Source organism: Lepisma saccharinum, chromosome 15 (genome assembly GCF_977018435.1).
Source record: "Lepisma saccharinum chromosome 15, izLepSacc3.1, whole genome shotgun sequence".
In the NCBI taxonomy this organism is placed as follows: Eukaryota; Metazoa; Arthropoda; class Insecta; order Zygentoma; family Lepismatidae; genus Lepisma; species Lepisma saccharinum.
This window is the reverse complement of record NC_139243.1, coordinates 45,048,716-45,120,804: the sequence shown is the minus strand read 5'-3', so window position 1 is coordinate 45,120,804 and position 72,089 is coordinate 45,048,716. Positions and strand designations below refer to the sequence as shown.

General features: G+C 38.3%; 2 protein-coding genes across 3 annotated transcripts; one reads left to right on the top strand and one right to left on the bottom strand.

Moving 5' to 3' along the window:
* Positions 1-16,357: 16,357 nt before the first annotated feature.
* Positions 16,358-42,804, top strand: LOC145999226 (pickpocket protein 11-like). Its single transcript, XM_083136160.1, has 7 exons — positions 16,358-16,452; positions 18,463-18,574; positions 26,151-26,421; positions 30,060-30,110; positions 35,085-35,223; positions 39,093-39,202; positions 42,331-42,804. The coding sequence occupies exons 1-7, from the start codon at positions 16,358-16,360 to the stop codon at positions 42,477-42,479; spliced, it is 927 nt and encodes a 308-aa protein (XP_082992286.1). The 3' UTR covers positions 42,480-42,804.
* Positions 42,805-51,427: 8,623 nt separating this feature from the next.
* Positions 51,428-68,237, bottom strand: LOC145999468 (migration and invasion enhancer 1-like). 2 transcript variants are annotated; one of them, XM_083136435.1, is made up of 3 exons: positions 68,112-68,237; positions 54,682-54,779; positions 51,428-52,192 (listed from the first exon to the last, which is right to left on the bottom strand). In XM_083136435.1, the coding sequence occupies exons 2-3, from the start codon at positions 54,734-54,736 to the stop codon at positions 52,035-52,037; spliced, it is 213 nt and encodes a 70-aa protein (XP_082992561.1). In that variant the 5' UTR covers positions 54,737-54,779; positions 68,112-68,237; the 3' UTR covers positions 51,428-52,034. The 2 variants fall into 2 exon arrangements, with proteins under 2 accessions (XP_082992561.1, XP_082992562.1); XM_083136436.1 differs by having other exon boundaries at positions 54,700-54,779.
* Positions 68,238-72,089: the final 3,852 nt, after the last annotated feature.

Genomic DNA, 72,089 nt, shown 5'->3' with positions numbered 1-72,089 from the left:
ATATACCAGGTGGTTATAATTAAAGTGACGGTGTTCAGAGTGGTACAGCACGGGCTGTAATGAGAGTAGCAGTCTGAAACTTCGTAGATATGATAATGAAGCAATGCGCTCGCGAATTATGCAAAAAAAAAAAAAAAGTTCAAATTCTCGCCACCAGGGTAAAAAATGGGGCTGTAAGCAGTCAAAACGTGGAATTTTCCGTAACTCTGACGTCAAAGTCGGTGACATTGCCTAACCATTGTGTGAGCTCACTGGTTGTTGTTGGTGACGCTTGTTGCTTTTTTTTTCCTTTAGTGATGTGAATGTTCGCCGAACATTAAAAGTTTTATTTTTCCCGTGTAAAAAGCAATGGCTATTGCGAAGAAAGACCGTGCACTGCTAGTGAAGTTGTTTTACCAGAATGGGAGCAATAGTAACGCTGCACTGCGGAAATATCGCCAACAGAAAGGGCTGAGAAGAGGGCCCATGTCAATTAATGGGCTGAAGAAGATGATGAAGAAATTCGAGGAAACAGGTGAATTGGGTGTTGCACCAGGGAGAGGAAGGCGGCCCATCCCCGTGGAAGTTGTGGACGAAGTTCTGTAGCTGTAGCTGACCGTGCAGCACATGCCTCAACTTCTGCAACCAGTGCTAGAGCTGTGGCACGTGAATTGTCACTCCCCTGGTCAACAGTTCGCAAGGTATTGCGGTGCATTTTACACTGGTATCCCTACAAGATTCAAATTGTGCACCAATTGAAACCCCAAGATATTCCACAACGCCGTGAGTTTGCCCATCGGTTTTTGGCACGCATGGAAGTGGATGACATGTGGTCGGGGAATATTCTGTGGACTGACAAGGTGCATTTTACTCTGGTCGGTACAGTGAATACTCAGAACTGTCGCATATGGGGTTCCACTCGTCCACATGGTGCAGGAACAACCATTGCACTCAGTTTACGTGACTGCATGGTGTGGGTTCACTAGCTCCTTCATTCTTGGTCCGTTTTTCTTTGAGGAGATGACACCTCGAGGGCCTGTTAGGTGTACAGTGACATCTGCACGTTATAGGGACCTCCTTGTGCAACACGTGATTCCAGCTTTGCAAGAACGGAACTGTGAACACACCACCATTTTCATGCAAGATGGGGCAACACCACATGTCGCTCTCCACGTGAAAGATTTGCTGCGAGAAACCTTCACTAATGACCGCATCATCTCTAGGCAGTTTCCAGATGATTGGCCTTCCAGATCCCCCGACCTTAATCCATGTGACTTCTGGCTGTGGGGATATTTAAAAGATCGTGTCTATCAGGGACATGTCCGGTCTCTGCCTGATCTGAAGGCTAGCATACAACGACATGTCGCTCAGATTTCACCAGACATGCTGCGAGCAACCATCGACCATGCCGTGTTACGAATGCAGCATGTTGCTGAATTGGGAGGCCATATTGAACAGTTCTTGTAACCATAGTTCCTAATAAACATGCCAGAGCCATTGTTCTCATGTGTTTGATCTTTCCTGCCTTTTTCCTGTAACTATACCATGTTTTGACTGCTTACAGTGCCATTTTTTACCCTGGTGGCGAGAATTGGAACTATTTTTTTTTTTTTTTTTTTTTGCATAATTCGCGAGCGCATTGCTTCATTAGCATATCTACGAAGTTTCAGACTGCTACTCTCATTACAGCCCGTGCTGTACCACTCTGAACACCGTCACTTTAATTATAACCACCTTGTATATATATAAATGTCTAAATATGAAACTTCTTTTTCCCTGCAGTCACCTGGAAACAAATATTTATAAGGAAGTCAATGAACTATTCAGGTTCTTCAAGGACCATTTGGAATTTTATATCGGATCGGTAGATAACGGTATCATTAAATTTTATATCAGTACTTTATCAGTATCAGCTCATCCCTAATTAGAGGAATTGACGTAAAACTTATTGAAACCTTCTTGAATTTCTAATTAGAAATACGAGGGATGATCGAAAGAAAATAATACAAAGCCTACAAATTCCAGTGGGTATTTATTAGATGAATACAAACAGACTCACGTGAAAGGATGCTTCATACACTACTTCTCAACATGGTCCCTCCCTGGTTCAGGTATTTATCCCCACGCTACATGAGGTTCATGATGCCTGTCTCATAGAACTCGGAGGGTCCTGTTGTTGGAGCCAAACCCTTATGTTCTAGCCTGGTGGGTTTTGGGTGGCATGTGCTCCATCATTCAGCATACTTCCCGGAATTTGGTCCAAGTAATTACCATCTCTTTGCTCCTTTGAAGAAGCATCTCAGAGGATGCCACTTTCACTCAGATGATGATGTCAAGCACAAAGCAAGGGTTGGGCTCCGACAACAGGACCCCCTAGTTCTATGATAGAGGCATCGTAAAACCCGTGTAGTTCTGGGATGAATACCTGAACTGGGGAGGGACTATGTTGAAGTGTCCTTTAACGTGAGTCCATTTGTATTCATCTAATAAATACCTACTGGAATTTGTAAGCTTTGTATTCTTCTTTTCTGATCATCCATAGTATAAACCTTGTCTATTTCAAGCAGACTCTTTAGGTACAGGATGGACATGAAGAGTCGAAAAATCCAACCAGAGTCTACAAGAGATATTTGGGATGATCAAGTGGATAATGACATAAATGAAGTTAAAAATACAATTGAAGCTGCTTTAAGGAACACTACAATGCATGGCTTTCGATACATTGTAGACAGAAGATTGAAGTCATTTACAAGGTACTGAATGTTGATAATTTTTATCTTTAAAAAATTCAATTATGTTCAAATGTGGTTACTGTCAGCAATGATTCTAAATTAGTTTTCTGAAAATTAATATTTATAATTGTATTCATTGTTCTAACATAATGGAGAGAAACACACTATATTAGCTTTAATTCTATTTAAAGCAGTCTGGAGAAGATATTAATTCTTCATATATTATCTTTCATTAATGATGACAAAGATTTCCTGCTCAAATTTTTACAGTAGTAATCAATTTTCCATGATTTTGCATACCTCGCAGGATAATTCAGACTAGATAGTGTTGAGATTGTAAATAAACTAAATTTGGGTTTAATTGTTCATTTTGCATCAATTTGTGACAATACATAGTAGGAAAATGTACCTCTCACCTTTCAAAACTATGAAAAATGAACATTACAGCATGTGATTTTACATTTCATGTTTCCATCAAAAACTAAATATGCATGTCTCTAACAATCATATAATAACATGTAAAGTCTTATCCATGAATTGTATTTTTCATTGCACCCATAGTTAGGTATGCCTAGGATGTATAAGAAATTGGTGTATATGTATATTGTATCTGAGTAGTAATATAAAACATTTATCACAGATAATTGAAAGACATGTATGGTGCTTTCAGAATAGTCTGGATTGTCATCTGTGCCATTGCAGTAGCATGTTCCATAACTGCAACGTACTTCCTTTGTAACAAATATGCAACAAGCTACTTGAAGACCTTAGTTGAAGATGCAAATTACCCATTGTATAACTTTCCTTTCCCTGCTGTTACTGTCTGCAACGTGAACAAAATTCAGAAATCAAGAGGGCTTCAACTTTTAAATGAGTAAGTCAATTTAGTTATTTACTTTATTTTGTTTTAATTATTGTTCATTGTTATATTGATTTTTAAGTAGAAGAGCCTTTCAAATTCTGATTTCATCTTTAATCTGATGAATGTACTCAGACACAGATCCAGGAATGATAATAGTAACAGAAATAATTATTGTTAGTGAAAATATAATTGCACATCAATTTTACGTTTTTCAGGGAACTAAGGTAAAAATATTACAAGGTGCATTTGTCACTGGAGTGGTCTAACAGATCAGAATAGTGATCTACTCGTTTATATTTGCATGCTACTGCCGTTTGGCAACACTGTTGACCTTTACTGCCATATACCTTTCTGGAACAGTCCAGGAACTCTCAGCATTTATTTGAAAAAGGTCCATTTGTAGACTTGTTATAAAGAGCTCACATCACATTTCAGTTGAGCACAATATTGATTTGTGCAACATTGTATTTTCATATATACGAGGGTTATTTTTTAAGTAAGGTCCATTTTGCAATAAAAACTAAGTAAATGTTTTTTTAAAAAAAAAATACATTTATTTTCTGAATTTACATACAATTCTATATTTTTCTACATAATTTCCTTGCCAGTTTAAACATTTATCGTAACGAACTAAGAGTTTTTGGATACCCTCCTCATAGAACTCTGTCGCCTATGATGATAGCCAGTTACTCACGCTCGTTTTCGCTGCTTCATCGTGTCTTCTAAATGCTTGCCTCCCAGGAAGGTCTTCAGATGGCGGAAGAGGTGTTAGTCGCTAGATGCAAGGTCTGGACTGCCGTTTGTTCTTAATTGCTCGATGAAGTTTTCATAGGGTCTCACAGTAGGAAGCTGAGTTAATGGACATTTCCACTTTGACATGAAAAACGTTTTAAATCCATTCATTTTACAGATAATGACACAAACATGAGATGTGCAAAATATCTCGGCGGTATTTGTTTCGGTTCTCGAGAAACATGCCTTCAAACACCGCTGAAATTCACCTACTACGTCACGGATTTTAAAACGTCCTCTCCACAGACAGGAGGTCCTCTGACGTCATCACTTAGAAATGCGTGCAGGCGGGGCTTCCTCTCGTCCCGTCAACTTAGCATGAGCCGCGGAAGCAACAGAAAATTCACTTGTTACTGTGTAAAACAAGTATCTTACAACTTCCAGTGCAAAAATCTGTGCTCCATTTCTTGGAGATGAATTATGCCCTAGCAGTATAGTAGTATTTATAATAATTCAGCCACTCGGTAGAGGGTTTTCCCATTAGGGTGACAAAGCAAACCTTGTAACAGTCAATGGCTGAACACGTGAACAGCCTTGCTCATTGCGAATACATAGGTTGGTTCTGACTGGCACGAACTTGATGTTATAGGAATGCCTTTTCTGGAATTACAGTTATTTTCGTCATAATATTTTCTTCACAAATTTCAAGATAATACTTTTAGAACACACTGGTTTACACGCCAATTTCTGCAATATAAGAGGTGATACGGTATAAAAAGGTACGGTGAGTTTTTCAATTTCCTGCAGTAAATGACAGTTTTCTTCAGTTAATATATATGTTGCAAATTTTTGTATTTAGCCTACTTTTACGTCGCTTTTCCGTTCATTTCGTTTAACCGCAACGATGAGAACGCATGGTTAATTTATTATAATTTATTTATTAATTATCATCTCTAACATCACATTTCTTTCCACTTTTGGCTAATCGCTACAATGAAGATGAATAACTACAAGCTGTATTCGAAGTCGGGGTGGAGGAGTACATCCCCCCCCCACACACACTCACATACACACTGTCCCATCTCATTTCGAAAACATTCACTTGTCTCATCTCCTTTTATGAGATGAGACTGAAAATGTCTCGTCTCGTGAGCAACACTAACATTAACAATAGAAGCATCCCCCTAGCTGTTCCCAAAGTCTCGAGCAAACATCCTCCCATGTAACAATTTCCAGTTCAATGAAATGTCACTCACAAGGAAACAGTCATGCCCAGGTCGAGAGTCAAACCTGGAACATGCGACTTCCTCAGATAAATCATGAACTTTGTGTATAATAATTACAACGTCAGTTCATTCCTGGTAATTCTGAATCTGCAGTTTGGTTTGCATATATAAGCAGGATAATATTTAGTTTTCGAGGGCTGTACCGTCGAAACGAGGAGTAAAAATATATATTTATAATGATAAGCCTCTGCATACGTTGTTAATTCTATATTTTTCTAGACTTGAGACGAGAACGAGAATTACCCTCCCAAACCGAGACGGAAGTTTATAAATTGAGACGAGACTGTCAATGAGACATTTACAAATAAACACGAGACAGACATTTACAACTCTCAACGAGAACGAGACCAAGGCTGCCATGTCTCGTCTCGATAGGATCCTTAGTGGTGAAGTTGTGAACCAACCAATTAATGCGTTCGGGGTAACGAGATGAGGCAGCTTTTTTCGCAGTACAAAATTCAAAATAATTATATCGTACCATTTCAGTATGAGATATTGTTATACACATGGGCGTATATATAGTTCATGGGGGGGGGGGGGGTGGATGGATCAACTTTTGGTATGATTAGGGTTGCTTTATTTCGTAAGTAAAAATCCAGGACACTGCTGGCCGGAAGCTTGTCGGGGAGCATGGGGGGAGGGGATGTTGGACCCGACAAAGTTGTGTGTTTGTAGTCACGAAGTATTGGTACTTTTCTGTTCATCTTGTGTCACTACGTTTTTAAGAACCAAATTTCTTTAACATGATTCGAGGGGGGAAAAATAACTGATTTGATAGTCTCAATGCAGTTTCTTATCGCAGAAATTCCGAAACTATCAGGAAATTGCAGATATTGGTCTGCAGTCCCATCTAGTGAGTGGAATTACGAAATTTCCTTCCCATCCGTATCCTGTCCTATACGTCTCTAATTTAAGAGAATGAAATAAGTCCGAAGGAATTTTTTATGAACAAGCGGATAGAACAAGGAAACTGGTAATACACATTATTTCCTTGTAATAATTATACATAAACTAAGTATAGATATGTACTGTGCAACTAGTAATGTAATCTTCTCAGTGTATTTTCTCTTATCTGCACAAAAATGTTTGATCATAATTTGCGCAACAGAAATGGAACACAAACTGAAATTGCTTTATGGAAAAGAAAGTTAAATAGGCTTTATAAATAAAGTGAAGAATGTGAAAATTCCTATTTTGCACTACATAGGTTACGGTAAATATCGATAAATATGAGTTTAAAAAATATTTTTGAGTGTCTGGTCAGCAACCAATTTTATAAGCAATATTTTTCGCATGGCCTGAGAACACACACGTAGCTGAACCCTTTCATTCATCTTGCACGTGAGCAGCACGGATATTTCATAGAATAATGATCATTACAAAGCATAGGTTTCCTTTCTCCTATCGCTCCTTCTTCCATTATTGAAATCGGTACAGATTTGTAAAACTGCAGCACGTGTTCGCTCACCGTGGGCTACCCATCCGGAACTGGATTCTCGAAGCAGACGACAAAGGAGCTCTCCCTAAGGAGTGACGTAGTAACATGGCGGCGGCGTGTTTTCAGCGCAACGCTAGCCTCCCAACTTTGGAAGTCTCGTTTCTGCCTTAAACTGGGCGTAGAGAAACGCGAGAACTTGCAGGGGTCATTTTTCCAGGGCGTAGTTTTTAAAATTGTTGTAAAAAAAATTGAGTGGAAATGTCCATTGTTGTTCCTTGCACCAAGAAGTTCAGAACAAACTGCATGGAATGCTGTCAGCCGGTGTCATACTGATTCATGACAATGCAAGGCCACATGCTGCGGCTCAAACTCAAGATCTGATCGAATCTTTGGGCTGGGAGGTATTCGATCTTCCGCCATCTGAAGAACCTTCCTTGGTGGCAAGCATTTAGACACTGATGAAGAAGTGAAAACAACCGTGAGTAACTGGCTATCATCACATGCGGCAGAGTTCTATGAAGAGGGTATAAAAAAATCATAGTTTGTTACGATAAATGTTTAAACCGGCAAGGAAATTATGTAGAAAAATAGAGAAGGGGATGTAAATTCAGAAAATAAATGTTTTTTTGAAAAGCATTTACTTACTTCGTTTTTATTGCAAAATGGACCTTACTTAAAAAATAACCCTCGTATAAGTGTTTCCAAAAATGTGTTATAAATGTATGAAGTTGGTGTCTCCAGATTGCAAGAAACCTTATTACCTACGTGAAATTTCGTATTTCCACAATGTCCAATTTAATAGTTATTACCAATTAATTTCGAAGGGTCACTGCCTTCATTTACTAAGGGTACGGCATTTGGAGCGGAGAGGGTAGCATGTCACTTCTTTGTTAGTTCCCGGGTGGCGGTAGTTGCATTTTCTCCCATTTGGCGGTGCTGGTGTGTGTTTCCTGGCTTGCATGATCTGCTGTGCTTTCTGCTTTCCATTGTCTGGTGATGGTTGGGGGGCTTTGCTGTCTGCTGCATTGTGTTGATTGATGTGGTGTAGTTCCTGCTCTAGGCGTGGCTGGAGGGGGTCGAGCAGGTGCACTGCATCTTTTCTTTTTGTGGTCTTGGATTTTTCGGAGGATAGGTTGCCAAGTCGGGTGTGCCTGTCCATTGTCCAGGTTCAGCACTGGTTTCTGTTGGATGATAGCATGAATTTCTTTGATGGTGTTTTCTATGATAGAGCCGGTTGGGTGAAGTATGGATGTGGAGGAGATGGTGGGTTTCTAGAGTGGAGGTGTTGTGAAAGGCCTGAACCTGATGTGTCTTTTTTGGCATCTATTATGTGTTCATCGATCCGTTCTTGAACAGTGCGGATAGTTCTGCCAGTGTGGCTGTTGTGACATTTGCATGTGGCTTGTAGACACCAGGGGATGCGCTACCATCCACGCTCCAAATGCCGTACCCTTAGTGAATGAAGGCAGTGAACCTTCAAAATTAATCAGTAATAACTATTTAATTGTGCAACGTGGAAATATGAAATTTCTAGGGCTGAGCCGATACCGATGCTGATGTATCGTTATCAGAAAGAATTGGTTGGATTTCATCTACCGATACCTGCCGATAATTTTCTGGCATTTTGGTCTTTCACGGGCTCTGCAAAATGTTGTGCGACACTTTCGCAGAGTCTAATTATCCTGGATATTATGCAAAATTCAAACTTGATTTTTATTTTACACCAATTTTGCACTAAAAACTGCATTTCCATAACATCTATTTTGATATCCTAAAGCAAATTTCTTGGAAATTGATGCATATAATTGGAGAAGAATATTTACACACCAATAGTTACCAATATTTTGAACAAGTTTTTATTATTGCAGTTTTCAAGTATTGGTATCGGTATTGGTTGGAATCAGTAAGAGTATTGGTTTCGGTTCAAAGTGGTATCGGCTCAGCCCTAGAAATTTCACATAGGTAATACTCAAACCATGTTTACCACATTCATCATGAACACAAGAAACCTGTTTGTGAATCTTCTGTGGAAAGATAGTAACAAAAGTAAGATTCTAAGATAACCTGCATGTATTTTTGTTTGGTTTCATCACATTCAAAAGTAATTCAGTAGATTTGGTATTTTCTCTCTCCTGTAATGTTTTGAGTGTAAAAACTTATAATTATTTTGTGAAGTGAACCAGAATACTTTAAAAAGGACATTCTCACCATAAAACCAGAGAAATTTTGACAAATAATGGGTAAAAATGATAATATTTGATGGATCACAATAATGGCCAATGCGATCAAAGACATATATTTTTCCATGCAACCACTCATTGTTAAAAAAGGTCCGACCAGGACTCGAACCCGGGTCTCTGGCATACCATGCCATTGATCTACCACTGAGCTTCCAAGCCCAGCTTTGACTGATTTCCCGCTGCTGCTGTTTTACCTGCAAGGACTCTGGCAACTTCGAAATCTACAGTGATTCAAAGGCAACAGACCCTTTTCGTTTGAGTTTGAGTTTTGTTGCGAGTACACTTTTATGCACAGATAGGCTAATTGGGACTTAACCTACTTCATTAACAATAACAACTACAAAAGAAACTTAACAACATATGGGAGCAGCATAGTTTCACCAAACCTTGCCGAGACGTGGGTGGTAAGTAGGGGTGGTGAGGGGTGAATGCCAACATTACCAGTGCATTTTCTTGCCTGTTGTCTACCCTTTGGCGACGTAATCAATGACTTGAACTATTCAGCTAATTAAGGTTTTCTTCTAATCTGGCAATGAACTTTCTATTTTGTAGGAATTAATATTTTCTGTTTGCAGTTGTAGGGGCATAAAAAATAATGTTTGGTTGAAAATATATTTTAATGCCGTAAGGAAAACTTTTGTGAACTATCAGTCTTTCTTAATTTATCATTCTTACTGTGCCCCCAAAGCTCACAGTTGCGGGAATGTTATTTACGCCATGCCACTACTCTCTGCATAGAAGTTCACCACCTGGGAGTTCAGCCAATCCAACACTACCATTTTTAACACCTCAATTTATTCAAATCGTTGAGAGACAACCACTTTTTAAGGTACATGAGGACATGATAGTTTTGAAGAATTTTAAATATTTTTCATTTATTTTAATTATCTTGTATTCTATTCCATTCCTGTCTTTACTTTACTGGTCTTGTTGAGTTGTTATCTATGAGTTGCAAATGTTAGTTATCATTATAGACAGTATCTCTTTTGACTCCTGCCAACTTTTCAAACAGTTCAAAAATCGTGGGTTCTCTGTCCCTTTTGACCATTGAAAGAAATTATGGAGGGCTGTGTAGGTAGTACTGAAGGCACAATTAGAATTATTTAGGATTGCCTTCAGAAGAGCAAGGGTACACAAGAAAAGCATCAGTGTATTTGTATGTAAAATGGAGTTTCTGGCTGTAAGGGTGCTCTCATAGTGAAAATTATTTGACTTTTCATGATCTGGGAAAAATACATAAATTTTTCTTATATTGTTGTGGAATACAGAATACATGCTGTTGATATTTTGCTTCACTTTAAATCTAAAAGATCTCATCAATTCCCTATGCATGTGCCTTAACCAAAATCACACAAAAGAAAGGCACTACTCTTTCCAATAATCTCGACAATTGGTCACCCATTGTTTGCATTAACTAAAGAACTTTAAAAATAAGGACTAGTGTAAATAATGGTAAAGAAATAAAAGTCAGATTGGTGAATGAAAGATTTGTAATTGGTAGCTTTGATGTGCATGGTAGTAGGGAAGAATGAAATTTACAAGGGAAGATGTAATGGATAAGTAAAATAATTACTTAGATTAGAACCTCAAGTTACAAGAAAGAAAAAAATGTATATTAGAAACAGTGGTAGAGGAAAAATAGTCAATTAAAAAGATATACAAGCAGCAGTAATATCAAGTTCAAATTACAAATAAATCCCATTTTTCACCATTGGCAGTATTTTTAATCACGGCCGAAAAATATTATGACCCCTTTTGTTAAAGTTTAATGGGGCTGTTGTCGTCCATTTCATAGAGAGTCTGACTGCCGTTTGGGAGAGGTGCATTTGATATCTGGGTTGGGTGTTCTCAGGTGGAAATTACTCAAAGAATGTCCCCACATGGAGTGACTCTGGGGATCACCCAGCCACTAATCAATAGCTATGTGAGGAATATATGCACCTAGAAAATGCTGCTGATTACATCATCTGTACTATGGCCAAGATCGAGAATGTGTTGGGCTCTACCTCCACATCCCATATGTGGCTTTATGGCACAGTGCATTGCTCAGGTGATAGCTTACCTTTGCCCTTAAGTTTTATTGCTGTTTAATATTTTCTATATTTACAGTTATATTCTTTTACAGAATTCTAGGCTCTGCAAATTCAAACGATCACTCATTTTATAATCATCTTCTGATGGCATTCAACCTAATGCAGTTTCCATACTACTATCTTCCTTGGATGCACCTGGAAAAACTTCAAATAGATCTTGGAAAGATGACTCTTCCTAATGTAACAGATTTTATGTTAAAGGTAGAGTACTGCAATTTTATCTAATGGGGCTCTTCACTGCCATTTTTTTTTTTTTTTTGTTGCGGCACCACCCTAATTGTGTCCTCAGAGAATTTTGTTCCTAATTTCCTCAGTTACTTGCCCTAAATTTTGCATTGGATCATGATGCAATGTTCCATTCAAATGTTATTTTCACTGAAGTGAAGAGTTTTCTCATCAAAATCAATAATAAAAACATGTTTTGTAAATCTTTTAGATAATGTAGGAATTCACAAGTGTCCAAAATATTATCCTTATGAAGCTAAGATTTAAAATACTAAAGTGCAGTGGCAGGAAAGCTCAAATGGGCTTAATAGCATATGGTTATGTACAAAAAGGACTAAAAATAGTAAATATGCTGACCAAGGCAGTCTATATTTCAGTAAAAATGACTTAACACATGATTTTAGTTTGGTTCTGCGTCTAAAGAAGATCCTGATATGGGGTCAAAACATCACACGTTAAGTGGTTTTGTTTTTTGACTGAAATATAGATTGCCTTCCTCAGCATATTTTTTTCTATCTTGGAACAAGGCTTAATCTTGATAACAAAAAAAAAAACACTGTACTTGGTGTCATTTGATTTCTGTGCAAAGGTTGTGCACTAAATTGATAACAATTACTATGCAATTTTTTAATGTTTTTTGAGTTCCAATTGCTTTCCTCTTGCCAATCACCTTTTCTCAAAGCCTGGTTTTAAAGCACTGATTATTCATCTGCCATGTTCTGACGTAATTTCTGAGGTCAAAATTAAATTAAATGTGCAATTTAATATAATAACAGCACTTCCAGTATCGAATTCTCCATGTATTTGAATGGAGGAACAGTTGACTGTCTGAGGCACAAGGACACAACTATCAGGCTGCCACCTACAATTAGCTTTGCCTGACCAGCCCCCATTGTTGCTCGTTAAGTACACCAAACTCTGAGTGTGTGTGTGTCTGTGTGTGTGTGTGTGTGCACGCGCGCACATCTGACTAATTAGAAAATATACAAAGTAAATTATTATGATTATTATTTCTTGCATAATTTATATGTTTTGCCAACATAATTCAAGTTTTATATCAACACACACACACACACCTATGCAGCACACAAATTTCCAATGAACATCTAATGGTTGTCTCTTGAATATACATGCCAAAAATCTGAATATCTTATCAGATTTGAGGTGCATCCAGAAAGTAGTACCTGCTTGGTAATAAAAAAAAGAACACATCACATGCTTTGAAAAACCTACTGTTTACAGGACATGGACTGTAGTGTTACTGTTTTCAATGAATTTCAGTGTTCAATGAATTTCGGTAGATTAATGTGTATTTTGGAACATTCTAATGTACTCAATATCATAATTGTACAGGTAATGTATTTTATTGCTTTATGAAAATGGAAATAATGTCAATAATATAATGTAAAAGTAGCCCACACTATAATCTTTGGCCAAAGTGTGGGGATTTAGGGGGATGCTATCCCCCAGTTAAGAAAATTTTCATAAGGCATAAGGCTAGTATAATTTGCATATGCATCCCTCCATCTACTGCAGTGTCTATGTAAATCTACGAGGTGCATGTAAAAAAAAGCCGACGTTTTTTTTTAAAAAACAAGAAAATGATAGGAGAAGAAATGTATTGTGATTGATAAACAAGTACATACCTTGGTTATTTTTTGACGTAGTCACCATTAACCTCCAGACATTTCTGATAGCATGGGACAAGTTTCCGTATACCCTCTGCATAAAAATCTGCCGCCTGAGAGTGCAGCCAGTCCAGAACTGAATGTCGTTGAAACACTTCGATGCAAGCCACTTTTTCAGGTGAAGAAAAAGAAAGAAATCGCTGGGGACAATGTTGGGGCTGTAAGGGGGATGATTGAATAGTTCCCATCGAAATCTTTCAATTGTCTCAACAGTACGAGCAACTGTGTGTGGGCGGGCGTTGTCATGGATCAGAAAAACACTGATGGTGTTTCTTTGAATTTCTTCGCTTTAGGAGAACCAGAGTGCCGCCATTGCATTGAGTGCTGCTTCGACTGCCCAGTGGCGTTTGATATCCACGTTTCATCCCCCATTACTATGTGCGAAAAGAGGTCATCCCCATCCTCCCCCAACGGGCCAAAAAATCACGTGCAGCTGTCCTTCTTTGCTCTTTGTGAGCATCTGTCAGCATTTTTGGTACCCACCTCGCACGCAGTTTGTGATACCCCAGGTTGTCAGTCACAATTCGATGCACTGTTTTCACAGACACTTCTGGAAACTTTTTGGCGAGTTCAGATATTGTGAACCGGCGATTGGAACACACTTTCTCGTTAATGCATTCCACCAGACCGTCTGTCTGAACACTAGGCCTTCCATTATGCTCATTGTCATGGACATTTGAACGCCCTTCCAGAAACTCTCTGCATCATTGCCTGACCTTCCCTTCATTCATCACTGTCGGTCCATAAGTGGCACACAATTCCCGATGGATGTCAGCTGCATTCTGTCCTTTAGCATTCAGAAATCGTATGACAGATCTCACTTCACATTTGGCGGGATTTTGTATTACGGTGGCAGCCTTACTGCTACTCGCACGTACGCAACCCCAGTCTGACGATTCTATCTCTGTTGTAAGAACAGAATACTAGGGCATGCTCCTGCGCATACTCAACTTCATCATTGTTGCCAACCCCAGGTAAAAAAAATTATCGGCCCTTCTTTTTTTACATGCACCATAAGACAAGCATTCCCAAACTCGACCAAGCATTCCCTCAGCTAGGAATTTCCACTTCAAGCACTAGCACTGACTATAGTCTAAATACACCTTCAGATTCATACAATGAACTTTCCTCAATGAAACTAAGTTATTTAGTTAGCAAATAGTAAATATCAAATATATGTTCACATAATGTTTTCATCTCTATCTTTGTCACTTGTGTTTTAAGTCTGTTTTCAATTAAATTTGAACTAGTGTGTTGTCAAAATAAGCAAATTGATGACTACATAAAGAAGCATCTTAGCTATATGATAGTTTCACCTCAAGAACTTAAAAATTAGAGATACATCACTTCAGAAATAAGCTCTTCAGTTTGTGGAGGAGGAGGAAGGAGGTGCTTGAAAATAATAAAATTACAGAAAGCAGAAATGGGACTTAATGCACTGGTCCTACATGTTGCTCAATGAAAAGTTTTTTGGCAGGTTTGCAGTGGCATATTCTGAAAATTTGTTGTGGTTTACCACAATTTTTATTTATTGTATGTATTTATTATATAAAGAGTGAACCAAAAGTAGGTGGACAGTCAATGATAAGCTTTCAACCCAATAGATTTCAGGATTCGTATAATAGAGGTTTGTGAAATGCTCAATTCTGCTGAGGCTCTTCTTGTAGACTTTTGGCAACTGTGAACACAAACACCATAGTTATAATGACTTCTTGGGACCCTTTAGCCAGGCACCGGGGCCGATTTGGTTTGTATTCTACTTTTTGCACTTGTATGTGATACCCTTTCTATCGCCACCATTTTCAAAAAATATTCCCAGCGTGTTTCCAAAATCCACTCCTGAAAGGTCACTTTTTGTGTGGCTCAGGGCCTTGTTGCCAGAGCAATCATGCCAAAATCTTTATCCCGATGTTTTAGGCCAAGGTCCAAGGTACCCGAAAATGGACCCAGTTTTCATTTTAGACACCCAGCCTAATAGTGAAAAATCGCACAAAATTGCCAAATTTCGGGGCCCCTCCAAGGCCTATAGGGGGCCCAGATGGGTCCGTCAATGAAAATACCCCTATGGTTTCTATAAAAGCCCCCCCCCCCCTTTGGACTAAGTCCACTTTATGCACAGTAACGCTAATCGGGACTGGGCCTACAGTTTAAAGTTGGATCCAAACCACTTGTGTCTCCACCGGGTATCGAACCCAGGACCCTTTGATTACAAGGCAATGACGCTACCACTGCGCCATCGGGGAGGCCCGTAAAGAGTTATTGGTTTATCAGCAATAAACCAGGTAACATAGAAGAATATGCCCCTGTAGGTTTGTTATTCATAGAGTAATTTTATCACTCGCCAAATAATATTATAGATTTTTCAGTTTGCTAAATGGTATATTTTTCTTCTCTAGTATTTTCTGAAATATTGACAAGTTTGGATCATCAAATGAGGATACCTGCATAAATCAATGGTTGTAATATTTCCTAATGTACAATAATTTCATTTCTATTCACTGTACAGCAGCCCTGTGCTCTAGATGTTTTTTTAGGTGTAGCAGATCTGAAAATGAGGACAAAAGAGAATATCCGAAATGCTGTTTGAGTGTTATTGATTGAAGCAGGCTATTTTACATCACCTTTCTGCCCCTTTTGGTTAACCGTGATGATGATGGAGTATTAGATGTGACAACTAATGCTATGGTAGAGCCCTCTCTCCCTAACCGAATAAACTGCAACACCTCCACTTACAGACAAAGGCTGCTTATTGTTAACATTCAATTCAGGGACAGGAAGTAAAAAAAAGAATGGACTGTCCCAACTAAATTGGGTTGTCTGGTAACTTTGCATCAATAGTTATAAAACTAACTACACAAACAATGTATTTACTTATGCAAGGACAAAACTCAAATTCTTGCCTGCTGTAAAGTGTATTTTATTTGTTCTGACCCTGAAAATAAAACCGGTATTTGAAGAACATACGTTATAGATCTGTAATTTATAGATAAGGCTTTCAATCACAACAATCTAGTGTTCTGCCTGATTTCAGGTGATGCCCAACTGTAGTGAAATTTTTCACTCCTGCTTCTTTAAAGGCTACATGGTAAATTGCTGTGAATATTTCAAACTACAAAAAACAGAACAAGGATTTTGCTATTCATTTAATTCAAGAACAGCTGAAAATGTGCAAAGAAGGTAAGTTGCTTGATCTAATAATAGAATACAGAATAAGTTATATCATCTATTATATGTCTTCAGACATAGATCCATGGGGAGGGTGGTAGAGTTGGTTACCAATCCCATATGCAACATACCTAATATAATTTGTGACTTGGTTGATATAGGCATGTTTTTTTTGTTTTTTTTTTTTTTTAATTTTACATGATTAACAGTACACTTGTGTGATTCTAAGTGATAAGCTGTCATTTAAACGTTTGTTATGGCTTCATTTTTAAGTAAGAAATTAAGATATGTATCATTGTTATATTACGTATTTATTGTTCCACCGAATCAGCACTTAAAGTAAAGAAGCGACTAACCTGAATGTAATCTGATGCAAATAACTGATAAACTGCAATTTGTAAATTAAAATTTATTTTTCTGTGAAGCAAGATAAAAGTAAGAAATGTATAATAACTCAACTTTTAAAATGTATAATAATTAATGAACGTATGTATAAAAAACTCCAATGAATGTAACTTTATTATAATATGAAAATTATGTAATCAACGGGGAAGTGGAGAGTAAAACCTCGGGTGTAAAAACTTCAGATTTCTGTTAGTATGGATAGTGAGTTTTTGCACTTAGTGTGTGTAATAGGAAGGAGACTGCCTGTGTGGAACAGGTATTAGCTATGCACTTCCTGTGTGTAATATGAAGGATACGCCTGTGTGGAACAGGTATTAGCTATGAACTTCCTGTGTGTAATAGGAAGGAGACTGCCTGTGTGGAACAGGTATTAGCTAAGCACTTCCTGTGTGTAATAGGAAGGAGACTGCCTGTGTGGAACAGGTATTATGGACTGCACTTCCTGTGTGTAATACTGTAGGAAGGAGACGCCTGTGTGGAACAGGTATTAGCTATGCACTTCCTGTGTGGAATAGGTATTATGGACCACACTTCCTGTGTGTAATAAGAAGGATACGCCTGTGTGGAACAGGTATTAGCTAAGCACTTCCTGTGTGTAATAGGAAGGAGACTGCCTGTGTGGAACAGGATTTAAGATAGACTTTCCAAATTCAGTATATACCATTCAGTATCCTTTGAAACTTCGTCGTAGAACTTGAGGTTTACTCCCTACTTCTCACTCAAATCAAAGTGACTATATTAACCTATTCCAATAAACAGTTAAACAGATCAATTTAAATTCGGTCCAGGAACCTTTTTTCAATGGAAGAATACACAACTTGGACCAAATTTAAATTGTGTGAGAAAAGAGGTTCCGGTCCTGCAGCGGAACCCATTAGAATTTATAGGTTCCTGGACCTTTAACAACCCTGCCTACAACAGACTTGTGATTTTGCTACAAATCTAGTGCTCTAACCAACTACTCCACAGCACCCTCTGAAATTCTATACTAATTTTTGCTCCATTTATGCTACTATTTGTAATTTTTGAGGAGAGGGGTCCATAAGGAATATTGAAACTTGCCATGTTTAAACATGATTTGACAGTATGGTGCACTTAGATAGATAGTATAGTGCATTTTATGAACTACCCAGAGTTCCTATTATTGCTCAGTAGAAATATAAATTAACACATGTAGTTGTTCAAATTTTATTACTACATTTCTCTGCAAACAAAATTATGTATTCCACATATTACTTTTCCCTTTAAGTTAATTATGGCAATGATGAGGAGTTGTTATCATAAAATCAGTCATGCACTACCTCATAAAAAAACTAATTTATAGAATCAAATTTATGACTCAAAACTCTCACTTTAGTTTTCTTTTTTAAATGTAATTGGAAACGTAAGAAAACTCTCATGCACACGTATACACAGTAGAACCCTCATTTTAAGTTTCCGTATTTTACATTTTTCTGCATTATACATTCAATATTCACTGTCCCAATAAAGCATCATATTCAAAAAATTTCCCAGGTTTTACATTCTTGAAATTTTTCACCTGAGAAATGTAGACTTGAGGTTCCACTGTAAATATTTTATGGAAAAATTACTAATTGCAATTTTCATTACATTCAGTGAACCTTTGAGCCACATCAATGCTTTTGGACCAAGTACAGGATTAGAAGTATTTTTTAATAAATTGGGAGATGAATATCTGGATGGTGATGACCGTATAAAAGGGAATATGGTAAGTAATTCTCATGTCATGCAGAAACATAAAAGTAACATTTGTTCTAATAAGACACTTCTACTTTTATAATGCATTTCACCACTGAATGTGGGATCATTTGTTAATTCAAGTGCTTACTAAATCATTGAATCAAGCTTACTTCCCTTACTCTAGCTGTTGATCCAGTGCGTTTCAAAACTGTATACTGTAACTGATAGTTGAGTTAATACATGACCTGAACTGACACCACTTTGAACTAATATTCTCATTTCTTACCAATGCCGATACTCTTACTGATTCCCACCAGTTATAATGCTTGAAAATTGAAACAATTAAAAGTTGTTCAAAATACTGATTAATATTATCCCAGATAACACAAAAGCTTGTGGCAAACTTGAGGTAACTTGCTTGTAGCTTGTTAAAGCCAGTTGGATATGGCAAGCTTCTTTCAAGTTTGCTGCAATTTTGATATGCAGTATCTATGAGGGGGCATCAAAAAGTTTTGCCTGTTGAGGTATAATTTATTTAATAATGGAAAGATTGAAACAACGAACATACATATAGTTTTCCTGTAGTGTCCTCTACTCAGAGTTACCCTTAACATAGTCCCCATCACATTCGATGCATTTGAGCGAGCATTTTACCAGGTGTCAAAAAAAGTTTGGAAAAGTTTCAGAACACTCCTTGCACCACCATTCAGAGCTGTTTTCACCTCATGTAGTTAAGTTCAAAGTGGGAGAAACCGAAAGTGTGGACAAGTGAAGGTCTGGCAGGTGATCAATGTCTATGACCGACGACAACTGCCACAGGGCTGATGTTTGAGCGGATAGACGCATCACCATCTAGGACATTTCTGATGCAGTGCACATGTAATATGGGTCAGCACAGGCGATAATTGAGAGTTTGGGGTACCATAAAGTCTGTTCTAAGTCTGTGCTTCGTGGCATGAGATTCGAGGATCTACAGGAGGTGAAAACAGTTCTGAATGGTGGGGCAAGGAGTGTTCTGAAATTTTTCCAAACTTTTTTTGACACCTGGTAAAACACTTGCTCAAATGCATCGAACGTGATGGTAACTGGGTGTAAGGGTAACTCTGCCCCTGAAAGTTAAGTCCCAAGATTGATTCTGAACCCGAAAGTTAACTCCCAAGTTTGATTATGCCCCTGAAAGTTAACTCACAGATGATACAATACAATATTTTTTCCATATTGTGATATCGGCGATATATCACCAAATATTGTGATGATATATTGCTGACACAATATATGTAGCCAAAATATCATGATGATATATTGCCGACACAATATATATCACCAAATATAGTGCCGACTCAATATATATCACCAAAAATCATGATGATATATCACCAACAAAATATATATCACCAAAATAACATGATGATATATTGCTGACATGATATATATCACCAAAATATCGTGATGATATATTGTCTACTTGATATTGCCTGGTTGATATTTTTTTCAATATCGCGATATATCGTCTGGACGATGTATTACCCAACACTAATAGTGGCTCATCTGTGACACATATGCACACACATAATAACTACATTTTTCATTTGCTTTATATTAACCCGTGACCGTTCACGCTCGCTGTAGTCACGTTGCTGGTCGCGGGTGAGCGCACTGCTCATCCTTGCTTTTCAGGCATATTTCACCGTATTTAATTTTTTTTTTACATTATTTTTTGTACTTGTAATGATCTGTTTATTATAATCCTTCTTATTCATTACATTTTTGTTTCAAAATGTTTATTTGTTTTCAAACAGCGTAATATACATTGTCGAAGCCAACAAGTCTCAGCGTTAACAAAAAGTGCATGTTCCTCTGAGGTACTTCGATCTGATCTTCAGAAATCTGATATGATATAAAATCACTGGGACACTTTTCGAATTTTCTAATAACACGACTAGAACATATAGGTATGAAAACTCACTAGAAACAGGATAGACCTATTGACTAAATAATGCACAAATGTAAATAAAAAAATATGTAACGTAATTGGTTGTGTGTAAGCTCTGCGCTCACTTTGACAACACTATTTCCACAACAATAGTCTCTCTAATAATGCCCTTTACATCATCTCATAAAAATGTGATCAGGTCGCTCATGAAACTCTAAAAGTCAGCCAGAGAGCACCACAAGCCAATATTTTAAATACTATTAAAATGGCACTTCATTAAAATTTAAAGTGAGCGTGGCGCTCACCTGCGACCGATTGTGGGTTAATGATTTTTCTGACACATATTGTGCAGAATATTTCTACTTTTTCAAGCTGTCTTTGTTAGGGGCTTGAGTGTTAAGTTGGTCACAGAATAGTTAGAAAACTGTATTAAGTGAAGTATACAGGGTGATTCTAAAGGTAGGGTACAAACAAAAACCACAGATACATCCCATGAAATAGAGACGAAAGTGCCCCTTCCACTTTGCCGAGAGATGCCTCCATGAGGAGCTAGACAATGCTGAAAACGTGTGAAAATGAACTTCACACCACTCTACAGCCAGTACCAGTGAAGATAGAAAGGCGGAACAAAAGAAGTCAAAAGGAACACCAAAGTCGCCCATCCGAAAAACACCAGGCGGCAGCTGTGCAACGCATGCGCATGGGGTTCCACAAAGGAAATAGGAGTGTCTCGCAAGACAAGTGAAGGGAAAGGGTAGTGATCAACAACGGTAGGGACAAAAGAAACAATGAAGCATGAAGTAAGAATTGCACAGCGGGAAACAAACACCATGACTGAAGCAGTGCAGTCGAGAAAAGTAGTGCGGGGTTGCAGAACCATGGGAGGATGACGTAGGACGAAGAAACACACCGATAATGCAAGCAACGTGGTCCGTGACACTCGACAGGCAACAGACGCGTACATGGTTCGGGTCAGAAATGGCAGCGCTGGCGGTGCCGCACATGGGATTCCCCAAACACAGTGGGGAGACACCGCAGCAAGAACAAAGCACGGTGCAACAAAAGAGAAAGAGGACCGGACGGGGAATGGTACCTGCCAGGGAGACAACAAACAAATGCAGGACGAGGGATTCCCCGTAGCAGCACCAAGGGGATGTCACACAGAGGTCATGCGCCAGCAGGACAAACACAGCAACTACGGGCACAGGAGGTTTATTGCCACGGAAACTTGCACTTACAGATAGGAATAGTACATAGTCGTACCCCAGACTGACATTGTTACAAAAGTTGCTCAAATTGACAACCACCACATTCAATGCAGGAGGCATTGAAGCATTGCAGGAAATTCTGGCGAACCCTGTCAAAAATCCCTGGCATGGTACACACCTCGGCTGATGCTGCAAGTATCCGCGCTACCAATGTTTCCTGGTCAGGCACCGGGGTCTCGTAGACGAGTGTTTTCACATGGCCCCACAAGAAGAAATCCATTGGTGTGAGTTCAGGTGAACGGGCAGGCCAGGTGACAGGGCCCGCTCTGCCGATCCAGCACTGTGGGTGCAAAAGGGTTCGCACTGTGCCATCAAAATGTGCAGGCGCTTCATCCAATTGAAACCACATGTGATGTCGCACGTTGAGGGGTACATTTTCTAGCAGCTCTGGAAGAACTGATGCAAGAAAGGTGTGATAGAGGCGGCCATTTAAACATGGTGGCAGCAGGTATGGGCCGATAGCTCAGATATTCACTGCAAACTGGGTCTGATGGTGCACCTCGACTGCTGCATGTGGATTTTCATAATCCCACACATGGCTGTTTCGGCAATTTAAGATGCCCTCACGGGTGAATGATGCCTCGTCCATGAAAAGCACATGGCGCAAGAAACGGGGATTGTCCGTACAAAACTGCAACAGTCGTTGACAGAATTCCACACGTCGTGGCTAATCCCCAGCCAGCAACGCGTGGACTCGCTGTGGATGATAGGGATACAGCAGATCATCATGAAGGACATGCCACACTGTCGACTGTGATACTCCGACTGCACGTGCAATGCTACGGGTGCTAGTGGACAGTGTGTCGTCCACGCGAGCAAGTACGTCCTCCTCGACCACCACGGTGCGCACATGTCTTGGGTGACCGACATGATGGCCTGCACATAGCACACCCGATTCACCAAGGGTACGGCGCACATTCGAAAACAACTGCCTGTCCAGATACTGTTCGCGATACAGGCATGCAGCTGGTCTACCATTGCCATCTGCAAGGCCATAGACAAAATGCATGTCCCTCAGTTCTACAAATGTGTAGCGTTCCTTGGTACGGTGAGGACAGTGCCAATTATGGAATACTGTACTCCAGTGCACAGGTGGCACACACACACACACACTGGTCACAACGGCTTCGAAACAACGTACTTAACTGTCGTACGTCAAGCACACCACCACCTCACCGGCTCTTTCACTGACACGCTCCCCTGACGCTGCACTTCCAATCTGGCACTGTGTACGCAGAACAGATGCCTGCACCCCACGCGTCCGCATGGCACTGTGGTACAATCAGCTGACATTCCCGAGCCACCCGTGCCTGTGCTCTTCACTACCTGACCACTGCCATCAGGTGGGGCCATGTACTCTGGGGGCTTGTCATCGTGGAACACATGTAGCGTCCTTCATTCTTGCCCCATTCACCCACAACACGTACTTAGTCTGTCTTGCTCGAGCCGACGGGGAGCACTACGTACGATCGTGTGGTGTTTGTGTACACCAATGTGGGGTGACCCAGCAGTTGAACAGACATGCATACCCACACATAGATTCATTCCACGGCTGTCCCGTGTTGTTTGTCTGTCCAGCCTTGCTCGGCCCAGTCTCACACCCACGCGGCAGTGTGCAGCTGCGGTGGTGTGAGGCCACAGTTGGTTTCGGAGTGGAAGGCTGCGGCCGAGGAAGGACTCGAGTTGTTCAGCTGGGGTTGGGCTCGGAAGCAAGCAGCTGCATCAGGTCTGGGGACGGTTGGCCTGGTGATCGGGTTGGACACTTTCCGACCTCGTCCATTGGTGTTGTCCACCGTACGGAGTGGTGGAGTCTGTACGACACTCCAGCAGCCTTCGCCCCCTTCCACCCAGCGATGTGCCTCCAGCTTCATTTCTAAGAGGCTGATTGGGCCCCATCACGACGTTTGTAACGTCGTCTGTACGGGGTACGTGGTCCTATCTGTACGTGCACTTTTCATTGACAATAACATCCTGTGCCCGTAGTTGCTGTGTTTGTCCTGCTGGCGCACAACCTCTGTGTGACATCCCCTTGGTGCTGCTACGGGGAATCCCTCGTCCTGCATTGGTTGTCTCCTTGCCAGGTACCATTCCCCTTCTGGTCCTCTTTCTCCTTTGTTGCACCGTGCTTTGTTCTTGCTGCAGTGTCTCCCCACTGTGTTTGGGGACTCCCCATGTGTTGCACTGCCAGTGCCGCCATTTCTGACCCGAACCATGTACGCATCTGTTGCCTGTCGAGTGTCACGGACCACGTTGCTTGCATTATCGGTGTTTCTTCATCCTACATCGTCCTCCCGTGGTTCTGCAACCCCGCACTACTTTTCTCGACTGCACTGCTTCAGTCATGGTGTTTGTTTCCACTGTGCAATTGTTACTTCATGCTTCATGGCTTCTTTTGTCCCTACCGTTGTCGATCGCTACCCTTTCCCTTCACTTGTTTGCAGGACACTCCTATTTCCTTTGTGGATCCCCATGTGCATGCTTTGCGCAGCTGCCGCCTGGTGTTTTTCGGATGGGCGACTTTGGTGTTCCTTTTGACTTCTTTTGTTCCGCCTTTCTATCTTCACTGGTACTGGCTGTAGAGTGGTGTGAAGTTCATTTTCACACGTTTTCAGCATTGTCTAGCTCCTCTCGGAGGCATCTCTCGGCAAAGTGGAAGGGGTACTTTCGTCTCTATTTCATGGGAGGTATCTGAGGTTTTTGTTTGTACCCTACCTTTAGAATCAACCTGTATAAGTGGATGTTAACCTAAAAACTGCATATACTATTGACCATACATTACATTTTTATATATTTATTTTTTGGATGACACTGTGAATCACAAACCCTAGCTTACCCAAAGGGGGCTGTCAGACCCACGATTTCTATCTTCTATTTTTTCAATTTTTCAACTGAAATTTTTTATAAAAAAATTGAAAATAAATTACATTGTTCCCAGAGTGTTCTCAATATATCTGTATTACTTTTGTTCATAAAAGCATAAATATGATGTAAATTGTAGGCAAAATTCACTTGGTGGGCCTATCAGGTACCATTTTTGAATGCTTGTTATTCGAGACACTCATGCCAGACACAATATACAATTGGTTGGTAATTATGGTAATTTTTGTAATTATTGTAATTATGGTAATTTTTGTAATTATTATAATTAATAAACAACTGCACTTCTATAAACGAAAAAGCATTATTGAAAAATTATCATGATTTTTGTGAGTTATTGTGAATGGTAAAATGTATGACACTCATGAAATAATTGGTTATTACAGGGGTTTTCAAACTTTTTGCTGGTGACTCCCCTCCACCGCGAAAATCTACATGTGCCTCCCTCAATAATAATAGATAAAATGCATGTGATGTGACCTTGAAATATCAACACAAAATCTCTTCATGTGTTTATTTGCTGTTTGTACATATACAAGTAATGAAATTATAATATGTGTGATTAATACAAGTGGTGTACATTTTTTTTAATGTTGATAAGCTGGTATTATTTCATTTAGCAATACCATATTCATGAGATAAAAAGTATAAATACAGACAGTAAGATAAGCTGGATAATAATGTTAAAAACAGGAATGCAGCAATGTTTGGGTTTCTTCATTTAATTGTAGTCCAGTTTCTTCCAACAACATGCTCAATGTACAAAAGCAATCAGCAGTGCTTTCATCTTTAATCTTTCTCGTACAAAGCAGTAACTTCCTTTTCAAGACTGACACCTTGTCTGATAGTTGCACGGATTCCCTTGTAACTTGTAGAGATACATTCAGGGCATTCAGTTTGTGGAACACACCAGAAAGATATGCCAATTTCTGTAGAAAGGCAGTATCGATTAGGTTTTCAGCTTTGGCATGGTCTTCAACAAGGTTCAGTACGAGTGCAGTTTCTGTCTCAGTTCAAAGGCACGGGAGATGACATTACCGATGGACAACAAATGTGAGTTACAGTAATCCAGAAAAATAATATTTTTTTTTCTATGAACGCATTTTAAACTTTCAGAAAGAAGAAATTTTTCTTTGGGAATTCTTGCGCCTCCCCTGTGAAAGTCTGGCACCTCCCCAGGGAGGTGGCCACACCTTACAGTTTGAATACCACTGGGTTATTATTTCTTATTAATTATGGTAATTTTTGTAATTATTATAATCAATAAATAATAAACACATATAATCAACAAAGGAAGCAGTGATTCAATAACAAAATGGTTTCTTGAAATTTAGTGATAGAAAAAGTGTGGGCTTCTGAGGCCCCTCCCCTCAGTTAAGTAAGTTTCTCTTATGGCACAGCTAAGCTAGGGTTAAAACACAGACACACATCTGTCTTTGTTGTTTGATTCAGATAGAACATGTTTATCTTCTAAAAGTTAGAAGAGAATTGCTGTGTAGAACTTTATTTTGCAATTTGTGTTTCAGGTGTATGTTCACCAATCAGAATCATTCCCTGATGTTGCAAGTGGCTTTTTCATACCAGAAGCTTCTCGCCATGTTCTTAAGATAGCTGTGATTCCAACTATTACTCAAAGCACTAATTGGGTGCCAAAGGCGATGAGAAGAAGTTCTAACAAGAAACATGCAACTGGTAGTCATGGAAACATTAATATTCTAGACAACTGTCTTTTGGAGTGTAGACTTAACTTCATTCAACAGAGCTGTGGTTGTGTCCCATATTATTTTCCCTTACAAGGTAAAAAACGTTTTATATTTAATATACTACAAAGAGATATTGATGAAAACAATATACAGTTCTTGTTGTTAGGCTTATTTTAGATATGAGAATATTAACAGACAAAATCACGATTGGGTGACAAAACTTGGGGGGGGGGGGCCTCTTGTCCCGTGCCCATTTGCAAAATTAAGTACTTAATATAAAAACCGGATTAAGTAAATGGTAGATGGTAGCATCTTACAGTTCTCAATACTGTAGTGTAGCTTTGTGACCCACAAGTGTCATTGAAATGGTTAATGTGGCTTGCACTGTCTAACAAGTTGAAGACCACTGGTTTACTTTTTTTTTGTAGACAAGGCTTAGCATTAAGAAGCCATAGAGCAAGGGCACCCCAACCCCCCCTAATCGCCGCCACTGTTCATAGATACTGACTTGTAGGAAATACTGGGTGGCTAATATAAAACCAGTACACTTTCTGGTTGCTATGTGAATATGCATCTGGATGGGAAGTTTTGATATTATGATGAGGACTACCTGTTATAACAAGTGTTGACATCCAGATATTGATGCACCCACATCATAATTCTTGAAGAATGTACAGGGAATGGAAGTGATATTGGGTTTCTAATACAGCTCAGATATCAGGGTTTTTGTTGGGGGTTATGGAAGAATGGCAAACATCTCTGGTTACACCGGTCGGTCGACATGGGTTTCGATGTCTCGCAGATGACTGTTGTCTGAATATTTTCATCATGCTGATTCCAAAAATGAAATCCATTTTTACCCATCACATCTAGTTTTTTTAAGAAAACAGAAATATATTAACTTCCTTACTTTCACAATAATATGTGTAGTTCCATTACTTCCTCAATAGATAGCTCTGTTTAGATGGTGGTAAAATATTGATTTTCTACAATACAAATCCTCCAATTTTAAACTACAAATGCATGTAGAATTTATATTTAATCCACCTTCCATCTTCACATGACACATTGGCATGAAAATTTTATGGACTTTGATTACGTAGTTTTATCTTTGAAATCCCTCGTGAGAATGTCCTTCACAAAATGTCCAATACTCAATGTTACAATTTTTGGGGGTAATTGAACTTAGTGACATGTGATGGGAAGAAATTGTTGTCATTTCCATGATCAGCATTCAAAATACTTTCAGAATCACCTATTGGTTTGTAAACAACCAAAATTTCCCTTGTATAAATGTCTTTTGTTGTTCTCTGTAATAGATGTAATGGAATGGCGAATATCAGAATTTTCATTGTGAAATTGTGAAAAATCCTGACGTGTTGGGAAATAAAGGATGTCATTTCCATGATTAACATTCAAAATACTTCCAGAAACACCTATTGATTTGAAAACATCCGAACTTTTTTCTCAAAATGTCGACCAGTGTTATTTGTCTCTTTATGAAGGTGAAGGGGTAGAAGAAAGAAGAAATTGGAGATGGGTGAAGTAATCCTACCTCCACCTGCATACATTCAGAGGTATTCACTTAGTGCCCTGGTGCCTTTAAAATAAACCAGGGCTTGAAATCCATGGAATTGTACGGTTCCCCCTTTTCCTCTTCATTTTTATTTCACAATTCAGTACAATACAGTACAATGAATAAAAATAAAAATAATAATGAATGGTATATAGTGCTGTACATGCGATCATATACTATACATGGTCCATGTACTAGGTCCAATGTCTGGGTAACCAGAACAATATATTGACTATTGTTAGTAGTTGAGTTGATGGTGGGTAAGGAAGTACAAAATTAGTGTATATGAGAAGGTTGGAAGGTGATCTAGGAAGAATATGAGTTAGCTGATGTAAAGAAGGAAGAAAGTGTGTGTACTCGAAGCCAGCAAAAAAGAGGTAAGAAAATAATTATAAGTAAAATAAAAAATATACAAATGAAAATAATCTAACTGGAAATAACCATCAGTAGGATCGTGGATAGTTATTATTGGTTATTTCTGATAATTAGTAATGCCTGGAATCTTCTGGATAGTAATCCTGGGGAGCTTCAGGAAGTTTGGTTAAGTGTTAATTCATTTAGTGTAGGATGTGCAAAGGGTGCATGTGAACAAGTGGTTAGAGATTATAATAATTTAGTCAATTTAGGGGTAGCCACGGTTGACAAAAGCTTGGTGTAAGCATGAGTTGTAGTTATTCTGGGATGTGGTGGAAGATTTGAGGTATTGTCCTCTGTGAGCCAGAGAGAATGGTACGTTATCTTTTGTTTGTTTGTTTCGTGTGGTAAAATTAGAAAAAAAAGGAATGGAAGCATTGAAAGTTGTTGTTAGGCTTTGTGTGAATGGAGGTTGCCAGTTGACTTCCTGCAGTGTAGATCCCTATATCCAAGAAGGCGACTTGGCTGGTGCTATAGCACCAAATTAACTTTAGGTTGCTGAACTGAATAATAAGTTGGTTCGAGAGGAAAGGTTCCTCAGGCATTCAAAGCATGAAAACGTTTACTATGAATCAACCATAAGAAGAGTGATTTCGGAGGGTTTGGGAGCCCAAGAACCCTTGTACAAGTCTGCTCATGAAAAATGTCAATAAAAAAGTGAAAAACCAATTACCCAAGAAAATTAAGACCAAATGTATAATTTTTGCTGTATCAAAGGCAAGAGTAAGTTGCCAACCTGTTTTGTTGCTTAAACTAATTTCATACTATGATATTTTATTTTATTTTAGTATTATCATCAAGACCAAAACAGAATATAGGTAAAAATTGTGAAGAACCTACTTAGCTTCAGATAATGAATTATTGAAATCTGAAATATTAGTCTATGCCATGCGTATATTTTCAGTAAGTTTGAAAATATATTTCAAATCTCCTATAGACTTATTTATGGAATGGAGATTAATTGTTATGTATATTGATTTAGTAAATGAAACTAGTCTGTAAATGATATTCTAAAGGTGTTCAATTTAAAAGAGGACCCATCATTTAAACCCCATATGCCTTCATGGCACTTTTTTTTTTTTAACTTTACCCATCATTGAGAGTAAATGTAAATATGCATGTATGTACAGGTATATAAATGGCCTGACAGTATCTTCGTAGGTCTCAGCATCCACAGTTGTTTCAAGAACAGGAGCCTGATTATTCATCGGCATGAGATGGCACAGCAGATGCTGATTTTTGAAGGATGCAGAGGACACTAAATAAAGAGATACAGGTTTACAGTTCTCCACATACGGTTATTTTTGTTATAGACATATAAGCTGAAGTGAAACCATGTCTAGTCTGTGAAAAACACCTGATCTGAAGTGGAAATGAATGTCTTAAACTATTGGCAACTCCCCGTGTTCAACAACAGCTCCACACAACTGACTTGTCACAGCAGTTTCTACATCTGAGAAATTCATTACCTTCCTCTCTCCTACTTTTCCCACTAAGTGCTTTCTCAATGGAACAATATAGGAATCGGGTTACCACCACAAACTAAATATGTGTACAATTATGTACTCATCAATGTCCGGTCCTCTTTTAAATTGAACGTGCTGTATTTCATTTAGTTAGGTAGGTAGAACTTATTATGATGATTTTTATGTGGTAGAATTAAGAGGGTGGAGGTTACAACAGTGTTTCATAATAGTATTGTTCAACTGCTGCTGAGAATTGATTTTTTTCTTTTTTCCTAGATGTGCAGATATGTAATGGTATGAACATGAAATGTCTTTCAGATATGAACTGTAAGTATTGTAATAATTACTTATCACATTCTAATAGCAGATCTTTCATCAATACTATTTCATTGTAGATTTATATTTTATTAAATAAACCTTTGTATAATTGTCTACATATGAATATGTTTTAAAATCTAATGGAACAGTTCAAGACTTGTAATATATATAATTCGAAATTTATATACCCCGAGCAACTAACATACTTACATTACGTGTGAAAAGTTTTGTTACATTAATTTTGGTAACCTTCGTGTGCACTGTTTTGTTGTTTGAGTTTGTTTTGTAATTGGGAGTAGACCTACAGTCCAATGTGTGACCTCAACCACTATGTGGCTCCAGCAGAGATCAAACCCAGGATCCCTTGATAACAAGCTGACGATGTTACTGCTACACAAATGTGTTCTATAAAGTTACATTTTTAAGATGCTTCATTATCATATGATTTATTTCTTTATTTATCGGCTTTTATACATGGTTAAGTTAAGGCTTAAATTAATGCCTTTTTTTTACACTTAACCATTTGATTACATCTGTTAACAAATAACAATGATCGGCATGAAAATCCTCCCACGAGGATGAAAGGGTGTACCTTATAGATTTCGAGTCGCTGATTACGAATATCGCACATAAGGTTTTTTTAGGGGACATTTTCCATAAAAATTTACCGAAAAATTGTATTTTTTTAATGAAATATGTGTTTTTTATGCTTGGAATGCATAATTGTGTATTTTTACCTCAATCCAAGAATTGTTACTATATCCGAGGAACATCCATTCCTCTGCCCCCCGAAATAGGAAAAAGTACCAAATACACCCCACCCACCCCAAAAAACAGTAAATTCGGCCACAACGCACATTTTTTTTATTTAGAATTCCAGGTAAATGTCAAAACAAAAATGTGAATAATATTGCATTTTAACATTACTGCTGGAAGAAATATTTTCACGATGTCCCATGAACCATAAGTGACTGGCCATAAAATAAATGGTATCTTATAGTTTTTAACAGGCTTATTTGTGTACATTGGAGTTCAACGTTTTATTTTCTTTACACTCTTCCTACACTGTCACCTCGGCTTCCTTCAAGATAAAAGGATTCGTAATCAAATTGTAGTCATTCGTTGGCACCCTCTTGTCTAGACGACAAACCGGATGTGGCTGGAAAAAGGCTCCAAGACATCCACCTCGTTGTCCCGTGAAGCAGATATTTTACTTCCGAGGTGATCGTGGTGTAAGAGAGTCGCGTTACTCTGTGTCTGTGTGTACCGTTAAGGAAAAATATTTCTGCGTGAAATATTGACATTTGTGTTAAACCAACATGCCACGAACTTGCAAAAACTCAGTAGATTCATTCTGCTACATATGTGGGGAAGTGGTCTTCAAGGGACAAAGTAGGCCATTGTCACCGTTCCTAAAGACAGCGTACCACCTGTACTTTGGGTGTAAAGTCGGCAACCAGGATCGCGATTGGGCTCCCAAACAAAGTTGTAACTCGTGTGCACATACTCTAAAATGGTTGAAAGGTACACATAAATCGATGCCGTTCGCCATACCTATGTTTTGGTGCAAGCCCTGGGATCATGTTGCAGACTGTTACTTCTGCCTGATCAATATTACAGGTTTCTCAAAAGGCACGAAGCATAAAATACAGTATCCTGACTTGGATTCCGTAAGGAGACCTGTCCCACATGATGTTGTTCTTCCTGTACCTGTACCACCAGACTCATACACACTGAGCAGTGTTTCATCTGACGAAGAACCTGCGACTTGTCAGGAAGTTGCACAATCTTCGAGTACACATTCAGATCCCAATTACGCCCCAGTGTCTGACACTAAGGAACCACATGTGATAAGTCAGGAAGAACTGAATGATCTGATCAGAGACTTAAACCTTCCGAAGACCAAGGCCCTGTTGCTTGCATCACGACTTCAACAATGGAATCTACTTGACCGAGATGTGAATATATCGATGTACAGAAAAAGAGAGGTGAGCCTAGTTCCTAATTTTACAAAGGATGGTGATTTGGTGTATTGCAGTGACATTCTGTCGCTTATGGAACAACTGAAATTTGACTACATCACTGAAGAATATAGACTGTTCATAGATTCATCGCGGACTAGCCTCAAGGCAGTACCACAAGGAAAAAAACCTTGGACGAAAAGTCCCCATGCAGGTTTCCCTTCTTTCCTTCAGCTCGGGCCATAAGGAAGCATGGTCAACTCTCCCCCTCCCCTCCTCGTGGGAGTACGGTGCACAGGAGTCGCAGGTCTGCACAGGTTGTTTTGCTTGTGGTTCAATTATGCACAATGGCAATCAATATCCTGCCATCCCTGTTGCTCATGCTGTGCATATGAAAGAAACATACGAGAACATACAGAAACTACTACAGAAATTAAATTACGAACAGTTTAAGTGGTGTGTATGTGCTGACCTTAAGGTTATTGCCATCCTCGCCGGTTTACAAGGAGGTTACACCAAACACTGCTGTTTCTTATGTCATTGGGACAGTCAAACCAAAGAAGCAGTACACTGTCACAAAATGACCATCAAGGAACCAACTGGTCCCAGGAGAGATGAACGTAGCTAATGAACCTCTTGTGGATCCAGAGAAAGTATTCTTACCACCTCTCCATATAAAATTAGGTCTAATGAAGGTATTTGTCAAGGCTCTGAAGCAGGATGCTGAAGCATTTACTCATCTCAGAAAACTTTTCCCAAGACTTAGCAAGGCCAAGGTGAAAGAAGGTGTTTTTACAGGGCCTCAAATCAGAGACGTTTGAAGGATCCTACATTTCCTTCTAAGCTGAGTGATTTGGAATGTGAGGCTTGGGAGGCCTTTTGAGACGTGTGCAGTAATTTTCTCAGGAATCATAAGTCACATAATTACAAAGACATTGTGGGCAGGTTAATTACTTCATTTCATACCATGGGGTGTAATATGTCCCTCAAGTTACATTTCCTACATTGTCACTTGGACTTCTTCCCTCAACAGTACAGCTATAGTCATTTTCACATTCAGAAGACACAATGGGCTCTTATGGACAATGCTTTTCTTATGGGAAAATATGAGCACGCTGTTGTGAAATTTCTCGATTTACAAATTTAGCTTACGTAAAATCGATACCTGCAGTTTTGCAGGAAATTTTGTAGAGAATACGATGGTGAACGCAAAAAACTGGTGACTTGCTTACATATTTTCACATAAATTAAAAACACAAATTTTCTGTGAAAACAAAATTTTTACATTGTTTTCATTCCTAACATTGAAACATGCCACAAAATTGAAGCATTCATTATGAAAAAAATTGACACTGTTTTTTAATTGTCATAGGTGATGGTGGTGCTCAGAATTTATCAATACTTTAAAGCATATTTGCATTAAAAATATTCAAATAAAGTATGTGGAGATTTTTTATATTCGTGCAGTAGAAAATGTTGTCGCTGGCCATTTTTTGTTCTGTAATTTCAAGTAAAAACTTCCAGTGACAAAGTTGTGGAGAAAATAATGAAATTATTTTTTATAACCACTCAAAGGTTCCCAGAAATATTACTTCCATGCATTTGGAGTTTCTTTTTAACCTGAACCGCACACGAAGTATGCCTGTCAATCTTGAGCTGACTCACCGCAGCATTCCGGCTAATCACCACCAAGTTTTCAAGTTGTTATTTTATTTCCATTCAGTAAAAATATTAACTTCATGCAGTTTGTTATAATAGAATGTCAATGACTTAAATTTAATAATTGACAATTATTTCCAATGCGGCTGTTGTGAGCAACATTAGTGCTGTCCCAAATACACATTGTTTTTGTTTACATTACTGTCAACATTAATACTGAAATGAAGATCACCTTTCAGTTTCCAATGTACACATAAATTCATAGACACCATATTAACCCTTGAAAGGCTTTCCAACAAGTGACAAAATAAGGGGCTTCAAGATAGAAATATGACATGCCTTGCTTGAGTCATTGACGTCTTATCAGTTCAAGTGGGCCATAACTCATTTGTTTGTTTGGGTTGCAACTTGAATCTAACCCATCTGGCAGGTTCCCCTTACTTGTGAACTGTAACGTTCACAGTATAATATTGATATTAATAATTACATATAATTATCATTATATATACAAAATATGTAACACCTTCATTGTGAAGGAAGTTCGTAATTTCCCTGCGACATGAGCTAGCGCTGTATTGGCAACATTGTGCAGTTTCTCCATAAGTGCCGTTGTGTCTTCTGAACGTGAAAACGACTTTAGGGGGAGGTTTCGGATGAACACGGTGAAAGGTTTCATCAACAAATAGCTACCATGGAGAGGCGCTACAGTGGGAAATGGAGTGTGAATATGTTGGCAGACTTCTGTTGGAATGCAAACACGCGAGACACCCTGTACAAATTACAAGAGGAGCAGGAACACCAATTGACATGTAAGTGTTGAACTTTTACTCTTTATGTAGTTGTATCTGCTTGTTTTATATTGGAATTCTGATGATAGCGTTCAAATTTATTTGGGGGGGGGGAGAATAGCACCTTTGCGTGGTCATTGAAACCCACCCCCAACCCCTCCCTCAAAACTGGTACGTCCTGGAGAAAAACTGGTTGCGGATTCGAACTCAGGAGCTTGAAATCTATAAGAATCACCTATTTTGGTTCATGGGAGCGACAAAAAGTTTAATTTTGCCGAACAGTGTAATGTATAAAAGAAAGAAAAAATTAAAAAGAATACAACAAAGAATATATCGTTTATAAGTGCAAATATGGACACATGATCACTCTTTCACACACATAAACAGAAAGGCAGTAGGATGCCATCTGTTGAACTTTCATGCTTGGTATTACATTCAGAAACTCTTTTGGATATGACTTTATTTCTACAATAATTCATCAAGTTCCAATTTATTTCCTTTCAACATGAATATTAGAATTGTGTTACTGCAAAAAATCAAATGTGAGTTATGCTTCTTTTTACACCTACTTCCAGCTAGACTTCGCAACATCAAGGGGCCATATTACACACAGAATTTTCACTATATGGAAGATGATGTATCTATTCCATGTGACCACTGTTTGCCTCCATCTACAAGCATTCTTTATAAAGTTGAATCCAATTATGAACAAACGTAAGTATTTGAGAATGCGTAAAGGGTCACTGAATACAGCATACACTTCAAGTGTGTTTCTTTGCTTGTGTGGAATTGGAATTTGAATATAAAGAGAGCTTTTGGATACCATTTGATCACAGTGTTACAGTGATGGGAATATCAAAATTATACATTTTCATTGAATATTTATGGTATTTACAGTGGAATTACCTTTAAGCACATGTTGTTTCTTTCCATGGTCGTGTAAAATTCCAATAAGATTATGTCGTGTTCTTTCAATGTAATATATTCCAAATGCTTTCCTGGTAACTAATGCGGAATACATTTTTTTCATGATACAAATCATGACTTCTGGCAAAGTTCATGTTTGAGAACAATGTAAGTCTTATTTTCAGGAGTAGAAGTGTGGTAATGAGAGTCAACCTGTCTCTTATATTTTGTGTGTGATGGTCCAGGTCTGTATATAGAGGGCAAATCGAAAAGTCTTTGCACCTATTTTTTTTCTAGCTTGTTATAAGTGTTATTACAAAAGCGAGATATATATGAGCAATGCAGTAGGCTTTTCTTGGAACGGCCCTATTGTAACTTCCAATTTCTTCCACGGCACGATGCTGTTAGCAGTTGGCAAAGATGGCCGGAGTGCTCAGGAAGTTCATGCCATATGAGCAGCTAAGTGTTATTCATTTTTTATGGTGCAAAGGATAAACAGCCACAGATATCCACAGAGAAATGGAGCCAGTGTATGGGGACAAGTGTTTATCAGTGCGAAGTGTGCAGTGGTGGTACAAGGAGTTTGAAAATGGATGGGATAATGTGGAAGTCAATGAGCGATCAGGGCGACCTCGTTCCTCGCTCGCGAAAAAAACAATCGCCAAACTTCAGTCATGGGGGTGGAAGATTATGGAGCATCCTCCATACAGCCCAGACCTAGCCCCCAGTGATTACCATCTTTTTGGTCCATCGAAGAAGTTCCTGGCAGGACAGGTTCACAAACGACACCGAAGTGCAGAACGTTGTTCGTCGTTGGTTCCGTGATCAGCCGGCTACCTTCTATGCAACGGACATTGTGAAACTTGTAGTACGGTGGGACAAATGCCTCAACAGGTGTGGTGATTATGTGGAGAAATAGCAAAAAGTATGTAAAAGATTGTCTATATCTTGTTTTTATTTTATGGTTTGTAATCTGGCAATAAATAGTTAGGCACAATGACTTTACGATTTGCCCTCGTACAACATGAATAGGGTGACCAGACGTCCTCTTTTATCTGAACATGTCCTCCTTTTTAGGTGTCTGTCTGGTGAATGGGCAAAAATTTTTGGAAATAGGTAAATGCTATACTCTTTTTTTGAGTATAGCATCAACCATTAGCACATGTACTGCATAGAGAATGCTTCCATGTATAATAAACATCATTTAAGGCATATCATTTGGGTCACTTAAGTATTCAAGCAATGCTCAGCTAGCATCTGGGAGCTGAACACAATCACTTTGCCCGACAATCATCAGTATTATTTCAACTCATTGCTTCTACCTCTGATCTTGTTCCAGAGTGCTGGAACACATGTAGTCTGTGCAGTTCCTTTTCAATAGATTGATTTAGTTTATTTTACTTTACTTTTCTGCCACTTTTCACTAATTGCGAATATGAGGATGAGCTATGATATTATGATTTTGGTGAAGGGACACTCACAAAGAAAACCCATGCACAGTCCAGGATTCAAACCTAGAACCTCTGGCGTCATACCATGCTGTGCTAACCACTCTTCCATGGAGGTTGGCCAGTTCCTTTTCAAGTCGTACATATACAATACAGAGACATGTAGAGAGAATTTTTATTATTAAGAAATATTTACTTTTATGAAATAACAAAGCGAAAGTGTAAATTCAACAATGATCTCGTAAGAAAATATCCAGCTTTTAAAGCAAAAAGGATCCTATTCTTTTTGTTTTATAGGATGGAAGGAATGATTATCAGGTAAACTGTAAGGTGGTTGTCACTTTTCCCTGCTGTTGAAACTGTTGAAAGAGTGCTAGAAATGTTTGTAGCATTAAAGGAATATTTCTTGTCCCAATCTAAACAGCCTAATTTTTTTTTTTTTTTTTTTTTTTTTTTTGGAAGTACGTTAAAGTAAAGCTTACTTGTTACATTTTCATTCACTTAAGGGGATATTTCTATTTAATATCCAAGAATTGGAAAGGGAGTAAAGTTCTGTGCTTCAAATTATAGATATTCCACTAGTTATGAGGGCCTCCCTGATGGCGCATTGGTAGCGTCGTCGCCTTGTAATCAAGGGGTCCTGGGTTCGATACCCAGTGGAGGCACAAGTGGTTCGGATCCCACTTTAAACTGTAGGTCCAGTCCCGATTAGCCTTACTGCGCATAAAGTGGACTTAAAACACCAATCGACTAGTTATGATTGCCATGTCGAGTGTTAAAGAATAGATTAGAAGATTTCTTTCCTTAAAGGTAAGAGGAAATTACTGAAAAATATCAAAGTTTTGGTAAGATTTTTTAATGTAGTGATTAAGTTATGAGTAATGGCAAATGTGTTGCAATTTTTTGCGAAGGATTGATAACAATTGATGAGGACAATATTTTTCACAAATATTGAAGTGCCCACAAAAGAGACCTTCTATACCTGCACGAGAATGAGAAATGAATGAATCCATTAGGTGATTCTGTCCATCGTTGTGGCATACAAAAGTATGGATGGAAAGTAGGAATCATTTCTTGGTCGTTTGTGTTGTTAGATTATTTTATTTGTGTAAATGATACAATGAACGCCCCAGTTCTGCCAAAAGAACATTTAATAAGCATACGGAGAAATGAAAAGGATTGTACAAGTGCAAATGGCTCCATAAGCTGTGCAGAAATGAGAAATTCAAAGACTATTACAGTTACAAGAAATGTTAGCTTATTGACTACTAACAAACATTATTCATGTATTGGTTCATCTCTTGAAACTAACTTTGAGTTGTTTGATTGATTGATTGAGTTGGTGTTTTAAGTCCACTTTATGCACAGGAAGGCTAATTGGAACTGGACCTACAGTTTAAAGTGGGATCCGAATCACTATGTGCCTCCATCAGGTATCGAACCCAAGACCCCTTGATTACAAGGCAATGATGATACATTGATACACTACGCCATCGGGGAGGCCTCTTTGTGAGTTGTTGTTGTTGCCATTTAATTACAGTAGGTTTCCATGTTGTGGAACACAAATGCTCCCATTTCAAACAATGTCTAAAACGAAATGAATCACTACTTGCCTCCTGCCACTTAACTGTAAATGTAACCTTAGAAGGTATAAGCTTCTATTATCCGTACCAGCTAACTGTAGACCAGGTGAACGAGAACAAGTCTCTGCGCAACTAGTGATGTGAGACGGCTCCACCAATAACAGTGAGAGAAACGGGATTGTGGGAAATGGGAGTTTTCCCAATTTCCTCCTTCGGTATGCATCATTGCAAACTTTTGAAAAGGATAATACTGAACGTACATGGCAAACGGACCATATTTTTTCCATGCGATTAGTATAAGTATTCCTTAGGGAAATATTATGGATAAAACTGCAAGAGTAAATTTTGACAAGCCGTGCTTTAATGTACGGACTAAGGTCTGGACCGTACGTCTGTACATGTACGGTCAGGACCATACGGTTGGCAATGCTGTGCTTTCACCACTCGATCTTCCTCCTCCTCCTCTGCCGATATGCACGGCCCTGCTCTACAGTTAGCTGGGACATGGTTTATACTTCCCCACCACTGAATGCATAAGAAATTGAAATTGAAAATATTAGTGTTTAACATTTGCGTTAATCTTAATTATTGTAGAAGGAGACATTGATAATTTGTTTTATTTTTCTCTGTTTTTTATGTTTTCCAGAAATGTGGTAGAAGCAAAGAAAAACTATGGGTACTTGGACATTCACTATCGCTATCTTGGTGGAATAAAGTACAAACAGGATCTAGCATTTGGATGGATCGATTTTCTGGGTATGTCTGTTACAAAGTTATAAATAAATTAAATATTTTTTTGCTTTAGAAGCAATTATACTGAAATCTGTTCTGCAGTTCTCAGAGTCCTCATGTAGCCATACTGTTGATTTTGCTCCAAGTTTAGTTTGATTTAATTTTTTTTATTTTTTTAGCATCACTTGTCTGCCACTTTGTGGCTAATGCTACGATGGGGTGAGTGATGATGTGATGAAATTTATGAAGGGACACTCACAAAGAACACCCTTACTTTGGTCAGGATTCGAACCCAAGACCCCTGGACTCACAGCATGCTGTGCTAAGCACTTTGCCACAGAGGTCGGCTTTTGGTGTAAGTGATACTGGTTTTGATTTTCAATGGGCAACTTCAAATGTTGGTGTTGATAGTTGCATTATAAGGACAATTAAGCAGTTGTTTGAGAAAAGAAGTTTTTGCAAGCTCTAGTCTAGAAAACCATATTTAGCAGTGATGTTGAATTTATTTCATATTTGGTGCAACACTTTAAGTAGAAAATGTTAGCTGCGTGGATTTTTTGTCGAGCCTTGGAGTTAGCTGAGGATTCTCCTGTGGTTTACCATGGTAACAATGAGACAGCTGAAATGATGCTTTGCAAAAAAATCCCCCTTCACTTCAAGCACTGATTTGGTTGCATGTTCAATGTACAGGATGGTAACAAAGTGGGTGTCCCCCCCCCCCTTTATTTTGACACTACAATGGTAATAGTTGGATTCCTTGATAGGAACACATACCTGTGTCATTGATTAACCACCTCTGGGACTTCTTGGAGGCCCCTCAGAACGTATTGAGAGGAACGTCACCGCTCGGAAAAAAGGTCTTATTCACACTTGCATCGCGAAGTGTGCCAAAATATGGTGCACAGTTCGGCCGTGCTACGAAAAGGACGGTCTCCATACCGATGTTCCGGGCACTTAAACCATCAGGTATGTGTTCATTCCAAGCATTCAACCATAACCATTGAATTGTCGAAAATACAGGAAGGGTACACCCACTTTTGACCTCCCTGTATAAGTATGGATGATTCTGTCAATAGAAGAAAGACCTCAGAAATTGAAAATATGTTTTAGATATCTCACTCCTTCGTCACTTGCAGAACTTTTGTTTTTGTGTAGCATCAACTGTATCCATATTTACATCCATCGCATTATCATCTGCACTAACTAATTCATTCCTGTCAAATAGATCTGGATATATATATGTGTGGGGGGGGGGGGTCCCAGGGCTAACAACATTGTGAAGCTCCCCTTTATTCATTTCCTGTTACAACTTTTATCCTACGTTATGCCAGATGGTTAGTACATTTAATATTTTACCACATTTCAGTATCTCATATTTTCCATTTCGTGGCCCTTGTACAGACACCTTTGTAGATGTTGGCTTAGGGCTGTAGCATCCCAATCTGGCCTGCCAATAAATATCCTATGAAATAATGTTTCCATTAGGATGTGACTCAAGAAAGAAAGCTGCAGCCAAAATTAATCAGTCAATAAATATGTAAAGTACGTAGTATTAAGTCAGAAAGGAAGAAAACACAAAGAAGTAAATTATGTTCATGCACAGGTTTCACAATAATTGAAACAAATATAAAACCCTACATTATGCATTGCACTGCACAAAGAAGGCACACAGTTGATAGCCATTTTGGAGCTGACATGATCAGCCCTATATTCTGGTTGTCTTTATCTTCAAAGGGTGCCCTCCCCCACCCCATTCCAGGTACAACTGTTGAGAGATTGAGTGAGCCACAGGTTCACTTCTTCACAGATATTTTCACATGATATCACACAGCTTAGGAATTGAACTGCAGTTTCCCATACAGCAGTCAGACATCCTTCAAAGGAGAGAAGGTTGTGTAGTAACACTTATCTTGACTGTATATTATTCCTTTGAGAGCAAGTGGTTACTTTTCAGCTATAACTGGTGGTGAAGCATGACAAAAATGTCCTCATGAGAAAATGAATTCATTTATGGATCTTTCAGTATTCAAACTATGAAAACTTTACGTGGCTGTAGATTGGAAGACAAAAAAACATTGTTCACCCCAAAATCCTAGGATCTCTGTCTGTAAACTAGCTGTAGGACTAGATATGCAAGGACATGTTTAGCCCCCCCCCCCTTTCCCTCCTTTCTGAAATATTTAACAAATATTAAAGTTAAATAATTTAGCATTTATTGTATATTGAGGGTTATTTATTTCCAATGTAGTTATTGGGAGGCAAGGATTATATTCTTATCATATCACTTTCCATGACAGTACTAAAGAAGATTTATGCACACTACTACTGTACTTATAATAATATACATAGAATATTAATTAGGAAGTTTACTTTTCATCAACTGGATCTAACACCCCTTTTTCTTTATTCAATAAAAATTCAATTCTTTATCTATTTGACATTAATTTTCTTGTGTAGGCAGTTATTTTTTAACACAAATTTTGGCGATTTTAACTATACCTAACCTATATGTTATATTTCTATTCTTATAACTACTGTCTCTTTACCTATTCATGTAATAATAACAATACAATATTACTTAATTTACATATTTTAATTAATATTTTTATTTTAATGTAATTACAATATACATAATTATTTCAATTTAAACATTATTATTTGACCCCTTCCCTTTCTTCCTGAAATATATTTCTAGATACGTGCTTGTAGATATGCTCAGCATTTCCTTTCGCACCTGATATTGTCTATCTTTCTATAGAAATAATAGACAGCTTGAAATAATTTCCATTGAATGAAGTTTCATCAAGTATTACTGCAATACTATTACATGAAGGGCTCGGGTGTAAAACATGGTAAGTGGCATTTTGGTCATTTTTGAGTTACAAAGTAAAATGTGCCATCCTTCAATTTTCAAGTAAAATTGCCATGTCATACAATTTACTTTGGACTCAGTGAAGCCTTCTGAAATTGGTAAACACAACACGAAAGCAATTTATCTACAGAATACCTTCTAATATTTTTTTTTCTTAATGAACTCAGAAATTACCAAAATGTCACTTATCATGTTTTACACCTGAGCCCTTCATATAGTTGTAGAAATAGCACTCAAATGTTAACTCTGCACTTAATGTTTATGTCCATCTTTTTTCCAGTGTCAGTTGGTGGCATCTCAAGCATATTTCTTGGTTTCAGCTTCATAAGTGGAGTAGAGCTATTATACTGGCTGTTCTATAGATACAATGACAGAACTGGGGTACATGCTGCTAATTCTGTTCAAAAAGTACCTAAAGAGGCTTTCTGAAGTGGTTTTATTAGGACTGTCATAAAGGCATAAGTTAATTTTTATCAGTGTCAACATTCTCCAACAAATGTATCTGAAGCCAAGTGCACCCAGCCCTTCTGTATGTGATGATATGACTGTAATGAGGAGGATATGGTGTCTTTCTTCGGTAGCCACTGCTATGTTTATCATCTTTCGTGGAAGTATGGTATTTATTTAGAAAATCTGCCTAAAGAACAGGGGTCAAAATCATTCAACCTCCACCACTACCAGCGTGAGAAACAAGTACTAATGTTGATCTGCATATCATTATATGTATATTGTTAGAAGCATTGTCTTAGAATTTAAGTCGTATTTCATCTAGATGTTGTGCTTTAAATGTTGAAATTCATATGTAAGAAACCTTTAAATACTGTATTTTCAATATTGTGTACTATAAAGTTTGCTATTTTAATCACAAAATATTATATTGTTTTAAGCAAACTTTTGTTGTTAACTATTGATGTTCTGTCTTGCACTCATCAAACGATTTATAAAAAAATGTATGATGAATAAAAGTTTAGACACTATGATTTTTTTAATAGCACATCTAGTATATGTAGATTACACCAATGAATAGATGATGCTATATACATATTATCAGAACTTAAATTCAAGAATTTAATAAAACACAAACAGCTTCCTGTCACCTCACTTTTATTAGCACTGAAAACATATTTCTTCTCCCTCCTTTGCATGGACATAACTTGGAGCCTAACTTTTGGGGGTGGGGATAGAATCGACAAGTTTTCCCTGTTATGTTTTTCTCATTATATATTACTTTGTTCCTCATGTCTCTGTAATTTAACAAAAAAAGTTGTATTTTTTAACAAATATCAAAATTTTGCATCACCCCCCCCCCCCTTGCCCCCACCAAGTTACATCTACACTGTTTTGAGTTTGATGTAAATCTGTTAATTAATTAAAGAGAAGTGTCTGAAGTGAAACCACCAATAACTTGACACTGAACATGTGACAGGAAAATTGAAGAAAACCTCTGATTCCTATAAAGGGTCCGTTCTGAAAGTATCCGAACTTATTTATTTGCAAACAATTTATTGATGACAATTACAACTGCTGTCAATATTCTTCAATGTAGGCACCTTCAGCCTCAATACAGCAAGTATAGCAACTTTACCACTGTTCACAGCAGTCCTGGAAGTCCTTGACTGACACCCTCTTTAATGCTGCGGTCGTGGCAGCTTGAACATCTTCAATTGACGCAAAACACTTCCCCTTGAGCACCCTTTTGACCTTGGGAAACAAAAAGAAGTCGGCTGGTGCCAAGTCCAGGCTGTAAGGAGGATGAGGCAGTGTTGCCATGCGTACGTTGGCCAAAAACACACCTACCAACAGCGCTGTGTGGGCCGGTGCATTGTCGTGGTGAAGCACCCACCTGTCAGCGATGTCAGACCGGATGCGCTGGACCCTATGTCGGAGATGCTGAAGCACTGTTTTGTAGTAAGCTGCATTCACGGTGGTACCAGCAGATACAAACTCTTTGTGCACGACCCCCTTCGCATCGAAAAAGACAAGGAGCATTGTCTTCACCTTTGATTTTGACATTTTGATGCGGGGGTGTGCCATTCTGAACTTTGTCTCTTTCTTTCGGGGTCATACTCGAATAGCCAGGTTTCATCCCCGGTTATCACTCAGTCGAGAAACGTTTCGTCACCGTCCACATGTTCCACAATTTCGTGGGCAATTCGCACACGACACTGCATTTGATCGTCCGTCAAAATCTTCGGAACCATTTTTGCACAGATTTTGTGCATGTTCAAGTTTTGGGTAACAATTTCAAAAACTTGCATTTTCGCCAGTCCCACCTCCTCTGCAATCATCTGGAGACTTAAACGCCTGTCTTTGTCTAACAAAGCTTTCACACGGGCCACACTTTCCTCCGTTTTTGGCATGGACAGCCTCCCTGAGCGTTGTTAATCCTCGACCACCTCCCGTCCTTCCTTGAACTCCGAGTGCCATGTGTAAACTTGCATGCAGGACATCACTTCCTCGCCATGAGCCTCCCATAGCATGGTTAAAGTCTCCGTAAAGTTGTTTTTTTTTCGATTTAACACAAAATTTCACAGCGTAGCGCTGTTCCAAAGTGCGCTCCATTTTCACCAAATCCACCAACTGCAAATTCTCAACGTGACATTTTTTCCATGTACACAGCACGAGCAATTGCACCTCAACCACTGCTCAAAGGCAACTGAGCGAAGCCTTGTTTTGAAGGTTAAGGTCCCCACTGCCACCTGGTGCAGCTTACCCAAACCCTCGATTGATTTTCGTGCTGCGCTGCGGTCAGTTGGGATACTTTCAGAACGGACCCTGTACTAGAGGTTTTCAAATACAATTCATTATCTGTCTGTGGACCACCTGACATAAATATGATTCATTGCTCACCCACACCTCCCCAACCAGTGATATTGAACCTGACATTATGAAGAAGAACCTTTCACTATCCACCAGTATCCAGCATCGCTTAAGAGCAGGAAGACAGTTGATGACCATCGGCATCTACTGCACGTTGGCAGTTGCATCATGAACATAGGAAGCAATGGCAAACAGTGCAGCACTGGTGTGTAGCAGATGGATATTATTGAAATACATAATTTAAGGGTTTAGTCGAAATGTGATGGTTTTAACCTGCTAAGTTATTTCTGAGCCACTTGGTTCGGACTCCTCTTGCTGAAATATATTTCTAGATATGTGCCTGCAGATATGCTCAGATACGGGAAGTATCTCGAAAATTTTGAATGGAATAAGGTGTCCAGTGGCATTTTGTTTCAAAAGTTTTTATGTTACAAACCACTTTGTAGGAATAACTATTTTCAAATTGGAACAAATAAAATATTTAATTGAATATCTATATTTCTAACAGGTTAATATGATAGAAATTGTAAACAAAGTGAGTAAACTCTCAATGTCACTGTTTGAATGTGCAGGTGGTATTTTTAACTTTCTCCTTCCCCTTCAGGGGAGAATGGGGTGTTTAGCTAGAGATCCTGACACCTTGAAATGAGATGGCTTGTCCAGGGACATCTTGTTTTATATGTCTATTATCCCGGCATTGGTTGACTGATGTCAGACTAACGTCAACGGTTGACATGTTAGTACTGTGCTAACACCTCCATTTTTTCACATTTCGATGATCTTTTCTTGCTCAATATCATTTTTTGTTCATTATGTGAACATTTCACATTGTTGTTTCATCACATCCAGTGTACTGTGGCCCATGAACATTTCTTTGAGTTTGATTGTTATCTTCAACAGCTGATACTTCACTGTTGCTGTCATGATTATTTATGCCAGGGTGCTTCACATCACTATCTTCTGAATAGAGAATAACGCTCTGCTCTGCTTCATCATAGTCTGTATCGTCCATTATAACCGATGGTGCAACAGCCCTTGAAGGGCCTTGGCCTATCTCCCGACTGCCAGTCTCCCTCCTACAATCCTACCAAGAGGTGTGGAGATCTTTAACCGGTAATGGGGTGATGTGGGGTCAGTAAGTCGAACCCTCAGTCATTGTAGGAGATGTCCAAGACCAGGTTACGCTACTCACTCATACGTAGCTTCTCAATTTCCTCATGATGGTGGGTTCTCACCAGTCCTATACACAGGCCGAGAACCCAGGCAGACTCGAACCCATGCCACCATGCAGTTGGAGCCTTAGACTCCACGGCCACGGAGGAGGACTGTATTGTCCATTAACCATTACAATATATGAGTATTGTCCATCATGTAAAAAGTCACTTAAACAAAAGAAGACTGATACAATTCACGAAAACAAGAAATAAACAAATGAAAAAAACAGTCCCATGGTTGGTCGACATGTGATCATCACGCTAACATTTGACAATTTGTTGACATTATCACGACAGCTCCAACTAATGGAAGGAAACGCTCCACCCTATTATATTTCCCCACCTGAAACAAAACAAAATACAGCTAGACTGCATCTCGAAGAGCTTTCGTATTTTACAACAGATATATAAGCAGATAAATTTCAATGTTAGTGCAGCGCTAACATGTCGACCAATGCTGGGTTATTGTCAAACATTTTGTACGAGCAACATTTCCATACTAGCTACAAAAACTAACTTCCAGTTTCATTGTGTACAAGTTTGGATATTATTTGTTTTGCTTTTCTGTCACTTTTGGATAATCAAGATGTTGAAGATGAATGATAGATAATTAGATCAAATTGATGAAGAGATACTCAAAAGAATATGCCTATGTCCAGTCTCAGACTCGGGGCTCATAAATATTTATGAAGAGATCATGAGGCAATTACTGGATTCATGATCTCGTTACCGACGGACTGTTTCAAGTCCTGATGTGTTCAGGGGGATGTCCCCCAATGTCAAGTGAAGTCTTTGTTATATGTGGCACATAGTTGAATGCAAACCTTCATGTACCTGTGATTGTGAAAGATGTTTTGTCTCTGCTTTCCTTGAAAAGTTTCACTAAAGAAGGGTGAATGGATGTAAATTGTACAATAGTATTTGTGGCCTGTTGCTCACATGAGAATTGTATCTATTGACTCCATCAGGAAAAATCTGCATCAGTTTTCAAGTTAATCGATCTCAAATCAATTAGAAAACTTAGTTTACTGAATAGGACTATCCCACAAGGAGATTTCAATTTTTGATATTACACCTGCACTTTTTGGTGAATCTGAGGTTGTATTACTGGTAAGCAATCAATACTGCTACTTGACCACTGGTTCTTCATCCTTCAAGTGAATGTGATGTTTGTACAGCTCACATTTCTCAATTTTCTTTGGTCCCCAAGCAAACATGTCAGCAAATTCATGCACCGTTTTGTTTACTCTGTCCCTATACTTGTTGTCTATTTCTTTGTTGACATCATTGATGTTTAGATCCATGATGTTCATATTAAATGATGATAATTTTTTCTCTGATTCCATCACCGATTTCTGTATGTTCTTACTCGACATGATTCAACCTTACAAAAACTATTTTTTACTATTTCAATGCGAAATATGTACAGATAAGTTTTGATGTTAACTAACCCCATTATATTAACATTTTTATCTTTAGACAATTCCTTTTTCATTTATGTTATACTTCGACATGTTTTAACACCTGGGATTACTTAATTCAACTAAAGTGTAAATCACCAACCCTGAGACCTTCTGTAAACAAACCGTCTCACCGATTCGATGTATCACTGAACACAGAGACCTTCCCGCACGCATAGAACTCGCCATGTTGAAGTGGCACTACTTCCTTGCTGTTCACATGATTATTTTTAGAAAATAACCAATGTTATAAAATATCATTATGTACACAAATCTCTAAGCTCATTGAAAGTTACAATGCATATTCCTACAAAATATTCACACTTATCTTGCCTTGCCATGTCACCAAGTTATATTACGAAGTGCACTATATTTGGTGGAACAAAAATTGTTATTAGGATGCTTGTCAAAGTTTCCAACCGCAATAAATTTACGAACTTTCTTTGTCTTGTTTTGATCATCATCATCAATATATTTATTGGACTTACAACATTGCATATGGCTGTTTATGCCCATTATATATTTTATTTACATAATATACAATTTACATAAAATCTACAAACAAATTTCAAATACACTCCTATCTATATCAAACCTTAGAAATATACATTACCATGTTATACGTATCATTTTGTCAAAAAAAAATGAAAGTAAAATATATTCAATTCGCATGCAAGAAAGAAGCCAAATTTATGGTAAATGATTACTGGTGCAAAGAGTTAACTATAAAGGTGAAGCAATAAGTACAAAAGAAAGAGCATTGGGTTTAAAGTGAGACATCATTTTCAGCAGTGTATCCCATACTACAAATTGGACATTGTTTTACCTTACGTAATGAATCCTGTAACAACGATGGATTTTCGTGTGGATTATTTTACTTCTATGAGTTTGCAATGCTTTCTGCATGCATGTGGTTTTGTTTACAGAAGGTCTCAGGGTTGGTGATTTGAACTTTAGACCAATTGATTTATATTCAGGGAACAACTTCCCCCACAATTCATTGCATCATATTGTGCACATAATTTTTGCCGAAGTGATTCAAGGCATGATTATCATGATCACATGAGGAATGTACTTTTTATCTTTTCTGAAACCCTACAGAAACGGTGAAAAGTGTATAAAGTGGTGAAATGCAAATTTCCCCACTGAAAGATGTCTTCTCATATGCTTTCTCTAACACACATGAATTTGTTTGCCCAATTTCTTCCCAGAGTACACTGCATGATGTTGAGTCGAATATCATCCATTAGAAAACTACACTAAGCTTAAGGATAAAATTTTGTCTACTGAAGTGTCTATACAATCAGTGCTCGAAGTGAGGGGGACTGGTATCCCCCATCTAGCAAAATTTTTACAGAGCATTCCCCCAGTTGCCTCATTGCCACTGCATTAAACCATAGGAGCATTCCCCAGCTAACCCCAAGGCTCGACCAAACATCCCCCAGCTAACATTTTCCACTTCAAGCACTGTATACAATGCTATATTGTAACAGTAGCCTGCAAATTATCCTCGTAAAAAGTAGTTATAATCAAGAAATTAGGAACATAGCTATGCTCATTGATTGATTGATTGATTGATTTGTTTTATTTTACTTCACTTTTTGTGCTATTTTTGGCTAATTTGCAAAGATGGGAATGAGTGATCATATGATGAAATTGATAAATGGACACTCACAAACATTCATGCCCATGTGTGGTGTTTGCTTATAACTGGTATAATTTTAAAAAGCTCCACCACATTCTCCTCGTTAAATTAACAAGGAGTTTTGCATCACTGTGTTCCTGACGCTCGGCTCTAAACGTCGAACAAAGTAAATCCGGCAACGCTGTTTCCCCTAGGGGGAGAACCTTGTAACTCAAGGGAGAAAGCTACAGCTACGGGCGGGGTTTTCTTCCGAGAGAACAGCAGTTGCAGCTGAGGCATTTGTATGATAAGAAGATTCCTTCTCCTTCCTTGAACACTGGCGAGGGTGATCGGATCCACGTCGACACATGAATTTGACTGTGGCGTTTGACTGATGGCTGGACATGGAATAACTAGGTATACTAATTTAACTCATTTCGGTTTATGTTAAAGTTAATTGACCGGTCATTTTAGTTCATTATGATTTTCAGGAATAGTTTTGAATTATCCATTTTGTGCATTGAATCTTAGTTCGTTTATTCCATGCCAAGCACAGTACAGTTAAAAATTCGTCAGCTTGATTTTTTGAGAATATCGTTGATATAATAACGTAAATTTTCCGATCACCTAAACCATTAAAATGCCATTGTATTTATTTAATGTGTGTTCATCAGCATAGTTTTTAATGGTATGTATGGGAAGAAAGGGAATTATTTATTACTCACGTGGGTTTTATTATGTTGTACAGACAATTATATATAAGGAGAGATATTTGTCAATTGTTGGGAAAAAGTTGCTAATTTTACGGGGAATAGTTGGTTAAAATAAATGGCCACAAAATTGAAGTTCAACGTTTCTAATTGTTCTTTTGTTGGTTAAGCATTCCATCCCTTTTTGGTGCATGTTGAGATTGGTTCCGTTTCCGTGGCTAGACGACCACGAATTCTGAAACCAATATCTAATCGCAACTACTAAATAAAACGGGAAGTATACAGTATGTTGGGGATTGGGTGCTCGAGATCCACGTTAATTTGTGAGTCGGCATAAGGGGCCCCAAAATTACTTATATCTGTGGTCATAGCTCTGTATGATGAATGATGATTTTACCACAGAGGTAATAAATGGTGGAATTGAGTAAAAAGAGAAAAGTATTGCGGGTTTGAGTATTCTTACAGTATTCTTTTGACAATTAACCTTTTTTTTCTTTTGCTCTAATTTTGGCCAATGCTGATGTGAAGTGGTCGTGGACTTAGTAGTATAAGAAAACCGATTTAGTATTTATTTTTTTGCTTCCAAAATTTTACCACTATATTCGAATGATGCGACCACGTCACACATGCCAGGATTCAAACCCGGGACCCCTGGCATTGCAGCATGATGTGCTAACCACTCCACCATGGGGGCCGGCAGCTATGTTCATGTTAGTGCCCATAGAATATAGGGATACTTTGGTTCCGCAGTTCACAGGGCTCCAGTTTTTTTTTTTTTTTTTAAATCTCAGGCATAAACACATCATCTGATGGTCCCCTTCCCCCATTTACAACATTTTCCCTATCCATGAAGCAACACCAAGCTCTGCTACTTTCATACATATTGAACTTTATACATAGCTAAATTGAGATAAATATATTGTATTTTTGAAAAGCGGAAAGAACAATAGAATAGAAAAACTAAACAGATAATTATTAAGAAATCATAACAACTTGAGTAGTAAGTATAGATTACACAAAACATTGTCTACAGACAGTGGCGTGCTCAGGATTTTAGAAAGGAAAGGGTTACATATACTTTTTTTGGGCAAGTCTGCTCTCATTTTGCCATATTTTCCTGCCTTTGACATTAATTTTTTTTAGGAATACTGGGATGACTCTCGCCATCTTCCCCTTGGGCACACCACTGTCTACAGACATGTCAAAGTGCTTAACTTAAATTGTGCCTAGGTATTACTTTCATTTAAGAAATAAAACTATTCTTAATTTCATATTTTATTTTAAAGCAATCACATAAACTTAGAATACATACAAGAATACATAATCAGTGAAAATCTAGCTTTTGTATCATTATTATCAAATGAATCCTCTCATAGTTTCAAGATTCATTGTCATCCAAATACAAAACAAGATTTTCAATGTAATGACATAAATCAAATTTTCAAAGACATACAATGAACGAATATTAATTGTCAGTTAATTTGCGTTTCAGAAAGAAACATATTTTTAAAGAAGGATACCCTAGAAAATTTAAAGGGTGGGGTTGCCATTGTTTGTTCATAGTGAAGAAAATGTTTAATCTTATAATAATTAATTTACCCATTTAATAGATACTGTAGCGACAATCACAATATAGCATTATTTGCAGAGGCACCTACTTGATCTAACTATATATATTAATTACAATTTAATATTGTATTTTTTCACATTATGTAGTCGCAGAACAACTCTGACCCCGAGATCAAAAACAATGAAATACAGAACAGTTTGTATTTATTGAAACAACTATCAGTCATATTTAAACACCAAGATCAGCTATACAACCTATAAGATGAGAATATATAGGCCCTACATTCTTATTTTATTATTTGATAATATTACATGTTAATTGATCACTAAAGTTACTAAAGAAAAAAATTAAAGTCTTAATATTAGACAACGGGTAACAATTTGTTTCACTACATATTTTAACATATCACCAACAAGAGAGCAGGACTTTTGCACAATTATATCATTTTAGAATATAATGTAGGGAACCTAGAATATTTTTTTTGCCACAGAGAAACCACAATTTACAGAATAACCTGACAACAACATATTATAATTTCTAGTTCCATTATTATGAATTTCATAGCCTTGCAAAGATTAAATTTCATTCACAATATGATACAACCTTCTTTGTCACTTACACAACGGACTTCTTTACCATCAGCTACTTCCTGTACAACTTGAACAACATTTTTCAGTCTAGGGAAGTTACCAGTTCGAAGTTTGGAATACACTAGCTGACCATTCACTTGTATTTCAAATGCACCTGTGTAAAAAATGATTTCGTTATATTTTTTTATCATGTTAAATGTACATGAATTCTGTACAGAGTTTGTAGTAGGGATTCACAGGTAGAAAAAATATTTACAATTTGTTTTTTCATGTCTAATAATTATTATTATATTATAATAATTTTTATTATTAACTAGAATCCATTTATCAGGTATTCATAATGCCAACAGATATCACTTGTTTTCAGAATATTATTCAGCAAATATGGTCTGCAAAAAGCGCCCTTTGTGACAGCCATGTCAATCTATCCATGTCAACTATTGGAATGAATGAGTTAAAATTTTGGGGTGTGGCCATTTTGTATTCTTCTAAGTGCACTTATCCTCTTATCTAAAACCCTTTCCTTAATGTTAAAAAAGTGGTGTAAAGAGCCTCTTGAGTAAGGTTGAAAGTGCAAGGTTGTATAGGGACCCGCACAAGACAAACGCAACACAAAAAGGCAAGGCTAGTCTAAAAATGTCCTCAGAAACAGTGTAAGAGGCCCATTCTTCTCAAAAAAGCTAAAAGCATTTGTTAAAACATATTACCTCCCAACAGGGATGATAAACAGTTGGGAAGATTAAAAGTTTGTCTGAGGACAGCAAATTCGGCACATTCAAGAAAGAATGTGACACAGACGGCTGTGTCCAATACGAAGCTGGGTTAAAATCAGTGATCAGAACACTACATTTTAAAAGTAGCTTCACTAAGCATTGACATTTGTCAGGATATAGGATCTCACCAGCAAGAAAGTATTGTCACAAGAACAATAGACATACACTTTCTGGAATTACAATTATTTTTTGTCATAATATATGTTAACAACTTTTCAAATTACAATGTGTTTAGAACACTCGGATTTATACGTACATCAGTTTCTCAATATATTTCTCTTTCACTTTTCTTTTATTTGCTAATCATGACAATGAAGATGAATGTTTTATTTAGTAATTCTCTTATCTAGAGTGGCTTTCTGCTACTTTTGTCTAATTGTGAGAATGAGGAAGAATGATGAAAGATGATGAGCAGCATGGGGAATGGAGGATCAGGAGGATCCCATCCTCCAGGCGTCTTTCCTAGTTTTTATTCTGAGTCCACTTTATGCACAGATAAGCTAATCGAGACTGGTTTCGAACCATGCAAATAATTCTAACAAATTTTATTTGTGTATAGTTGTAATCATTAATTATGTGTCATCCTAATTGCCATACTCATACATCAAATTTGAATTGATCTGCCGCTTACATTGGTCCATTATTCTGCAACACTATATTGAAAATAAGTAACTGAAGTAACACTGCTATCAAAATTACCGAACGACAGGAATAATGATAATAAATAACAGAATCTATTTTCCAGTAAGTACAACTATCATACTAGGGTATTCTTTAGAATATTCATGTGGTTGTCATACTGAGCCATTGATTGCTGGCAGTATTGCTGTCATTCTAGTGAAATATGGATCGCTCGTTTTTGCACTGCAAGTTGTGTTTTACACAGTAATCAGTGGCGGCGATTAGGGGGGGCAGTTGCCCCCCTACTTTTCACCACATTTGCCCTCGTACTATGATAAACCTTATTTGCAAAGGGAAATATACTGTCTTTGCTCTCCAGTTTTGGCACCTTGCCCCTCCCCCCCACCCCACCTGGTTTTGGAACCCAATCGCCGCCACTGACAGTAATTAATGACATTTTGCTGCGTCTTTCACTAGGGATATCCACACGATATGTTCCTGGGGTGGCGCAAACGAGGTATTTTTTTTTCAGGGGTGCCACAAATAAGGCATTTCCCCAAAATCTAAAAAAAAAAAAAAAAAAAAAAGTAGCTGTTAGCTGGAATATATTCATATATGTCAGTTAGTTATCTGGATATTAGAATTATTAAGATACTAATGAAATAAATTACGCGGATACCTATACTGTGATATCAAGATATTTATAATGTACAATATCTGTATATCCATGTAATAGACTTTGTCTTTATAAACCTCCTGCAAAAGTAAGTGTTATTGTCGATTTTTTAATGCTGTTGCCACATTCAAAATTTACCTCAAAATGCTGAGAAGAAATATAGCTGTAGCGAAATTTTCACTACAACTACAGGAATTTTGTAGCTTCACTACCGCTACAGCTACAATTTTCAAAATGTAGTGCCGCTACAGCTACAGCTACAAATTTTGTAGCTAGCTACAGTAGCACCACTACAAGTAGCGTGCTACTTTCAACCACTGGTTAGGTTAGGTTAAGTTAGGTTACTTGCAGACAGGAGGGGCAGTACGAGGAGCGTCATGCACCACTGGTGGACTTGATAGCATGAAGCTTGATTCAAATCTTGGTAAGTACCAGAGCTGTAAATATTAAATTTGGTAGATTCGGTGGTGTGGTATATTTATTCAAACCCTGCTGTGTGTGACTTTCAATGGGATCATTATAACCAAAAAATTGTCCATGACTGTACATGGACATAATTTAATATTTCTTTACCTGGTCTTCCTGTCTCACCTTCAACAACAGCCGTTGGAACTTGATCTTCCAGCATGTTCACAAGTGATTGGTAATGTCTTCGAAATCCTCATCCCGCACTGCAAATATTGAAATATGTTTATAGTTTTATGACATATAATTCTCTGTTACATTATTCCACTCACTAACTGAGTTCGAGTCACAGTTAAGGAAATTTTATAAACCATTTTTGGCCTCATCTATTTAGTAATGTTATGTGCTATTAACTTGGTAATGGAAAGCCTCTAAATTTCACATTGTATGCAGTATCCTGATGAGTGCACTTCTACTTTTTAATTCAATGCTTAACCAAACTTAGCAGACTGAATATGAATTAAATATTTTTATTTTATTTTTAATGAATCTTTTGTACTAAAGTGTGTTGATTATTTAAATACCAGTGGTTCGAAGTAGCGTGCTACTTGTAGCGGCACTACAGTAGCTAGCTACAAAATTTGTAGCTGTAGCTGTAGCGGCGCTACATTTTGAGAATTGTAGCTGTAGCGATAGCGAAACTACAAAATTCCTGTAGTTGTAGTGAAAAATTTCGCTACTGCTAAATTTCTTCTCAGCATTTTGAGATAAATTTTGAATGTGGCAACAGCGTCAAAAAGAATTCGACAATCAATAACACTTACTTTTGTATGAGGTTCATTAAGACAAAGTCTATTGTGTACATGGAAATACGGATGGATTATAAAAAATCTTGATCGTAGATTATAGATACTGGCATAATTTATTTCATTAGTATCTGAATAATTCTAATATCCAGAATAATATCTGATATATATGAATACATTCTGGCTAACAGCTATGATTTTTGGGCTGCACGAGTCATTCCATGCCAAATCAACACAGATATGTGCAATTTCCAACCTGACCATCTCCGATTTTCATGAAATTTGGGGAGTTGAAACTATGAATGGAACTTAGTAACTATGAAAATTTTTAGTTTCGTGCGTCTTGTAATTGTTAAATTATTCAAGGTCAAAGTTAGCATAAATTGCCCTTTTTGAGCCCACTTAGCTATACTAAATCTGTTGTAACTCCGCCCCTATTTCACCTAGGAAGCTCAAATAAAGCTTATTGTACAGGGAATTGAACAAGCTTTGCAGTGATATATAACAAGCCTACCTTTGGATAAAAATTATAATTTTGTCACTTGACCTTGATCTTTGACCTTGAATATCTCAAGGTCATCACCAACATGTCATCACCAAAAATCGTGAAAAAAATATATTTGGTTTCTCATATCATACTCTAAAACATATAAAAAAATCGTTCTGGGACTGCAAGGGGATCAGAAGATACAAAATAATATGTGTCACTATGTGACTGATAAAAGCCCCATTATATGAATTATTACGAGTCAAATGTCCCTTAACACCCCCTACAAAATGTAAAGGAGTTATCCTGGTCATGAAAGAAATAGGTTAGACACAGGGAGATCTCTAGCTGTGTGTATCAAGCGCAGGTCGAGCATACTGTTGACCGCCATATTGAATTCAACGCAAAAATGTCAAAGGAAAGGGTGTGATGTGATATATCAAATCAGGCTAGAATTTCACGTGAAATGAAGCAGCGAAGATTTTTCCAACTTATTTTTAGGCAGCAAAACGTTATACGCATATCTTTCACTTTCCCTTGACATTTTTGCGTTGAACTCAATATGGGAGTCAATAATATGCCGGACCTTTGCTTGACACACACGGCTAGGGATCTCCCTGTGCTTAACCTATTTCATTCATGACCAATTATACCCAGGATAACTCCTTTACATTTTGTAGGGGGTGTTAAGGGACATTTGACTTGTCATAGTTCATATAATGGGACTTTTATCAGTCACATAGTGACACATATTATTTTGTATCTTCTGATCTGATCCCCTTGCAGTCCCAGAACGATTTTTTTTATATGTTTTAGAGTATGGTATGAGAAACCAAATATATTTTTTTCACGATTTTTGGTGATGACATGTTTTGAGATATTCAAGGTCAAAGATCAAGGTCAAGTGACAAAATTATAATTTTTATCCAAAGGTAGTCTTGTTATATATCACTGCAAAGCTTGTTCAATTCCCTGTACAATAAGCTTTATTTGAGCTTCCTAGGTGAAATAGGGGCGGAGTTACAACAGATTTAGTATAGCTAAGCGGGCTCAAAAAGGGCAATTTATGCTAACTTTGACCTTGAATAATTTAACAATTACAAGACGCACGAAACTAAAATTTTTCATAGTTACTAAGTTCCATTTATAGTTTCAATTCCCCAAATTTCATGAAAATCGGAGATGGTCAGGTTGTGGGCTGTGTTGATTTCATATGGAATGACTCATCACTATTTTGAGGAGAATTGTGCCTCGTTTGCGGCACCACTGGAAAAAAAAAATTGCCTCGTTTGCGCCACCACCTGTGGATATCTTTTGTGTAAGACGCAGCAAAATGTCATTACTTACTGTGTAAAACACAACTTGCAGTGCAAACAGGAGCGATCCATTTTCCACTAGAATGACAGCAATAGTGCCAGCAATAAATGGATCAGTATGTTAACAGAATTGAGATTTGTCAGGACATAGGATCTCACCAGCAAGAAATTATTATTACAAGAACGATACACATACAATTTCTGGAATTACAATTACTTTTGTCATAATATTTGTTCACAAATTTTCAAATTACAATGTGATTGGAACACTCGGATTTGTACATCAGTTTCCTCAATATATTTCTGTTTCGCTTTTTTGTTACTTTCGCTAACCATAAAAATGAATATCAATGTTTTATTTAGTAATTATCTTATCTAGAGTCACTTTCTGCCACATTTGTCAGGATATAGGATCTCACCAGCAATAAATTATTGTTACAAGAACGATACACATACACTTTCTGGAATTACAATTACTTTTGTCATAATATTTGCTACTTTCTGCCACTTTTGGCTATTTGTGAGAATGAGGACGAATGATGAATGACGATGAGCAGCATGGGGAATGGAGGAGCTGGAGGATCCATCCTACAGGCGTCTTTCCCAGTTTTTATTTTGAGTCCACTTTATGCACAGATATGCTAATCGAGACTGGTTCCGAACCACTATGTGACTCAACTCAATATTTATTCTCAAGGAAAATATGTTGATATATAAATGTAAATAATTCTACCAAATTTTATTTGTTTATAGTTGTAATCATTATTTTTGTGTCACCCTAATTGAACTACTCATATATCAAATTTCAATTGATCTGCCGCTTACATAGGTATGTTATTCTCAAACACTTTATTAAAAATAAGTAACTGAAGTAACACTGCTATCAAAATTACCGAATGATGGGAATGATGATAATAAATAACAGTATCTATTTTCCAGTAAGTACATCTATCATACTAGGGTCTTCTTTGGAATATCCATGTGGTTGTTTTAATATATTTTATGCAAAAGTAGCGCAAAAGTAACGAAGTAGCGAGTAGCGAAGAGGAGTAGCGTAGCGAGCTACTTTTTGGAAAATGTAGCGTTCTGATCACTGTTAAATACTGCCTGCCTACTTTAAACTATACAGTGAAATTAATTTAAATGAAAAGAAACTAATTCCGAACAGCATGGCACTTGCATGATACGTGCACATGTACACATGCATCTATGCATGTGCGCACACACACACACATATATTTATACATACATACATATATTACAAACCTGATGGGTGCTGATCTCCATTTTGGAATGGTTAGAACAAAAGGCTAAGGTTTAGAATTCCACCCTCGGTAGAAGTGTTCTTTGTGAGTGTCCCTTCATCAATTTCATCATATCATTACTCAACCTCATCAACGCGATTAGTCAAAAGTGACAGAAAAGCAATGCTAAATAACAAAAATCAAAAAAGAAATCATTCCAAAGAAGAGGGGAAAGGTTCTCCTAACCGACCGAAAAATCTGACAAGCTCATTGCGCATGCTTAATGAAATTGTCTGTAATTCTAAGGGCCATAACTGGAATCGATGGCAGAATCTCTGGTGCATCATCTGCAGAACTCTTCGGATATGAGCTCGGGATTTGGGCCACTGCCTGAACTATGGATATGTATACCACATGGAACAATCAAATAATGGACGTCATATGTTGTTGTTTTTATTGAGTTTGTTTTTAAGTCCACTTTAAGCACATAATGCCAAATGGGGACTGGGACTCAAACTACTACATACCCCTGCAGAGTATCTAACATCGGACTGGGATTCGAACTACTACTTACCTCTGCAGAGTATTTAACCTTGGACTAGGATTCGAACTACTACTTACCTCTGCAGAGTATCTGATCTGGGACTGGAAATTGAACTACTATTTACCTCTAGAGAGTATCTAACCTGTGACTGGGATTCGAACTACTACTTACCTCTGCAGAGTATCTAACCTGGGACTGGGATTCGAACTACTACTTACCTCTGCAGAGTATCTAACCTGGGACTGGGATACGAACTACTACTTACCTCTGCAGAGTATCTAACCTGGGACTGGAATTCAAACTACTACTTGCCTCTGCAGAGTATCTAACCTGGGACTGGGATTCGACCTACTACTTACTTCTACAGAGTATCCAACATGGAACTGGGATTCAAACTATTACTTACCTCTGCAGAGTATCTGATCTGGGACTGGAATTTGAACTACTATTTACCTCTACAGAGTATCTAACCTTGTACTGGGATCCAAACTAATACTTACTTCTGCAGAGTATCTACCCTGGGACTGGGATTCGAACTACTACTTACCTCTGCAGAGTATCTAACCTGGGACTGGGATTCGAACTACTACTTACTTCTACAGAGTATCCAACATGGGACTGGGATTCAAACTATTACTTACCTCTGCAGAGCATCTAACCTGGGACTGGGATTTGGACTACTACTTACCTGTACAGAGTATCTAACCTGGGACTGGGATTCGAACTACTACTTACCTGTGCAGAGTATCTAACCTGGGACTGGGATTTGAACTACTACTTACCTGTACAGAGTATCTAACCTGGGACTGGGATTCGAACTACTACTTACCTCTGCAGAGTATCTAACCTGGGACTGGGATTTGAACAACTACTTACCTATACAGAGTATCTAACCTGGGACTGGGATTCGAACTACTACTTACCTCTGCAGAGTATCTAACCTGGGACTGGGATTTGAACTACTACTTACCTGTACAGAGTATCTAACCTGGGACTGGGATTCGAACTACTACTTACCTCTGCAGAGTATCTAACCTGGGACTGGGATTAGAACTACTACTTACCTGTACAGAGTATCTAATCTTGGACTTTGATTCGAACTACTACTTACCTCTACAGAGTATCTAACCTGGGACTGGGATTTGAACTACTACTTACCTCTGCAGAGTATCTAACCTGGGACTGGGATTCGAATTACTACTTACCTCTGCAGAGTATCTAACCTGGGACTGGGATTCGAACTACTACTTACCTCTGCAGAGTATCTAACCTGGGACTGGGATTCGAACTACTACTTACCTCTGCAGAGTATCTAACCTGGGACTGGGATTTGAACTACTACTTACCTGTACAGAGTATCTAACTTGTGACTGGGATTCGAACTACTACAAGGGTCGTTCAAGGTTGACCGGGATTTTCGTACGTAAAAAAATGATGAATAGCCGGATCATGATGAAACGTGCGGATGACGTAATGTATTCCTTCGCGAGTAACTAGCACCCGGCATGACGTATTTCGCGCATGCGCAGCAGTTGCAGCGAACATGGCGGCAAGCAGTGTGTCTGTGGCTGTGGAGCAGGGGTGTGTAATCAAATTTCTCGTGAAGGAGAAAGTGAAACCAGCTGAGATTTTCAGACGATTGCAAACACAGTATGGTGAACAAACGATGTAGCGGACAAGAGTGTACGAATGGTGTGAGCAGTTTCGCGAAGGACGGGAGCTGGTGACAAATGAAGCGCATGGACACATTAGCCCAACTGCACTCACACCAGTGAATATCGCACGTGTTGAGCAAATGATTCTTGAGAACCGGGGAGTAACAGTGTGGGATATTGCTGCCGAGGTGAATATCAGTGTCGGGAGTGGTGAGACAATCATTCACGACCACTTACGCTTCCGCAAAATCTGTGCAAGGTGGGTTCCCCGCCAGCTGACATTCGATCAGAAGTGGACACGCAGGACTGTCTGTGAACAGCTTCTGAATCGGTTTCGAGCAGAAGGTGATGAATTGTTGCAATCCATCATCACGTGTGATGAAACATGGTTGCACAATTCAACCCCAGAGTGGCGGCATAAAGGTTCCCCCCCCCCCCCCCAAGAAAAGCAAAACGCAGCCGTCCGCTGTAAAGATCATGGCAAGTGTCTTCTGGGACATGAAGGGCGTTATCCATGTGGATTTTCTGGACAAAGGGAGCACGATTAATACCCAGTATTACTCCACATTATTGAGTGGTGCTGTACGAAAGTCCATTCACAAGAAAAGACCTGGGATGTTGTCTGGAAATGGCATTCTTCTCCATGACAATGCCCGTCCTCACACGGCCAATGTGACAACAACAACTCTGGCCAACATGCACTGGGAAGTTCTGCCCATCCCCCCTACAGTCCGGATTTTGTCCCCAGTGATTATCATTTGTTTGCACCCTTTGAAGAGCATCTGGGAGGGAAGAAATTCACGACAGATGAAGCACTGCGGAGCCATGTCCTCCAGTAGCTACGACAACAACCAAGTTCTTTCTACGCCAAAGGAATTCGGGAGCTGCCAGAACGATGGCAAGGGTGCCTCGGCACGCACGGAGAATACTTTGAAAAACTGACATATTTTGGTGTTTCTTCTGCTACCTATTTCCTCTGCAGAAATAAAAGTCCCGGTCAACCTTGAACGACCCTTGTACTTACCTCTGCAGAGTATCTAACCTGGGACTGGGATTTGAACTACTACTTACCTCTGCAGAGTATCTAACATGGGACTGGGATTCGAACTTCTACTTACCTCTGCAGAGTATCTAACCTGGGACTGGGATTCGAACTACTACTTACCTGTACAGAGTATCTAACCTGGGACTGGGATTTGAACTACTACTTATGTCTACGGAGTATCTAATCTGGGACTGGAATTTGAACTAAAGGGTCTGGCAGAAACAATCTACCACTTTTCAATGGTTGGTAGCTTTTACGGCCCTACAGTGAGCATATAACTGAGCAGGGTAGAGTGTAGCTGAATGGATGTCATTTTAGTTACAATGGAGTGTTGGACCAAGATGCATCACGCTTTTGTGATTGAAGCGTATTTCAAAAGTGGTGACAGAGTGGTAGCTACACAGCGGAAGTGTCAACAGCAATTCAACATTGGGAGACATGTAAGAGTACCAGAACGGCATACAATTCGGAGGTCGGTTGATCAGCTTCGTGCTACCCCAAGTGCCACAAATAAGAAGCCACTGGGAAAGCTGAGGACAGTGCGGACACCAGAAAACATTGAGAGGGTGCGGAATGCTATTGACAGGAGTCCTAGGTGTTCAGTAAACAAACATGCTCCAGTTTTACACTTGTCAGACAGAAGTGTGCACTGCATTCTCCACAGTGATTTAAGTTATCATCCGTACAAAATACAGGTGACCCATAAGTTATCCGAGTGTGACTATGCCTCCCGGAAACAATTAAGTACAGACCTTATCGACCTATTGGATGAGAATAGGGACATTCTTCCCAACCTGATTAAGGCCCGTAGCTAGAAATGATCTCCAGGGGAGGCTCACGAGTTATCATGGGGGGGCTTTGTAAACCAAGTACATTTTTCAAAAGTATAACAGTGTTAAATGAAGGTAAATTATTTGTGTGTGTGTGGGGGGGGTCATTAAGTTAATATAAAATTTAGAAATATCACGCAAATAGTACATTTTTCAATAGGTATCTTTTAAAATATCTCTTGAAGTGTTAATTGCTATTGACATCATCCTTTATTACATACTACACACTAGTTTTGATGATACATATATTTATATCATACAAAAAAAATGCACAATATTCAATCATAGTGCCTACCGTATATCCCACCCCCAGCTGAAGGAATAAAACTTCCCTTCGTTACCAAAACTTAAGAACTGTTGACCTTTGATGCAGATATGATGACGATGCCAAAGCCACAGATTCCTGTCTAAACGGGAGACCGCAACAGGAGCAACAAAGGTACGGATAAAGAAGCTCCTCTGTGAAAGAACATTCTATAGTCTAGTAGAGAATCTCATAAATACTTCCTGCTACTTCGACCTCAGCTCATAGACAAGATGAAATTTATGTTGCAAATTTATCCTTCACCAAGCTGTGAGCAAAATAATATCTGCTGTCTACATTTTCACTAGTGTTGCCCACGGGACGAGATGGGACAGGCTTTTAAAAATTCGAGACAAGACGAGATTGATCATGTGTCCCGAGATAAACGAGTATTTTTGAGATGAGACAGTATTTCCACGAGACTTCCATTAGACGAGACAGGCCAAAGTCTCGTGGACAACACTAATTTTCACTCTTCACTGCAAACAAATTATACAAAATAATTTTATAAAATGTCAAGGGGGAGCCTGGCTACGGCCCTACTATGCAAGAACTTTCTAAACTCTATACAACCTACTAAATACAGGGTGTCTACAAATGATTGAAGCAGTTTTACGATGTTACTGTACGTGTATTATTGAACATATTCTGAAGTAACTTTACAGTTTTGTAGAGAAACTCAACAATTTTTGTGACACATTACAAGTGTTCGATATGCCCCCTCTTCGTGATTCTGCAAACATAAACTTTATAATCAAGTTATTCCCAAATGCGTTGAATCATGTACCTATCAATTCCATCAAAAGCACTGATGATACGAGCCCACAGTTCTGCTAGATCACTTGGTAATGGAGGCATAAACACTAGATCCTTCACATAACCCCACACACAAAAAAGTCACCGTGAGTCAATGACAGCAGTTGTTGATCATCATTTCCACAACGACCGACCCATCGGTTTTATACTCTGGTGGTTAAGATTTTGTGGACATCGTGATGGAACTGGGGTGGAGCACCATCCAACTGGTGGATAAAGTTCTCACTGTCTGTCTCGAACTGTGGCATGAGCCAATTTTCTAACATGTCAAGATACCCGCATTCTGTAATGGTTGTTCACTGGAGAAGAAGCGGCCTTAAACTCTAAATTTTGAGATTGCACAAAACCATTGAGTTCCGGAAAGTAACGAATATTCTCAACGGCGGCAAGGCGAACAGAAATCTCCCATAACTTGTAACGTGTCACAAAACTTGTTGAGTTTCTCTACAAAACTGCAAAGTTACTTCGTGATACGTTCAATAATACATGTACAGTAACATCATGAAACCGTTTTCAATCATTTGTAGACACTCTGTACTTTCCGCTACCTAGACTTCATTTCATAAACAAGATGAAGGAATGTGATAGCTGATCTTCGTTCTGTGAATTTGTCCTTTCATCAAGTTATGAGCACATAATATCCACTGTCTACATTTTCACTTGTCATTACAAACAAATTATACAATAGTTTTACCTAATGACTGGGTGCTAACGACAATGCAAGGGGGCTGACGACGATGCCAGGCGGACTGACGATGATGCCAGGGGGGCTGAGCCCCCTGACCCCTGCCTGGTTATGGGCCTGACCTGATTATGTCGGATGAGGCACACTTTGAACTGACAGGCCATGTCAACAAACAAAACATGTGATACTGGAGTAATGTGAATCCACAGGAACTCCACGAAAAACCACTCTATAGTGAAAAGGTCACGGTTTGGTGAGCTGTTTCAGCTTCCAGAATTATTGGACCCTACTTTTTTGAGGATCATAACGGAAACGCAGTCACAGTCAATTCGGAACGTTACAGAAGCCTACTGACGACTTTCCTGATTCCTGAATTACAGAGACAGGGCGTTGATTTGTCATCAGTTTATTTCCAGCAAGATGGTGCAACTGCACATACCGCTGGAGACACAATGACAACATTACGCATGGTGTTCGTGGGCAGAATCATCTCACGTTTTGGGGACATACCATGGCCAGCGAAATCCCCAGATCTGAGTGCTTGCGATTTCTTTCTGTGGGGGTACCTCAAGAGCCAAGTGTTTGCATCACATGTCCCCAACTTAGAGATTCTGAAGCGTCGCATCAGTGAAGAGGTCAAGGCAATTCCACCTGAAATGCTGGTGAAAGTAATGGACAGTTTCGTTCATCGACTCAGGACGATGGTTATCTCACAGACGTGATTTTCAAAAAATAATTATTGTGTCACAAAATGGCATCATGTTATTTATCAATTACCACTCTCGTCCTTTACATTCCCTATCAGTGGCGGAGCGTGACCTTTCCAACAGTGTAAGCCTATCATGATGAAGGTTATTTCCCGTTGTGCTTATTTTTGGGCTGACATGGTTAGTGATTTATCCACACATATCAAACCCCCCACCCCATTTTTTCAGAACACTTCCCTGGAATTTTTCAACAAATTAAAATTTCTGGATAAATCCCTTGGATTGGTGTTTTCTTTGCTAGGCTGTGGATAGGCAACTGATAATTAAATCAATCTTAGTCCTATCACAATGAGTAACGTAAGGATAAAAGTATGCAAAGTTAGATAAAAATTAATAATAATAATAATAATAATAATAATAATAATAATAATAATAATAAAGAAACGAAAACAGAAGGAAACAGAAAAGTGCTGAATACTTTTACAACCGCATAAGCAAGTATCAGCTTCATACCCTGAATCACAAAATCGGCGCACTTTATTTTCCGTTTCTGTTACTATGCCTGCTAGAGAAGGAAGGGGTGGGCCTACCTACATCCACAAGTTTCTTCTTGGCAGCAAAATCCTTGCTGGACAACAGCGTCTTCAACAAGTTCTCCACCCCACCGCACAATCACACTCATTTTATTCCATAATGCATTTCACTATCACACCACAGCACAGGGTTGACAGTCCGCTTTCAATAGATGGAATTCGCAAAAGCAATACCTTGACAACAAGAATGGGGAAACAAAAAGAATCCAGATCCAAAATCGGTCACTGCTCAAAGTGGTGTTCTTTCGGACTGTGAGGGGAATATCCCTTTTGGATATAAATAAATTCTCTCTCTTGCCTTAAAATTCCCTATATTTAGTAAAAAAAAATACAATATTAATTATAAAACATTTGCTCACTAATTGTAGGGGCATATCCAGAAATTTCTATCAAAGGACATGTAAGTGCTTTCTTAGGATACTGTAAAAGCAAATGTAGCACCTAAAAGATCATAAGCATGCTTTTCGAACGCTGTTTAAAGAGTGTTTGAATCATGAACTACGTAATTAATAATATTTGGTTCACTTTGACATGAGATTTGTAAAATTGGTTCAATCTTCAGTTTTTATTAACATTTATTTATTTATTTATTTTTGCATTTTTTAGCTCAATTATTACCAGCTGAGTTCATACATAAACGAAAAACAGATATCTTAATATTTCTGATGTTTATGCTCTCCTATAAGCTAAAAACAGGAACAAGAATTTAGCACATCAATGTGTATCTAGTTTTCCCGTATCCCGCTCATTTTTAGGTTTCTCCTTTTTCCCCTTCCTGTTAGATTTTTGCTTCAGAATTCCCTGTTCCTGGAAAAAAACCTCCTTGAAGCACCACCGGCTCAAATTTCCTTTGCAGTCAAGCATTCATACCCGACAACGCTGGAGCCCCTCCTCTTGCAGGACCTGTGTCTCGCTGGCGCATATTCAGTGAAGCCAACCCAAGCATAATGGTGCTAAATCTTGCACAAGTTTCAAAAGTCGTTTGTAAGTTGGGGATATAAATAAAACAAGAGGGCCACTTTTCGTTGTATAACGTCGAACCCATGCCGTTGGTTGAACCATTCGAATTTATATTTATGTTTTGTTATAAATTAATATTAATAATATGAAAATCACAGAACAATTTAGTAGTATGTAGCATAATTTTGGAGTTTAAACGACACCAAGGATGTCAAGGATGGGCAAGGCAAGGCAAGGAGACACTTCCTGAAAAATGAATGTCAACCATTTTCACACATACAATTTCATTTCAGTCAAATCAAATTAATAATTATTGTAAGAACGTTGCAGAAAAATGTTAACTTCAAATTGAATTAGTATATTTTGAGAAGGGAAATATATCTAGTTTACCCCAACCCCTGAAAAAAAAAATACTTTGCTTAATCCTCCCTGGTGGAAATAAATACTGTGGACGTCCATGAACAACACTTTTTCTAAACATGAGGTTTGCAACGCTGCTGTAAGCCTGTTGCCGTAGGTTTACAAACCTAGGGTTTGGCCAGCTCTTCTCCCTATATTCCTTGCTCTTCTACATCCAGATACAATAGGCACTGCTCCTTCACGGTCAGAAATTTGTAAGGCAACATTCAGACGGCTTACAACTTTCCGCAAGCAGAAGGCGGGAGTTCCCATGTGGCCCCTGGTGCTGAAGTTTTGCAATCTAACAAGCAGGATCTCGAAGAGTGGTAGCGGGTCGAGTTTAACTTTGAAGTTTTTATGAATTTTGCCATATAATTACATACATTTTACTAGAACTAATAAAGTATAAGCCCGGCTTACACGGCTTACATGGACGCTCCGTGCTTGTTCCCTATGTAGTGTTACTGTAGGAACTATAATAAACTGGTACATTGTTTCTGCCTGACCCTTTACTACTTACCTCTGCAGAGTATCTAACCTGGGACTGGGATTTGAACCACTACTTACCTCTACAGTAATATCATTCCACTAAAGTATATTAGACTTCAAAAATAATTGTTTATCTTTGTTGTTAGAATTAAAACTCTCTCCCCCCCAGAAAAGTTTGGTGGGGGGAATTCCCACCTGTCCCCCTGGGATTTCCTACCCTGCATGAAACCTGTCAATCAGCTAAAAATCAAAATTCCCCATATCCGTTTTATGGTTACCAATACACTAATTGCCAACATTTTAAGTGTCCTTGTTCATCAATTTGGAGCAATAAATTTGTATTTAATAGTAGGGTCTATGTTATGTTTCACTCCTAAACCTATCCTTCATTGCCATTCGATCTTTGATGATTCGTAGCTATTTTACTGCACAAGAAATCGAAATATAGGTAAAAATGCTTTGGTGCACAATAGTAAGGAGTTTTCTAAATGCATTTATCGTACATCTGGTTCAGAGTTAAGAACAATGTTGCAAATGTATACATTACAAACATTTAAATGTTACATGGATTTTTTCAATTTTGTAGAGCACTGAAGCGACTATATCATTAGGAAACAACATTTGGAATGTGTCAACAGAATGGATAAATATATTAGATACTGAAATAATTTTTTACACACACATTTATAAAGATACTATGGAAATTATTTTTACATACCAGTACTCCACAGACACATGTACTCTTTGTCTCCAAACACCGTCTAGAGAATTCGTTTCAAAATCCTGACTTATGTCACTCATTGCGAATAATATGGCTTTAAGAAACCTGGAACATTGACCTTCATCAACAACATCAACAAATTTTATTGGACTTACAGCTTACATCTGGCTGTTTACGCCCAGCATACATTTTAAGATTGAACTCAACAAAATTTTATTGGACTTACAGCTTTACATGTGACTGTTTACACCCAGCATACATTTCAATTACATGAGATGCATTTTAACACAAATTTTACATGCAAAGTTCCAATACTCTCTTAAATACAATGTTATATTACTACATTCAATCATTCATTAACAAAAATATATTACAATTTTATATCAGCTTGTTTAAAAAAACCAAGTATAATATATGCAATTCTAATATCTGGTGCATAGAACATTGAAGTCAAATTAATGGGAAAAGAAACATTAATTTTTGATAATGTTTTGTATAAAGTATTTCGTTTCTCTGAGCAGATTGAACATTCCAAAATAATATGTTGAGCATCACCCCTTAAATTACCATAGTCACAATTTGGAGATTTTAAAATGTGTATTTTAAATAAATGATGATATGTTCTCGCATGACCGTTTCTTAGTCTATTTAATAAAGCAATTGCATTTATTGATCCTTTACTATTATAAGACCAAGGTTTATTCCTAGTGTGATCAACATAAGGTCGATAGCTTTCACCAACACTTTCTAATGCATTATTACACCATAATTTCCATTCATCAAAAATTTTCTTCTTAACCCTAGGCAAAAGATTTGTGTAGTGTAATGATAACTGGATTGTTTCATTCATCTGAGCAGCTTCTTTTGCATATTTGTCTGCTTGTTCATTTCAGTAAATATTCATGTGTGATTTTACCCACACATAATGAACTGTTTGTCCATTGCTATTTAAGCTACAAAATAGTTGCAGGAATACAATTTATTATATATGGTGATATTTTAAATAAATTTTAAAATTAGATTTTATTGCATGTAAAACACTTTGCGAATCAACTAGTATTAAGAACTTCTGTTCAGGAACTGAACCAATATAAATTAGGCGCATCCATAAAGTAAGTTTCCCACTCCCCCACAGGTGGCAGGCCATGCATATTGAAACCGGTTTTGCACATGCATGAGAGGCACATGACCTGGCTAGTGAATGTCCTCCCGAAAATCTCCAGTAGCATCGCGGCAGCGACGAAACATGGCGGTTCTTATTCCATCTCCCGCCACGTGCGAGGTTCGTTCGGTGATCAAGTTCTTGAATGCACAAAACATACAGACGATTGAAATTCATCGTCAGCTGTGCCAGGTGTATGGGCCAGACGTCATGAGCAAGCAGATGGTGCGTCGTTGGTGCAGGACATTTACTGAAGGCTGCCAATTGTGCATGACGATGAGCGCAGTGGGCGGCCATCGGCCCTTGTGGACAAACTTGTGGAGCAGGTGCAGCAGCACACATTGCAGGATCCTCGCGTCACGATCACGGAACTCAGCAGCCATTTGCCGCAGATTTCTTGGTTGTTGTTGCATGACATTGTTATCAAATGCAATTTCTTGTTCCAGAAATTGTGTGCCCGGTAAGTGCCAAAACACCTGACGCCCGAACACAAAGGAAAATGCATGGGCACGAAGCTGACACTTCTGCAGCGTTACCATGATGATGATGATTTTCTCAACCGGATCATCACAGGGGATGAAACGTGGGTTGCATACAGCACCCCAGAAAGCATGCAGTAGTCCATGCATTGGCTTCGCAGTGGATCTCCATTCAGGACGAAGTTCAAACAGATTGTGTCAGCGCAAAAAGTGATGTGCACGGTGTTCTGGGACAGACAAGTTTCGAGTTTCTGCCCAGAGGTGAGACTGTGAATGCTAACCGTTACTGTGAAACACTGGGGACATTGCGACGAGCCATTCAGAATAAGTGACTTGTTAAGCTCAGTGCGGGGTGATTTTGCTGCACGACAATGCGAAGCCGCATATGACTAGGCGCATTGCAGCCTTTCTGGACAGGTTCGGTTGGGAGGTGTTCGATCATCCATCATACAGCCCGGATCTCGCTCCCAGTGATTACCACCTGTTCTTGCACCTGAAAAGGTTCCTGTCCGGTCAACATTTTCACAGCGACGAAGAGGTTCAGATGGCTGTCACACAGTGGTTCAGCGCCCAGGCGGCGGACTTCTATGACGCAAGTATACAGAAGTTGGTCCCACGCTATGACAAGTTGAATTCCGGCGGAAATTATGTTGACAAGTAACTGGAAAAGTGCTGTATCTGCTGCAATAAATAATTGAATGAAATACTGTTTCCTGTTTGTGCACAACTCCAGGGAAACTTACTTCCTGGATGTGTCTAATATTTCATCTGTAAATATGGATGCCTCCGCTGGTAACCTAAACATTTTTTATATATTTTTTGAGTATCAAAAAGAGCTGCTCCTACTCCACTTTCAGTTCTAGACCCATCTGTATATACGTGATAAAACTCTTCCCAAGATTCTGTATATTCAGCTGAATAATCATATTTTGGAATGTATATATTTTGAATTGGTTACATCAATAAAGTGAGAGAAGGAAGTAAAGGATTACTCATATCTTGTAAGGATATTTTAATGGGCGTCTCGAAGACGTAACTTTGTCATAGAGGGTATCTACCAATATAACAAATCAAAAATTATTGACTTTTCATGTCTTTTTTTAAACTTTTTTTTCGTTTTTCCTGACCTTTATTGATACTGCCCCTACTTAGATAAAGTTGTAAGTTAACAATTAAGGAAATAAATATTTATTTAATGAAAAACCTCTACCAAAAGGCCAGTTAAGATGAAAACTTAAGCTGTATTTAACATAGAGAATTAGACTTGCTTTATCTATTAATGCATTCTTGACTGCATGTGGCAGACTAGCAAGGCTCTGGTGTCTGGACTCACAGCCAGTATAGCTTATGTGAGGCTCGTGTTGGTTGTCCCTTTATTCATCTTACCTTACCATCATTCATCCTCATCTTCGCGATTAGTCATAGGGGCAGAAAAGTGAAGTAAAATAAACTAAATCAATTAATTAGTCATTGTGACGGTAGCCAGACAATTGCGATGACGGACATTTGCGATGGCGGACAATTTCGATGAGCACAGTTAGAAGTGAAAAGGCAGGTGGACAATTGCGATGACATTTTTAATCTTCTATCAAATTGAAGGTGGACTTAACACCCCGTACAATACCTCTTACAAGAGAATTATGTGAGATATTGATATTTTCGGCTGGAAATTTGGTTCCATCAAGTTTTTGAACATGGGCTCTACCAACAGACACCTTTTGAAGCTACCCGTTTCCTCATATGTGCGAATACACTTTTCAATTCTCTCGTCGATTTTAATGTCATGCTTCTTCCTTTTTTCACCTTCTAGATGAAATTCCATCCGCATGTACTTGATGTTGGTGTCTTCTGCTTGACTCTTGAGGCAGGCCAGAACATCATGAATTTTTGGATACGGTCTTCCAAGCTACCTATTAATTTTACTGTTCCAACCTTCTACAGCATTATTAGTTCTGTGGCACCTTTGGTTAGGTCCTGATCATCACAATCGTCCTACCATTAATTTATAAAATGACCTTTACCATCAAAATCATCGCAATTGTCCATGATTTTGGCTTCGTCGCAATTGTCCTAGATTCATTGTGACAACAAAAGATCTTGGCCACAAGTAAAATTTCTGGATTTTTATTGACTCCTTCACCTACTTGTTGGTTTCTTTACTTTTCTTGACTTTCGTGACTTCCTTGACTGATGGACACCCTGTCATATTACACAGATCTTCACTTCAAATAGTACTTTTGTCCTTCACTTCTGCCGGCAGTTGGTGGTAAAATCAATGCTACGTACATAAAGGACTTTCTGAATGTTAATGGCAATGATTTCACTCTAACAGAC

Bases quoted from the DNA above. Each gene is read 5' to 3' on its own strand.
- LOC145999226 (XM_083136160.1), top strand. From the start codon at position 16,358: ATGGTAAATTGCTGTGAATATTTCAAACTACAAAAAACAGAACAAGGA. The intron at 26,422-30,059 runs GTAAAAAACGTT...CTTTTTTCCTAG, and splicing joins ATATTATTTTCCCTTACAAG to ATGTGCAGATATGTAATGGT. The intron at 35,224-39,092 runs GTAAGTATTTGA...TATGTTTTCCAG, and splicing joins GAATCCAATTATGAACAAAC to AAATGTGGTAGAAGCAAAGA.
- LOC145999468 (XM_083136435.1), bottom strand. From the start codon at position 54,736: ATGCTGGAAGATCAAGTTCCAACGGCTGTTGTTGAAGGTGAGACAGGA. The intron at 52,193-54,681 runs GTAAAGAAATAT...TTTTTTACACAG, and splicing joins AGGTGAGACAGGAAGACCAG to GTGCATTTGAAATACAAGTG.